The sequence below is a fragment of the Mercurialis annua genome, linkage group LG2 (genome assembly GCF_937616625.2).
Source record: "Mercurialis annua linkage group LG2, ddMerAnnu1.2, whole genome shotgun sequence".
Lineage (NCBI taxonomy): Eukaryota > Viridiplantae > Streptophyta > Magnoliopsida > Malpighiales > Euphorbiaceae > Mercurialis > Mercurialis annua.
The window spans coordinates 57844313-57916401 of NC_065571.1; the positions used below are offsets into that span (position 1 = coordinate 57844313).

The 72089-nt window shown below is 33.6% G+C and overlaps 5 protein-coding genes, 1 long non-coding RNA gene and 1 other non-coding gene across 11 annotated transcripts; 3 read left to right on the forward strand and 4 right to left on the reverse strand.

Moving 5' to 3' along the window:
* Positions 1-8660: 8660 nt before the first annotated feature.
* On the forward strand, positions 8661-16414 carry LOC126667389 (uncharacterized). Of its 4 annotated transcripts, none has more exons than XM_050360346.2 (9): positions 8661-11509; positions 11596-11700; positions 11851-12003; positions 12733-12896; positions 13086-13233; positions 13467-13589; positions 13682-13769; positions 15436-15882; positions 16092-16414. In XM_050360346.2, exons 1-8 carry the CDS (start codon positions 9104-9106, stop codon positions 15600-15602), a joined length of 3354 nt encoding a protein of 1117 aa, XP_050216303.1. In that variant the 5' UTR covers positions 8661-9103; the 3' UTR covers positions 15603-15882; positions 16092-16414. The 4 variants fall into 4 exon arrangements, with proteins under 4 accessions (XP_050216303.1, XP_050216302.1, XP_050216304.1 ...); XM_050360345.2 differs by having other exon boundaries at positions 16117-16414; XM_050360347.2 differs by having other exon boundaries at positions 16178-16414.
* Positions 16415-29680: 13266 nt separating this feature from the next.
* Positions 29681-45819, reverse strand: LOC126669408 (uncharacterized). The gene is made up of 9 exons (XM_050362871.2): positions 45685-45819; positions 32735-32850; positions 31901-32649; positions 31742-31829; positions 31269-31664; positions 30797-31183; positions 30617-30715; positions 30444-30536; positions 29681-30367 (listed from the first exon to the last, which is right to left on the reverse strand). Exons 2-9 carry the CDS (start codon positions 32846-32848, stop codon positions 29762-29764), a joined length of 2532 nt encoding a protein of 843 aa, XP_050218828.1. The 5' UTR covers positions 32849-32850; positions 45685-45819; the 3' UTR covers positions 29681-29761.
* LOC130015142 (uncharacterized) lies at positions 36116-36794 on the reverse strand. Its single transcript, XM_056104733.1, has 2 exons — positions 36472-36794; positions 36116-36428 (listed from the first exon to the last, which is right to left on the reverse strand). The coding sequence occupies exons 1-2, from the start codon at positions 36792-36794 to the stop codon at positions 36116-36118; spliced, it is 636 nt and encodes a 211-aa protein (XP_055960708.1).
* On the forward strand, positions 40000-40106 carry LOC126670818 (small nucleolar RNA R71). The gene has a single exon (XR_007638813.1). It is a non-coding gene; the product is annotated as a small nucleolar RNA R71 (small nucleolar RNA).
* LOC126669409 (uncharacterized) lies at positions 42398-45219 on the reverse strand. The gene is made up of 3 exons (XM_050362872.2): positions 43940-45219; positions 43403-43849; positions 42398-43310 (listed from the first exon to the last, which is right to left on the reverse strand). The coding sequence occupies exons 1-3, from the start codon at positions 45090-45092 to the stop codon at positions 42472-42474; spliced, it is 2439 nt and encodes an 812-aa protein (XP_050218829.2). The 5' UTR covers positions 45093-45219; the 3' UTR covers positions 42398-42471.
* A 3809-nt stretch (positions 45820-49628) lies between the features above and the next one.
* On the forward strand, positions 49629-54418 carry LOC126668791 (secreted RxLR effector protein 161-like). Its single transcript, XM_050361968.1, has 3 exons — positions 49629-49895; positions 54229-54311; positions 54415-54418. The coding sequence occupies exons 1-3, from the start codon at positions 49629-49631 to the stop codon at positions 54416-54418; spliced, it is 354 nt and encodes a 117-aa protein (XP_050217925.1).
* Positions 54419-59668: 5250 nt separating this feature from the next.
* On the reverse strand, positions 59669-62618 carry LOC126667318 (uncharacterized). Of its 2 annotated transcripts, none has more exons than XR_008790088.1 (2): positions 62255-62618; positions 59669-59937 (listed from the first exon to the last, which is right to left on the reverse strand). It is a non-coding gene; the product is annotated as an uncharacterized LOC126667318 (long non-coding RNA). The 2 variants fall into 2 exon arrangements; XR_007638149.2 differs by lacking the exon at positions 59669-59937 and adding an exon at positions 60137-60470.
* Between the last annotated feature and the right edge of the window lie 9471 nt (positions 62619-72089).

Consider the following 72089-nt stretch of genomic DNA (forward strand, 5'->3'; position numbering starts at 1 on the left):
ATTATCCATTTTTCACCAAGAAAACGTCCACTTACTTTGTTTTAATGCTCGGGGAAGATGGAGGACTGAATTTCTAAGAGATTGCCGCGAGAATCACTCGAATCGGACGACGAACGGAGAAACGATGTGATGTCAAAGTTGATCGCCGATTGAAATAGCTTCTGGAGGTTTCTTCTATCTGATCCCTTCTCCTTTCAAATGAGGTTTAATTATATATATTATGGTAAAAGGTTCGGTTTGGTCCTCCTTTTCTTTCTTTATTACAAAATTTCTTTTAAACTTTTCTTTTGTTTGATTTAATCCATAACTAAATCAATTTATACTTTAATCATAACTTATACATATTATTTATATCCTATAAATAATACGAAGCTCGATATTAATACTTTCAGGTCAAAACCTAAAATTTCCATTTTCGATACAAAGTGGCTAAATTACCACTTTGGTCCCTATACTTTATTTTGGATTTTTCTTAACATTTTTCCTTTTAATTCCAATTCTAATTTTAGAATTGAAATATAACCTTAATTTCTCGTATATAATCTTTTCCAAAACCGACCTACTAAAACTTATTTATCTTAATTTTATCGGAAAACTTTCCGATATCGCCACTCTGGCGACTCGAAATTGGACACGTGGCCCAATTAAATAATTAAATATTTTGGGATATTACATTACACTTGTCATGTTTGATTCATTTTTATTAGACACGCGTTTTATTCATTCTCTTCACCATTTGTTTTTTGATTTCTTCATTAACTGCCATTGTTGAGCACATATTGCTTTTTTTTTCTTCCTTTGATTGTAATGCTTTTTTAGGTCTCTACAGATTATAAAATAATAAAAAATATGATTTTTTTATTTCTTTTATAAATCCAAGATCTGTAATTGAGGCCATGAGTGATATGAATGGCAAGTTATAATTTGCACTTTCTCAAATAAGAGTAACCAACTTCTTCTTATTGATAAATTTGATGTGTCCAAGTTTTCAACGAGATTCGGCGATCAAATAAAAGAGTTTGGTGATGAAGGTTATATTGATGAAAAAAATGACATGAGAGTTGATAATATTTAAGGTATTGCATTGTTGTTAAAAAAACTCTTGAAGCTGTTGATTTTGGTGGTGATAAGTTATCTAAAATTTGTTTCTTTAAAGATCTGAGCTTTTTTGGTGTTTATTGTATTTTAAGTTCATTTGCTTTTGGATTTTAGATTTCAATTTTATTTTAAGAAGTTATTTTGATTGATAAACTCATTCATACTTCAAAATTTGGCAAACATTCAAAGTTAGAATTTGTACAAAATTCTATTCTTGGAAAATTCTGATACAAACATTCAAAGCTAGAATTTGGGCAAAATTCTAAACACCATGAGCAGGCTAAAAAGTTCAATCATTCATACTTCAAAATTGTCCGTATATGTTGTTTTTGATTTATAAAGCTTTTCCTTGAGTTATCTCCTTCAAATTGAGTTCTTCATGCTTGTAAAGAAAATCAATGCTCCAAACAGTGCCAAATTCTTGATGAACTCAATGAAAAGCCGATTAAAATCCTTCTTGCCAGCTTTATAGTTGTAGAAATTGTACAATAACGGAGTAACAATAGCCTAGTAAAGAAGCAGAAAATAAGCACAAAGGAGCTACTGAAGATGAAAAGAACGCCTCCAAGACCCTTCACCACAATAACAGCAGTCACTAAATTCTTGATTTCAACTGGAGGTACTTGAAACCCGGTTTGAGATGAAAAATGTCTTGATAACAAATTGAATTTTAGTGCAAGATGTTTGCTGCATAGCCACCATCAACGCCGTATTCATTGAACTCTTGAAAAAACAGAAAGGATGAACACAATTGCGAAGAGAAAATGAGGTAGTATTATTTATGTATTTGAGATGTATCATGTCACGACCCAAAATATTGAGCCGCAACCGGCGCTAGGGAACGAGAGTGGTAGCTCCGGAACTCGTAGCAAGCCTTAAATCACTATTAATTTTTCGCAAATAATAAACAAATAACATAAAGCAACAGAAGCAAGTATACATAACATGTATACACTAACTGTTCAAAAACCTCGCGGGCTTTAGTTACCGTACCCTGTACGAACTGGCCTCGCGGTACTATATCCATCAGTTAGTGTATCCAACATATCACCGGCATCTGGTGCCGTGCACAACATATAAAACACGTAGCCTACAAAAACATATAAACAGGACAACAAGTAATATGTACAATCAAAATGTACTGCTGCCTAGGCTACGACTCTGTCACACGGGACCACTACTGCAGCATTCACAAAAGTCAGATACTACACATACACAGCTGACTTCTGGACTTCAAAATTGGCCTCTAGCTAGGTCCACATACTAAGTACCTGAAAACATCAAAGGTGAGGGGTCAGTATTTTGGGAAAATACTGAGTGAGTTGACATTTACTAACGGTATTAATATAAAAACATAGCATCTCATTTCAAAAAAACAATAATATAAAACATATAAACATGTATTCGATCCATACGAAACTAATATCCTAGCATGCGACACATTTCTCGAATAATCATTATCATTCAACCCAATCGTAAATATCAATTGCGAGTCCAACTCGCTGGTGGCCCAGCCACTAGATACGGGGACTCCGGACTACACCGTAGCCGAGTACTCACTCGTATCAAATCATATACCCAATAGTAAATATCAATTGCGAGTCCAACTCGCTGGTGGCCTAGCCACGTAAAATTTCATAATCATCATCAGCTCCCAGCTGTGTCAAGTCATTTCTCAAATGCAAATATACTAGACTGACTCGATACTGGTGATCACACAGCCTATTGACACCCAATAGGTAGCTAGTTTCTTTGGATCGCATACTAGTTCTCGTATATAGAAATTAAATAAACATATAACATTTCAATCAATTGTATATATTGCGATGCGTGTAAACAGTATATATATATATATATATATATAATAACATTAATTATAATACACGAAAGTAAAGTGCAACTCACAGTGACCGCAAACCAATCAATAACCAGATCGACGTGGTAATATGCCCGTACTAGTACACCTCAAGTGCCTTCACTGCTCGGTCGTTTGTCTGATACATATTAATTAACGTTTAATAGTCAGACGTAAATCATGTGTTTATACGTATATTACTTTCATAATTTAAGTATTGGGTTCATTCTTGGTATTATTCTCGTATTCAGAAATTCTTAGTCGTATCCACGACTTACCAAATACTACTCCTTGTATTCGAGAGTTATATAATTCCCTTAATATTTTACATTATCGTTACTCGCGTAAAACGTCGAGCTAAGTCTATTTTAGTCCCTCATGGAATGCGCGTCTGCACAAGGTGGTGTGCGTTCGCACACCATCACAGGTGTGCGTTCGCACACCACGTGCGATCCGCACGCAGCCCCCGGAAACGTCGTTTCCGGGCTTCCCGTCGTGCTATCACTCGCCCTACCCGTATAAAACCTTATTTCCTTCAAAACCCGTAACTTCGTTTTTCCAAAAACGTTAAAAACGATCCAAAATCATTAAATTCTTAATTATAACTAAAACGGCTATATATATTCGAATTTTCCACCAAATACCGAGATATTTACCTTGAAACGAGGATCGATAGAGGATTCGATTCTGAAGTAATCGACGCGAAAATCACTCGAATCGGACGTCGAACGAGGAAACGGCGGCGAAACGACGATATCGATCGGTAATCTCTCAATCTCTCTGGACGCTTCCTTCCCTTCTCCTAATTCATATTTCTCTTTATATATAATTTGGCAAATATACCACTTTGGTCCTTGTTCTTTTTGTTTCTTATCATTTATCCTTTAAACTTTTCTTTTATACGATTTAGTCCATAACTAAATCGTTAAACTCTTTTATTATCACTTATACGTATTATTTATCCCCGATAAATAATACGGAACTCAATATTAACACTTTCCCGTCAAAATCCAATATTTTTATTTTCGACACAAAGTGGCTAAATTACCACTTTAATCCCTATACCTTATTTTAGATTTTTCTCGTCATTTTTCCATTTAATTCCAATTCTAACTTTAGAATTGAAATATAATATAAATTTTCTCCGTAATAATCTTTTCTAAAACCGTCCTGCTAAAACTTATTTATCGGAAAACTTTCCGATATCGTCACTTCTGCGGCTCAAAACTGGACACGTGGTCCAATTAGCTAATTAAATATTTTGGGGTATTACATATCATCTGTTTATTTTATTTAAGAGATGTATTTTTTTTATTATGCACTATGTGATATGAAAATTATATTTAAAGATTTTATTATACATTAAGTACTGATATGTGATATGGATTATTAAAATTATATTTAATAACGTATAAATTTAACATGAAAATGTATCCGAGTTGTCTCTAAGATGTATACAAAATGTATCCAAGTTGTTTTTAAAATTTAATTTTTATATGTTTGTAAATTATAAATATTTCTATTATATATATAAAATTTATTATCTAAGAATTTATTACCTTTTGCACGCTAATTTTATACATTTTGATTAATGATATGTCATATGTACCCATCTAATAAAGGAGGTTGGCAATATAATGTTTTCGATACCAAATCAACTTCATCTTTAGCCCTTAATTTAATAGCATTAGAGGCTAATTGAGAATTATAAGAGTTGTTGCCAAATAAAAGAGAGATAATTTTGGAAATTTCCGGTCTGAATTGGCCAATAATAAATGTATTATTAAAATTATATTTGATATGTATTATTTATAATTGTTTATATATTTTTATGTGAATATATCGTTTTTTATATTGTTACTTTAAATAATTATAAGATTATAAGATTATATTTCAAATGTGTTTTATAGATGTATCTGACAAATATTTTTTCAAGAAGTTTCATTAATAATATGTGACTGTCTTCGAGATACATCTTTGATACATATCAGATATTATACTATACATCTCAGATACATGTCGTAAACAGTTCAAATACATTTATTTTTAAGTATATATTAATTCATTAAACGTGTTTGACATGTTTCTAAGTAAAGCATCCCCTCTTATGATACATTGCAGACTGAATTTTTATAAAATTATAATTTTTTTTATAAAATAAGTGTTACGTTATAATACATTATAGATCCATCTTTGATATATAATTTATACACTATAATTTTTATAATAAAATAGATGAATTATTAAAATTAGGCTTATTCACCAAAAAATGCCAAACCTTTGCGGCTTGTAGCCAAACCTTTAAAAACCACCATATTTAGCCAAATCTTATATGTTGTGTTTCTTTTTCAGCCATTTTTTAAAAAAATTCGGTGAAGAAGACCGTCGGAAAAAATTTCGTTGGTCGCTTTGAGTTGGCGGGGAACTTTCGTGTTTTGGAGTAGATTCGGTGAAAAATTAGTGAGAAAAATATTAGGAAAAAAATTCGTTCTGTTCATCTTAGCGAGAAAAATATTTGTGATTTTTTGAATATTTTAATTTTACAATTTTATCTATTTAATAAAAAATTAAATTAATTACATACATATCATTTTATTAAATAAAATAAATTAATATTAATTTTTTAAAATATTTATGAGTTTTAAAAAATAAATTTTGAATTGATTTGATTTGTTAGATTTGGTTTTATTTGATTTACTTTTTGGTTTGCTTAGATTTGGATTAGTGATTTGAAATTTGCCATGTCAGCAAATTTTGATGAGTTGGAAGTGACATGGCTGACATATAAGCAATAAATCTGGTTCGATTCAAAAATGGCTGAAAAAGAAACACAACATATAAGATTTGGCTAAATATGGTGGTTTTTAAAGATTTGGCTAAAATTGACGCAAACCGCAAAGGTTTGGCATTTTTTGGTGAATAAGCCTTAAAATTATATTTAATATATATTATTTATGTATCGTAGATGTATTATTAAAATTATATTTAATATATATTATTTGTATATTTTGATATGTATTATGTATAAATAGTGTATCAAAAATGTATCATTTGTATATTTTGTACGTATTACATGATATCTATTGACATGTTATTATTTGCTGATTCTCTCTCTATGTTTTTATATAATTGATGGCTCGTGGGCTGAACTTCAATTTGCTGATAAATTATCGATAGATCTCTAATACATCGTGGATAGTAGTGATTGTAATTTATTAGAGCTAGCAAATGAGAAGAGTCGTGAAGTAAATTGTGTCCGTTTGAATAGTTTTTGAGACACATAAATAATACATATTAATAATATAGTTTTGAGACCATAAATAATATATATTGATAATATATATTATTTTTTTAATGGCGATAAATTTGATGAAGGAGATAAATATTGTTATTAGTTTTTTTTGTATATCACATGTATATAAAGATGTTTATATGGATAAAAGTTGAGTTAAAAAAATCATAATTTATTATTTTTATACTTCAATTTATAGTGAATAGTAACATATCAAAATGTTATTGATATTATTTGATGTGTGAATTTTAGTTAAAGCACGGATACATATATATTTTAATTTAAAATATATTATACATACACCTTAGAGACATATAAATAATACATAATAATATATTTATTTATTTTTATTTTAAAAATATGAGAAAATAATAATCAAATATGTTCTTGATATATATCTGATACATAACAGATACATAAATTATACATATTTGAATAGTTCTGATAAACTGACGCGTGGCTGACGCACAGTTCTGACACGTATGTCAGACGCATGTCAGGCGCGTTTTTAACCTATTCTGACGCTTTTTTGATTTTTTTTATTTGTTTTGTGTGTGCCATGTGTTGCATTCTCATTGAAAAGGTATTAAATATAAAATTTCAACTTTTTGTAGCGCTTATATAATACTTCAGCAAATTTAACATTTTCGCTATTCTTTTTCACTTTTTGAATACTTTTGCATTTTCTCTTTAATTTTATAGACTTGCATAAGGCTGAACCTTATTTCCTTGTTTCCTTTTTAGAAAAAAGTCATTTCCAGTGAAGAAAAAAACAAATTGGAAAGCAAGAGCAAATTATTTCAGTCCTCAAAGTTTGTATCCCATCATAATATTAATAATAATCACAATTAATCAGAACAAACAAACAGAACTTTCTATTTCTACTTCTACAGTGACATTATTTTAGACCCTTGCCACTTGGCAGTAGGTCACTGGAGGCACGTGCCACTGGTTTCACGAGAAAGTGGGCACGAGAGTGAGGGAGACGCGCGTGGGCTTGCGGTTTGAAGTAGAGTCTCAACCTCATATGGAATCGAACATTGAGCTGAAAGTCTTCTAAAACGAATATGCTACTCGCTATTCGCGCTTCTGTGCAATAAACGACTGTCACACACCGTCCTTAATTGATGTAATTAATTAAAATTGAAGTTAATTAAATTTATCAGTTCAATAGTATTTATGTTTGTATAATACAAAGTTTTAAGTTAAATATACAAATATTTGTTAGAAGTAAATTTTAAATATATTTAGGGCGTTTTAAATTATTTTATATACATGATTGGTTAACAATTAATTTATATAATCAAGAGTAAAAATTAAATTTAAGTTCAACAATTGGTAATTTATAGATTAAATTTTGGACCAATTTTTATAATAATTTTTTAATAAACTAATTAAACAAATAGTTAACTTTCGACTCTTGTATTAAAAAAATCATTTTAGCAATACCAAAAGTTATTAAAGTATCATTTAGAACTAAGTTTGTTTTGAGGTAATAAAAGAATTGAAAAAAATAATTTATTTGTTTGACATACACATAAATAAGCTGTATACATCTGTAATAAAAATATACTACATGGTAACAATTATAAGTGAAACAATTTTTTGAATATTTTTTATAGTAACAATATATATTTAAACTAGTAGCAATTAGATTACAGTTAGTACAAATTGTATTTTAACTTCTTCATCAACCTGATTTTCATATACCACTATTAACAAACTCAATCAAACTGTTATACTAGCATTTAACAACTTTTGGTTGTTTGGTGGTTAATTAGAAAGAGCAATTGTTTTTATGTGCGACAACTTTTATTAGTACTGTTCTTTAAAAAATAATAATTTTTATAATAATATAAATCAAAAATTTTATTTATATTTTAGAACAACTAAAATTAAAAAAAAATTATAAATTCAAAAGAGACAAGAAATATTTAATTTTTTACATGATAAACAAAACCTATAGTTTTTACTCATTTCTCATTGGTAGAAGATTCCCATATTAATATTTTAATATATAAATAGTCGGCACTGTGATAATTAATACTCGATAATTAATAATTCTAATGATTAATCAAATTTTAAGAAACCAATTTTAATATTACGTCTTATAAAATATTTAATAAATTAATAATTTTAATAATTAATAAATTTTTAATTCATCATGTATATTAATTATTAGATGATCGACTATAAATAATTTTAATATTAAATATTTGTAATTTCTTCACTCAAGGATTGAGGTGGAAACAAAATTTCCACAAAAAGAAAAACAAAACAGTAACTCTTAAATGGGAATATTACACTTAGCAAAAACAATATTCCCAGCCTAAAAAACAGAAACCACGCGCCAAAAAGAAGAGCGTGATAACACCTTCAACTTAAACAAATAGAAGAAGATACCGAATGAAAAAATTTCAGAAAGCAGGTAGTGCCACGTGTGACACTACCTGGCAATCGCATCTTCCATTTCCCTCACCCTTTTTTCTGCCCATGGCGGTCAGCTCCCCATTCCAAAAAAATTCTATTTATATTTTTTATTTAAATAGCTCTTATTTTCTTTGAGGTTTATTCATAATCAGGTAATTTTGTTCATGTGTTTGTGTTAATTTTCCAATATTTATGATTCTTTGTCGGGATGAGAGTGATTAGAGATTGAATCTAACCTTCAGTTAGGGTTTTAATTATTGATTTTTGGAGTTTTTTTTATGCCAAAAATGGAGAATGATGATGAATTCATTAGGTTTTGCTTAATTACATTAGAAAAAAGTAAACTTCTTGGTGGTTATGAATTTGGGTTTAGCTTAAATTTGATAAATTTTCAGTTGCTGTGATATTATTGTTTTTATGTATGACCCATGTGTAACAAAAACATTGAATGTTTGAATAAGAATCAGAGCGATAACCCTGTTGTTGTTGTTGTTGATTATCATTATCATCATCAACAAAATATTCACTTGGTGATGGATACTGATTCTTCCACTACTGTTGTTGCCTCTAATGCTGCTGCTGATGAGACTGTCCCCGCGCCCCGTGTTAAGTTTTTATGTAGCTTCTTAGGTAATATTATGCCTAGGCCGCAAGACGGGAAGTTACGCTACGTGGGCGGGGAGACTCGGATTGTTAGTTTGCCTAGGGATATTAGTTTTGAGGATTTGATGGGGAAAATGAGGGAGCTCTATGATGGGGCAGCTGTTTTGAAGTATCAACAGCCCGATGAGGATCTTGATGCATTGGTTTCTGTTGTGAATGATGATGATGTGACTAATATGATGGAGGAGTATGATAAGTTGGATTCTGGGGATGGGTTTACTAGGCTTAGGATTTTTCTGTTTTCGTATCCGGACCAGGATGGTTCGTTGCATTATGTTGATGGGGATGAGAAGGAGTCTGAGAAGAGGTATGTTGATGCATTGAATAATTTGAATGATGGAGCTGATTTTAGAAGGCAGCTAGGAGAGTCTCCGTTGATTGGTGCGGTTGAAGATATGCATTTGCAGGAACAGTTTTGTAGTCCGATGAATCTTGATGGCGGTCTTCATAGCCAGAGGATCTCAGACATGCTCATACCACAGTATAATTTGCATCATGTTGCAATTCCTCAGAGGTATAATGAAATGGAGGGTCAATGGAGTCCTGGATATTATTCTCCTAGACATCATGGTTACCATGATCCAAGACCTTTGCCAGAATTTCAAAATTCTCCTCCTTCGCGATATCGAATGCAGTTTGGAGAATATCCTGAGAGAGGCATGGATAGACTTCCTGAAGAATATGGTCGGTCACAGATGAATCATCATCCTGCTTATGAGCACCATACACCATTTGCTGATAATGTAGTATGGATGCCCCCAGGACCCATAGCTGGTGATAAGGCTGGTTTTCCTGGTAACTTGCTGCATGGCCATAGTGTTGTTGAAGGGAGCAGTTCTTGTGAGCACTGCCGAGTCCCTTTTCAAAGAAATCAACTTCATTTGGAGCAGCCTAATATAGGAAGTGCATTTCAGCAGGTTGCTAATCCATGTAATGAGTGCCACTCCAGTAGAGAACATTTCATGCTAAATTTAGATCCAAAGGTGCATTATGCAATGTATCCCAAAGATCAGAATGATCCGCGATCCATTTGTAATGAAGCTCATAGCCATGAAAGAGGATGGAGTCCGCAGCATCAGTTGAGCCCTCGTGGAGAAGAAGCCAGAACCATTTTCTCTGGAGTTGGACGGATTAATGAGCACTATATCATAGATGGTCCTGGTATTAATTATCCTCTTGGGAATGCCAATTTGGTTGATGGCCATCATACATCCTCTAGTTATATGCATCAGCGACCAGGACATGAATTCAGTAATGAAATCTTTCATGATCAAGCTGCAGCTGCTGCGCACCACCTACACATCCCTTCAGAAGAACGGGCTGTTCGGCATGGAAATTTTCCTTACGGTTATGGAGCAGAAAATCTTTACCCCGTGTCACATGGCCATCCACACTCATGGAGAAATGTTCATAATCAAGTGCATGGTACACCTTTTGAAACATCCAGTGCATCTTCACAGGTGAATGGTACAGTTAATCCAGCTCTTCTTAGGGGCGCATTGGAAGGGAGTCAAAGGATTGGTTCTGGCATGGATAATCAGCTATCTAGGACGGAGTTCTCACAGAAAATTATGGGTTTCGATGGAGCAACAACCCCAGAATACTGTTACAGTCATCCTTTGAAAGTACCCTCAAATCAATATATTCCAGAGACTAAGCAAATGTTTACTCCAGAAACTGCACGGCCCCCGCTTCCACGTGAAATGCGGAACTCTTCTGCAATTTCGAGTGCTTCTGGGTGTAATCCAGAGTTAAGTTGTAGCAGCATTACTGAGGCGACAAAGATGGAGGAGAAACCTGTCCTAGGCATGGAAAAAGATGCAAATTATGAAGAAAAGGCTGATGAATTAGGAGCGCCGGACATATTTCCCACCGAGCAAGACACGGTTCCTCATACCAATGGGGAGGCTGCATATGTGGAGTCCGTCAATTCCAGTTCCTCAAAGCATACTGAAGGAACTGGTGATTTTAAGAAAATAAGTGACTGTGAAACTCCAGCTATTACAGGCAATAGAACGCTGTCACTTGACCGATTAAGTTTTTTGCCTGATCTTATTGCGTCTGTAAAGAAGGCAGCATTGGAAGAAGCTGAGGAGGTGAAAGCAATAGTCAATGACAATGAGCATAGTTCAGAATCAAAAGAAGCAACATTAAGTGAATCTGAAGTAGTGGTGAGAACAAACTTAACGCTAAAAGAACATCATGGTCATACCATGTCATGCATCACCGTCCTTTTAACTGCCTGCTTTTCTTGCAGAATGCCCATGAAGAAGCAGACTTGGATTCTGAAAATGACAACATAAACACTAATGAAATTGAGCCAACAAAGGCTGAGGCAGAAGCTATTGAAAGGGGATTACAGGTCCTTATTTTCTGTCTCGTTAGCACGATATGTGATAGTTGTGTCGTGTCCTCATGGGTGCTTTTGATTTTTTATTTCTTGTTTTTGTACCTGTCTCATGTTTGTGCTCTCGTGTCTCTGGTACTAACAGTGTGCTTGTCTTATTTTCAGACAATAAGAAATGATGATCTTGAGGAGATCCGCGAATTAGGTTCTGGAACATATGGAGCTGTTTATCATGGGAAATGGAAGGGTTCTGATGTAGCTATAAAGAGAATAAAAGCCAGCTGCTTTGCTGGGAGGCCTTCTGAAAGAGAGCGTTTGGTATTGTCTATAACCTCTTGCCTTTTTTTTTTAACCACTTTCCTTCTCTTAACTTTGTATTGGAAAAATGGCTAAGTATATCTGGTTTTAAAGCTTGAGGCCAGAAGCATGATTTTGTGGTAACTCTTGTATACCAATAGTTATTATTGTTTAATATGGTCACCAACTTTAATTATATTAACAAAACTGCTAGACTTTGCAAGAATCTTGAACTTGATGAACTGTACGCTTCTTTTTAATAAATTCCTACAATGGAAACTAGAATCTGGCAGTAGCGACTTCATTGAACCGTAACTATGGATTGAATGATCAATGTTGATGCAAAGAAAGGTCAATAAGCATTATGAAATTCTTTGCTCGAGTGAAGTAGCCCATGATTAAGTGATGATTTTTTTAACTTCTCTTTTCTGAGGCAAACCTTCAAATATTCTGACCATCATGTTGTTAGAGCATAAAGTCTAATGAGCTCGGTGTTCTGGAGAAATTTAATAGTATCTTATGTGTTCTGGGACTTTATGAAATGTTTTACTGTTGCTCATGCTATTTCATCAGTAATAGCAGAGGATGTTTTATGCTCAGTTACCAATCGTTCAAATTACTTGTCTTGATTACTCTTTTCTGTTAGTATTCTATTAGGAGAGCTTATTTAATTTTTTTTATTACTAATCATTTATTGTAAATGGAATTCATCATATACTGATTATTGTTTTACTTATGTTGATTCTGTAGATTGCGGATTTCTGGAAGGAGGCTTTAATATTGAGCTCATTACACCATCCAAATGTTGTTTCTTTCTATGGCATAGTTCGTGACGGTCCTGATGGTTCTTTAGCAACTGTCACAGAATTTATGGTTAATGGTTCTTTGAAACAATTTTTGCAGAAAAAAGATAGGTAATAATGTTGATATTGTTGTTTTGGATTTTTCATATATGATATTTTAGTTTATACTTGTTTCTAGTTCTCATTATATATAAAGCCTAAGAAAAAAACGCCTTAATGGTCAACTTATTGACAAAGAAGAGAAAAGGCCGAGTCTTTTTGGATGGAAAAATGTGTGATTGTTTTAATGTTATTGGGCAGAACCATTGATCGTCGTAAGAGACTCATCTTAGCTATGGACGCCGCATTTGGGATGGAATATTTACATGGGAAGAATATTGTTCATTTTGATCTGAAGTGTGAAAATCTCTTGGTAAACATGAGAGATCCACAACGGCCTGTTTGCAAGGTATCAATCTGTGATTTTAAAAGATTTGCATTTACTGCTAAATTTGGGTTTAGCTCTTCATTAATGTTTCTGAAATTTAAATGTTCTGAATTCCAAGGCCAACTGTTCAGTTTCTTGTATTAGAAGTATGTTAGAATGTTCAACTATTTTAAGAGATTTCCACTTGAATAGTGATTAATGTTTCTTCTGAGGGAGATAGCCTGGCAGCTAACCTAGTGTACGTTGTCTCATAGATTGGTGATTTGGGCTTATCAAAGGTGAAACAGCACACCTTGGTATCAGGCGGTGTTCGCGGAACTTTACCCTGGATGGCACCCGAGCTTCTGAGTGGGAAAAGCCATATGGTGACAGAGAAGGTAAAATTTCTCAGCAAAAAAACATCACATTATGCCTAAAAAATACCATGATATACAAGGTTATTTTTTGACCTTCTATTTTATGTCTTTAGATTGATGTATACTCATTTGGAATTGTCATGTGGGAGGTGCTAACTGGGGAAGAACCTTATGCTGGTTTGCATTGTGCCTCCATAATCGGTAAGCACCATGCCCTTATTTTGCTAGATTAATATGTTGTTGCAATATAATGTGCTGTTCCGCATTTAAGCAATGAATGGTAGATGTAAACACATCGGGATATATGTATATCTATTTGTAATCGGTAAACAACAAGAACTTATTGAGCTAGGGAATTGAAATAGGATAGCACGAAAACCCCCCACCAATATACTGATTTCTAAGGAATTTAATATTGATGTTATTAAGTAATAACCAGACATACTTAGGAAAGAAAAGAAAATTACATCTAATTGCTGTTCTTGATGTGGATAAAGAGAATCCATACAGCCAACTCCAGTTAACTTAGAATTAAGACTTTGTTTCGTTGAGCATATAAAATGAAGACTTTAATTTGTCAATTCCATGTGAAGCATGGATACAGAAAATTGTGATAATCTGTTGCTTCAATATGTCCAGTCAATTGTTCCTTGCACAACTGAGAAATGATTGGGAACAGAGAAAAAAAATTAATATTATGTTTTGATGTAATTTAGGATTTTTATAGTTTCTGATAAGTTTAAGACTATATGTATCCTCTTGTATTCAGGGAATTAGAGTTTCTTTCTGTTTGAAGGATTGATCTGATAAATTTCTATTTAGAATGTAATCTAATGCAGAATAATGAATGCATCAGACAAATAGCTCCTTTGACATGATCCGAATTTTCTGGAATCTGGTTTAAGTCTTCCTTTTCTTAGGACAAAGTGGCTTAAAATTCTAATCTAACATTTATTCCATCTCTACCACCGGAAATTTTGATTTATCCCTCTATCAAGTGGCATCTGATTTTGGGGAGTCCTAAATTTGCTGTTTGCATCACAAAACATGCGCCGCTTTAGCATTTAAACATGATTTTTTTTATCCTATTTGATTCTTAGAAAGGCCCTCAACACGTGGTTATTTCTTTATTTACCCTTCCATTGTGCATAAATATATATTTTTAGGTATCGTTATTTTTTCTTCTCCATATTGTATTATGGTAAATACATCAACCTACAATAACTGTCAGCCTGTCCTACTGATACAGAAGAAAGCCTATGGAATTTGAGGGCTCGACCTATGAGTCGGGGCAAACATCACAACTCGAACACATTTTCCAGTAGGAACAGTTTTAATATTGGTAAATTTATAATTTCCACGTAAAAGTTGGCAAAGTAGATAGCATTCTTTTTAAAAAATGGTATGTTACTTTTTAGTTTCACTACTGCTTAGATCCTCTGTTAAGTGCTATCTCTTTGTTTCTGAAGCTTTTTGATTAACTTTTAGTTCTAGTATGGAATAACTTGATCATCTCTAAAATTTAATTAAGTAGGAATGTGACTTGTTTCGCTTGCTTGAATGTTAAGTATGTAGTTCAGAAGTTTGTCTATTTTTCTTATTTTTGCAAAAAAGAAAAGGATACAAGTGCATACTTGCTGCATTTAATTTTTTAGCTTCTTTTTGATAACTGGATGAATTGGTGCAATCTGAACTCATTCTGTATTAATATGTAACCAACTTAAGTACTCCAAGAGTCCATGTTGAGGGAACTTCAGCTGCTTCTTTTGAATAAAACTCCGTTAGAAATATGTTTAGCTTGGGAGCTTCTTTGATCAGATGGATGATTTTGTTGAAAGTTCTTGATTGTTTTGTTTTCCGTTTGCAGGAGGAATTGTGAACAACTCACTGCGTCCAGAAATCCCAACATGGTGTGATCCGGAATGGAAGTCATTGATGGAAAGTTGTTGGGCTGCTGATCCATCAGAAAGGCCATCATTTTCAGAAATATCTCGGAAACTGAGGAACATGGCTGCTGCTATTAATGTCAAATAATTCCATTCCTGGAGCCAATTGATTTCAATTTTGACTATCTTACTACCAGAAAAAGGACAAAAAGAAAAAGAAAAATAAAGGAAACCAAGAGTTCCCGTGTAATATCAGCGTACAGTTTGAAGCAGGTTAAGGATAATAGGATTATTATGCCTTAGATTCGTCTTCTAGAAAAGCTTTTACTGTTGCCTCAGGATGGGGTGGTTCTATTTCACAGTGCAATCACTGGATTTAGCCTTGGAGCTATTTGCTACATCAAGAGCTGCGGATGCGCAATAGCAATGTGAGTGCTTTTTCTTTCATCATCTATGTTGCAGTAAAACTTATCGAGTCCTACGTTTCTGTTCCCGGAAACGCTTTTAAATCCCCAAGACTTGAAACTCATAACATATTCTTGTAAAAAATGTCCAGTGTTTTTTGTTTCAGCATTTTTGTTTCCGTGCGACATAGTTTATTATTCGCTTTATTGAATTTTTGTTTCCTCGTTAACAGAGTGATTTTATAAACTCCCGAGCAGGTCTTTTGATATTTCAACATGATCAAAATAGTAGTAATATGGCTATTTTCTACTATTGTAGTATCATTTGATGGAAGCTCAAGCTCTGAGGAAGAATGTGTATAGCTCAGCTGCTATATTAGCAATGCAGCACAACTTCTGTTGAAACTTGGAACATAAATTAGTCTTAAAACTTATTTTCTTGTCCTTTAATTATTTTTTTCCTTTCAAACTGGATGTTTATATAACTTTATGATGATCTGGATGCTGAAGAATGTAAAATGTATATGATTATTATACAAGGAAGCACTTCCATTAATACTCGTATACATATGAAATTGGTGCAGCTTAATCTCATGACGATGCTGTGCTGTTATTTTAGGGCTTTTTATGCAAAATACGGGATTTGACAGCCTATTTATTTTTATACTGTTAAACTGTAATTTTTACATTGAGCACCTTAAAAGTTTACGAAATTGGCTTTATTTATCAAAAATATATATTTTATACTGATTTCTCAATTTTTCAATTTTCTTTCATTATTTTTAATTTTTTTTCTTCACCATTATATTTTTGCATTTAATATTTATCACATATTTAATTTTTGATTTTTTTTTGATCTTTTTTATTCTTTTGACCCTTTTATGATTTTAATTTTTTTTAATTGTTGATGTTTTTCGTTAGTTTAAATCTTAACATGATATCAACACAATATCAACAACACTTGGATAATATTAATTTTTAAAGCTTTTTTATACTAATTTTTATCTTTATTTTTTAATTATAATTTCATTATTTGTTATTTACCATATATTTGATTTGATTTTATGTTTTATATAGTGTTGTTTTTTAAAAAAATATCAATATAAAATTAACATAAAATCAATCAAAAATTAATGTATTTTTCCGACAATTGTTAAAATCCATATAAAATCAACTTAATATCAACATATAATCAGCTATGTAATATTATAATAATTCAACATCATTATTTATATTTTTCACCAATGGTAAGATCAACACAAAATCAACACAAAATTAACTATATAATATTGTAATAATTTAATATTATTATTCATATTTTTCACAAATGATAAAATCAATACAATGTCAACACAATATCAACAACGATCATCAACCAATCGTGCTGCAAAATAAAAAGACGCAGAAATACAATAAAACACAGTAAAAATACAGAAATAACAAAAATTTATTCCCTAAAACCATAAAATTATTTTACATAACATGAAATTATCATTATATTCTTTAAAGATAATGTTTATACATGTTTAATGATAAAAAACAGTAAATAATGAACAAATTATAGATCTGAAAAAAAAGAAGAAGAATAAAACTTTATATCTAAAATGAAAACGATAAAAAAAAGATGACGGCGAGACGAAGGCGGAACGACGGAGGCAGAACGACGACAAGAGCGGCGATGGCAGGAAGAAAAGAAGAGAAGATGAGAATTGAAACCAAAAAAATAAATGAAGAAGATAAGAAAGAAGACAAGGAAGAATAAAAAAGTCTGTATAAAAGAAAATAATAAGCCCGTGTACAGTAGCTTTGCAATATAAAACATGTGTCCGTATAAAAATAATAATATGACAGATGTAGGTTGTTTATGAAAAAAGCCTATTATTTTATACTCCATCACTGTATGATCAAAGCGGCCGCTAAACTCTTTTGTGTTGCTATTAAAAATTACTGTCCCAATAATAACTTTAAAACTTGAGCTCTTGCATAGGCTTAATACATAGTTTGACCCCTGAACTTGTACCCTTTTACCCATCTAATCCCCAAACTTAACGTCTCACCTATCGAACCCCTGAACTTGTTAAATAACCCGATTTGACCCCCGAACTTAATAAATACGTAAACATTGAACCCCTCCGTACACAATTTCTTCTAGAATGTTTCAAGTGACAGGTGGACACGAAGGGTTCAATATTTACATATTTATCAAGTTTAGGGGTCAAATCGGATTATTTAACAAGTTCAGAGGTTCGATAGGTGAGAAGTTAAGTTTAGAGGTTAGATGGGTAAAAGGGTACAAATTCAGGGGTCAAACAATGTATTAAGCCCTCTTGCATAGCTAGGACTGTAAATGAACAGAGCGATGCTCAATAATAGCTCGAGGAGCTAGGTTGTTTTTCTTTATTGTTTTTAAATCACTACTGACTTTTTATATTTGCCTAGTATAAGTCGATCCTTTTTATTTTTTGCTTTTTGATTTGTTTATCTGAGAAGTTAAAGATATTAATCTCGATACTTTATTTATCGATTTTGAATTAAAATGATACAATTTATTGGCATAATTATCTAAAGTAGATTAAATAAGTTCTCAATATTTTAAAAATTATTAAAGATTGAGATTATGTGTCAAATATGAATGACATATACAGAAATTTGTTTTAAATAAACTTTTTTCATTTTGAAAAAATTGGTAAAATTTGAAATTGAAAATTAATAATTTTGAGAGTTTTAGATATAAATAAAAAATGTAAAAGAGGTGAAGCATTTTTAAATGATTAAACTTAAACTTTATGAAAATTATTAAGATTGTGTGATAATTATTAATTAGCTCATTATCAAATTTTTTAAACGAATAATTTCTTCCATAATGTTTAAGTTTTTTTTTCTTTTCATTAAAATGTCGGTGTCATAAAATATGTTTACTTTTTTAAATATGTTTAGCATGAAGTAGTCAATAATCTAAAATAAAAAATAAAAAATTGTAATAATCTGTGAATAATTTAATAAATCAATAAATTGGTAATTTATTTATAAGAATTTTAAATTATGTAAAAATAATAATTAAAATTGAATTAGTATTACAGTGATAAAAGAATAAAATATAAATAATTTATTTAATACACAAAATTATACGTGCCCTAAGTACCAAACAGCATAATTGTAAGATCTTTGTTTTCTTTCAAATAATATAATTTCTTTTAGTCATGCGAAAATACATCTCTACATTTAACAATAAATTAGAGCCCCTAAAAAACAAAAACAAAAAGAATAAATTATTATAGTATGAGAATAAATGAAGTACCAACTCAACCTTATACTTGATAACACAAATATCCCTCAAGGTCAAATTCCGTGACGATCACATTTGGACCTCTCGACACTATTCGTTATTTATTTACCTAACACACGCTTTTCATTTTGACTTCTCTTCCTAAGTCAAAGCTTCCATTTTTTTTAATTAGAAATTAACCTATTCTAAATTACTTCTTAGCCAAAATTAACAAAAATTAATATACATTTTTTTAAATTTGAACCAGGCAAATGATTACTTGTTTCTATAACCAATTTCATCCGATCCAAGCCAAAAACAGAAACCCACCAGCAAAACACTAAAAATAATATCATATTTCTTTTCGTTTTTCAAATCAAATTAAACAAGTGTTGCTTGGGAAGAATTGATGTTGTAATCGAATTGATATGCGTAACAGAATCATTTGTTTGATATGTAATAATAGATTTAATCAAATAAATATAAGAGATTTACATGATTCAACAATTATATTTATATTCGTTTACTAATTATCAAAAGAGATATTAAATTGGTGAAAAATCACCAAACAAAAAACATCTCTAATAAATATATTTTTTAACAAAAAAAATCATAATTGATTTAACATGATTAAGAAAAATTTAGATGTCTTAACATTTCACACGTCCACCATTCTTCCTACTGAATAAGAATGGTCTATATTAGTTTAGTTTAAATTGTAACAAATTGTAGAATTTAATTTTTTTTCCACCATTAGATCTTAATAAAAAAAAGATCTAGATATTTATCGTTTTTATCAACTTTGTTAATTAGAATCTCAGTTTAAATTTTGTGTTTCAGATATAATTAAGTTTTTCAAATTGAATGAATAAAGCATGAATTTACTCGGTCGGTTCCTGGAGGTTACTTCGCTTACCGCCTAATTCCCATCCTTTTTATTAGTGGAATTGGCTGTTATCAAGCCAGATGAAATAGCTTCAAAACACTCATCATGTCATGCCATTTATATTTAAAGACACATTCATCAAATTGAATTAAAAGGTCAAATACAAAAAATAATAATCATTCGGTGACTGCTACAAAATAAAATCAAACTCAACTAATTTAATTGAGCGAATTTGACTAAAGTTAAAATTAAAGCTTTCTAATAAAATACAACTAACAAAATTATAAGGTTTGGCTAAAGTCGACAAAGCGGTAAAGTTTGAATTCTTTAGAGCATCCACAATGGAGTGCTACTTTTTATGTTAAATTTAGCATGAAAAAATGACAAAATGCTAAATTTAGCATAATTTTTTAATTTTAACTCAAATGCAAAATTTTAAAATAAATGCTACAATTGTTTACTATGATAATTATTTATTATTATATTATAAAAATTTAATCATATGGTTTATAATTTTTTACAATATACTACGACCACGTACAGAAGTGATGCTCTTCGGCTTGACAATATGGAACAAATAATAATTATTTTTTATTCGATATAATAATGAGTTATTTTAAATAGAATTGTTATGTGAATCAATAAATTAAAAATAAAATATTTTAATATTTTGGAGTGCGGCCTATAATTAGAAAATTTAATCAATCGAGATCGTAAAAATAAAAAAGAGAGCATAAAATTTAAAATAAAAATAAATAAAAAAACGATGCAAAAATAATAATAATAGAATCATACTTAAAAATGAATTTTGATTTGTTGTTCAAGTTCAGCATATGCTATAATGAGTGCTAAATTTAACATGCAATATAGCATATGCTAAATTTTAACAAGTAGTATATCGTTGCATTGAAGTTGAATTTTGTCTCAATGTTAAATTATAGCATTAGCATTCCAATTTTAGCATTGCATTGTTGATGCTCTTAGATCAACACATTCATTAAAGAATTGAAACGTAAATTCAATACGAGTCCTATATTTTAGCGTCTCATTAGAAATTTTATAATTTGATTTGAATTTATGTTTTTTTTTTGGCAAAAGCACCAAAAGAGAGCAGAGCTTGCTACAGACCAAGAAAAACATTCTGTAATACGCCAAATAATTAAGTCGTGCCACGTGTCGGAAAATTCCGATATATTAGGTTAAGAAGAATTTAATTTAATTATAACGGGAAATTGGAATAATTTTATTAAGTCAATTAGCGGAATTTAAGGATTTGACTTCGAAAATTAATATAAAATAAATTACAAATCCCGTAACGACAATTATTTCGCCAAGATCCGCGAAATGTTTTATAGTATATGTGGTAAAAGTTTCGGGGTCAATCGGAGACCTTTTAAAATTTGGACGCGGATACATTTTGGACTAAATTGCAACTTTTGAGAAGTTTCAAGGGCCAAAGTGTAAATTAGCCAATTAAGCCTCAGGAATAGTAGTTAAAAGATTATTGACGGAAATAATAATTTTGGGATAGTATTATTTATTTGGATGTAAATAATGCATACGGAATTGAGTTAAAAAGGATAATTTAACCGTTAGGTTAAATTAGAAAGTTTAAAAGAGAAATGGTTTAAGTTAAAGAAATGAAGGATTAAAGTGGTACATTTGCCAATCATATGTATAAGGAAATGAATGATCCAGAAGCGATCAGATCATCATTTTCATTTCTTTCGTTTCATCGCCGCTCTCACCGTTTTCATCGTACGATCTCCGTTTCTCGTCCGTTTTCGACGTTCTATAGCTCGAATAGATCGTATTTCAACGGGTAATCACGGTAAGCACGTTGTTTCACCGTTTATTTGAGTTTATTGGATGGGTTTTTGATTTGAAGACTAGGTTACGACGAAACCGTATCGCGATTACGTATTCGATTCGTTTTATACGTTTTTATTGTGTTTTTGGATAGATTAGGATGCTATATGGATGTTGGATGAGTTCGGGATTGATTTAGCACGTCGGAATGGCCGTTTTCAGCGGCCAGAGTCGTGTCCACGAAGGTGCACGACGTGCTCAAGGTTAGAGCACGTCGTGCAGGGGCACGACGTGCCCTAAGGAGGTGCACGATGTGCACCTCCCAAATTTGAAGGTGCACGACGTGCACTAGGGGTGTGCACGACGTGCACCACTCTTCTCTTGAAGGGGAATGACTCCAAAAACCTAATTTTACGATCCCCTAACCCGATATCGACTTCGGGACTCCGAAAATGCAAAATTCGGACGTTAAACGAGTAAAATATGACTAGTTGTTTGGAATGAGATAGTTTATGGATATTAATTGGTTTTATTAAGAAAACCTATATTTTCTATTGAGGATTGAACCGAGAAGTATTAAGACACGAAACAAGTATGATTCGTTTATTGGAAAAGAGTACGTTTGAAGCACGACGGTTAAAGAGTGGCGTGTCGTGTCTCGAGTCTAGAATCAATCCTAGAATAGGATTCTGATATGAGTTAAATGATTTGAAATTGTTTTAGATCCGGCGAGGCAAGAGGCAACTGGACAAAGAGCTCGGGAAGCTTGACGTTTCTAAGCCCCGAAGTGTTTTTGGATAAGCTTGTTCTGTGAGTACACTTTAATTACTTGCTAATATTCATAAAGTCGCGTATCTTCATATACGGACGACTATATGAATACTTATATGTTTAAAAGTATGTTTGAAAAAGTATATGTACATATGTTTGAAATATTTGTATTATGTTATTTTAAATAATATAATTATATGAAATGAATACGAATACTTAAAGAACCGGGGAAGGGTAAAAGCAATATGTTATGAACTCAACGGTTTGGTAATATACATGTATCGAGTAAGATACGTATATAAGCATATAGTACATTCCTATATGTACTATATACACAAATATCGAATAATATACGAGTATCGAACCAAATATGCACGAGAAAAGTATAGTACATTCCTACATGTACTATTATTCAAATATGTATAAAGAAACATAGTACGTTCCCATACATACTTTTAATTATAATAAATACCCATATGTGCGTGTGTTATAGATGTATGTTTGTAGATTGTAATGTGCATGTCTTGGTCCATAAAGATCAATACAACAGATCGAGAATTGTACTATGGTACAGCAAAATATAAGAACTGAGATGCAAAGTTGAACTTGATAAAATTATCCCGAGACCTGTATCTCACCCATTCTCGATAATAGTCCTTGGGACTCATATGAAGATAAAATTAAGCATACTATATCCAGAATCAACTTGAGATAAGAGCAATAATTAAGATATGATATAAGACATATCGGTTGGCGTGGCTATCGATGTCAGGTGATCAGGAATACATCGGTTGGCTTTGCTATCGATGTCAGATATGTGAAATACATCGGTTGTCTTTGCTATCGATGTCAGATATGCATAACACATCGGTTGGCTTTGCTATCGATGTCAGACAGGTGAAACACATCGGTTGGCTTTGCTATCGATGTCAGAAAGATAAAGTCAGAGAAATTTAAAGAGAAGAACAAAGACAATTAAAATTATAACAGTAAACAAAACATGTCAACTATGTACGTAGTGTAAACGTACATGAGATATAAGAATGAAGCATAGGTGTCAAGTACGTTTATAACATAAACTCTTAGCTTATGATACGTGCATGACCTATGAGAATATGAATGAACATACGAAGTATGTTTGGAAGTAATACCGTATGGAGTATGATCCAAAAAGAATATTTTCTACATAAAGAGGTCTTTAAACGTTTTCATCCTTTATGTAATATTACTTGTAATTATGTGTATTCACTCAGTTTTATACTGACCCCGTTGTTACTCCAATTTTTACAGGTTGAGTTAAATACGATTTGGAGAACGAAGCTTCCGAAGTTTTAATTCTCGGAAGTAGTACGAGTCATGAGACCAGGTTCTCATTCTAGCAAGTCCGCAGTAGTTTAGAGTAGACAGACTCTATTTTGTAAAATGCTTTAACTCTGATGTATATTTCAAACATGAGTCGTGCGTATTTTGATATTATTGTGATATATAAAATATGATTTAATTTGCGAAAAATTTATAGTAGTTTTAGGCTTGCTATGGGTTTTGGAGCTACCACTCCCATTCCCTAGCACCGGTCGCGGCTCAATAATTTGGGTCGTGACACATTCAACAAAGCTGATACAAGCTCAAAAGAGCTGAGAAAAACAGCAACAACTCAAACAAAAAGGAAAGATACAGACAAAAGGAAAGCAAAATAGCTAATAAATACAATCAGAAATACTTCTAATGCAATCCTCAGTCTTTGTCCTCTTGGAGTTGAAAATCAAATCATTCATCGCTCTCTAAATGAAGTAAACAGCAGCAGTAAAAGCTTTCCTCCTCCTTCTAGCTTCAATGGATCTACCAGTTGCTCTTCTAGAGAAGTAACTCACCTCTCTGTTCCAAGACAAAGCCCTTTTATGGATTCCCAGATTATCAAGAACATTTCTCCAAATCTTCTTAGAATAACTGCAATCAAAGAACATATGATCTCTGCTCTCTAAGCTCATATTACACAGACTGTATTTGTCATCAGTAATCACATTCCATTTCCTCAACTTATCCTTAGTAACAAGTCTGCCAATCAAAACCATCTAGGTAATAAAAGAGTACCTAGGAATGTTGCTCGAAGACCAAATGATTTTTCCCCAATGCACTCTATCTCTTTCAGGTACCAACTTCCTCCAAACACTGCTAATACTAAACTTGCCATCTGCTCTTGCTCTGCTATAAACTTGATCTTCTAAGTTTTGACTAATTCTGATATTGGCTCTAATATTGTCCCAAGCATCATTTTTAACCTCATCAATTGGATTAGGGAGAGCCCCCTATCTCTTTTCCACAGACTACAAACTTTAGCAGATTTTTTTATATCAGAACTTTTTACATGAATACCAGGAAACCTATCCATAAGAGACTGCCCATTCACCCATGGATCACCCTAAAAGAAAAACTTGTTCCCATTCCCCAGCTTATATTCAAAAATGGAACCTATAAGAGGTCTGATTTTTAAAATATTTCTCCAACTCCAAAAGCTATCTAAAGGTTTAGCAATCCCCCAAAAGCTGGACAATCTCAGCTTATTGATTATAACCCAATTATCCCAGAGAGAAGGCTTAAAGGAGACTACATTCCACACATTCTTAGCAACTGCAGCCACATTCCACATGTAAACTGATTTAATGCCCATACCACCCCCTCTTTTGCTAGAGCAGACAGTTTCCCAGCTAACAAGACTCCCTTTTTTAACACTGTTACCATGCCACAAATATTTCCTACATCTCTCTTCAACTCCTTTTATCACAGCTTTGGGTAAAATGAAAACAGAGCACCAATACACATGCATAATAAGGAGGACTGAGTTAATCAATTGAAGCCTACCAGTATAAGAAAGGCATTTCACAGACCAACTATTAATTCTAGCAGAAATCCTATCAGTGAGATCATTACACATATCCTTAGAAAGCTTGGAAGACATAAGGGGCAACCCAAGATATTTCACAGGTAACTCACCCTCTGTAAATCCCAGGACTCTCAGAATATTGTCTTTTATGGCACCATTACTCCCACTAAAATAGACAGAACTCTTATTAAGGTTAGGGTACAAACCTGAAACTTCAGAGAAGTCATTAAGAGTGTTCTTTAGGATAGAAATGGATAGATTATCCCCATTGCTGAAGACGAAGAGATCATCCGCAAAGGCCAGATGACACAGCATTATCTTACTGCAGCTTTTATGATACTTGAACCCTGAATTATCCCCAGTGTTCTTCATCAAACTTCTAGATAAGTAATCCATGCACAACACAAAGACAAGGGGGGAAATGAGATCCCCTTGTCGTAGGCCTCTGGCACTCTGAAAATAACCACAACTTTCTCCATTAACTTGGACAGAAAACATGGCATCTTCTAATGCAAACCATAATTCAATTGATGAATTTATTATCAATATTCAGCTCCAAGAGTACCTCTTCTATGAAATCCCAATCAATAGTGTCATATGCCTTCTGTAAATCAACCTTCATGGCAACAGAATTCCTATTCTGTCTGTGATAATTTCTGACTAGCTCATGAGCCAGTAGAATGTTGTCTGCAATGCTTCTTCCACGGACAAAACCAGACTGACACTTAGAGATAACTTTGTCCAAGATACTACTTAATCTTTTACCAATAAGTAGTATCAAAACTGTGTTAAAAATATAGTTTTGAGACATAAATAATACATATAAATAATATAGTTTTGAAACACATAAATAATACATATAGTTTTGAGCTTGAAGTTTGCTTTTTATAATTGATAAATTTCATTAATGCCGCCGACAGTTGGTTTCATAATCACGCATACTAGAAAATCTCATGGTAATAAAATTGATGAGAGAAAGGTCAATTTCTTGGAAACTATTGGTTTGTTGAAAATTAAATTAAAAATGAAAATAAAGAATAACTAACAAAAAATGACATTGTTGGTGACTTGTTGAAAGGGGTAAAGACCTATAAACTTTGAGCTCAGCAACTGCGTCTGTTTGTTGCGTCCTTTACCATTAGTCCATATAAAGTGCATTTTAGATTTTCACATGCATAATACATTTGTTGCAAATAATAAATAAAAATTAATAATTAATACCACCTCCGTTTCATAGAATTTTCCACTTTGAATTTTTTTCTTCTCAAAACCCTTTTCTATTTTCAAAAAGTAACTAATTTTTACACTCAATTTTTTTATATTATCCCTATTTAATATTCACTAATGAGTAAATTGAAGATAAATTGCAAATAAATCCCATATTAAACAGGGTTATAACAAAAAAAATAAGAAAAATTCTATAAAATTCATAAACAATAATTATTTTTTTTAAACTGTGTGATAAAGGTAAACTAGACAACTCTATTAACACGGAGAGAGTAATAAATTAGAGTTTAGAAAATAAACTGGACCGACCGTTTCAACTTGTTCGATCATGAAATATTGACAAGACTGATTCTATTCGCATATAAAAACTAAAAATGTAGTTCAATTTTTTTTTAAAGAAAATCCAAAAATTATTAATTTGGTTAAACCATTTTTTTATTTACTAATTGTGACCCATTTACTAATTTTAACAACCTTGTTTGTCTTATAATACAATTTTAATTTATTTTAATTTTTTATTCTTGATAAATTTATATTAGTTCTTAAAATTATCATTTATGTGTTTATTTTTGAAGTATAAATATTTATTCAATAAAAATATATACATATTATATATTATGGGTTGTATAAAATATTTTTTATTTAACTGGTTGAATTTGTGGTTGAACTGGTGGCTATGCCAATTTCATCAATGATTCAGTTTTTAAACTATTTAAACTATTTGAGATTTGATTGATTTAAATTAAGTGAATTCATTGGATACTTCTTTTATTCATTTACAAAAACGCAACTCTTGAAAATAATAATTAAAATCTAGAAAGACATAGTCATACCTATCATCAAGTTATTAATAAATTTATAGATTAGTTACTTTTTTTAATTAAAGACATCGTTTGAACTAAGGGAATTTAAATGATCAAAATCCATAAATTTTATATTCCATAAATTTAAATAAAATTCACAATTTGATATAATAAAAAGTGATGAGAATATATGAATTTGTCACAATCCATCATATCCTTCAAAAAATTTCATTTTATTTTCCATCTTACCAATAAGTTATAGTTTAAATGATATAAGCGCTAAGTAGCAAACTGCTAGATTGTGGGTTCAATTTCTCCCACAAGCGCTCCCCCTTCCCAAATTATCAAAAAAAAAAAAAATTAGAAAAGTTTAAATCCACCATGTTTTATATAAGCCTAATCACTCAAAAACCACCCTCACCTTTAACCCCTTTTACAATTACACCATGACGTAGGAATATCTTTATTTTACTCTAAATTGGGTTTTTATATTTCAATTGTACTACAAATTAAAAATTTCTAGCAATTTAATTATTTTAAGGATGAAAAGTTCAAAATAAATAAATATATCATATTGTTTTCTATTTGAAAAAAAATACAAATAAGTCCATATTTTTTTAAAAATATTCAAATAAGTTTAAATGAATAATTAATTAATTTTATTAAGAAACTGCTTAAAAAAAACGCTTTTGATCCATCCACCGTGCTATTTTGATTACAAATCCGCTAACATCTACCGAAAAAACCATTACCGCTCACTCCGTCGTCCACACCACCATCCGATCTATTCTTTGAGGAAGAACAGACCCATCTGGGTCTGTTCATCCTCGAAGAACATATGGTTTATTCTTTAGGGAAGAGCAAATCGTGTCTATTATTCCTGGAAGAACAGACCACGATGGTCTGTTCTTCAAAGAAAACCAGACCAGATCTGTTCTTCAAGGAAGAACAGACGCGATATGTTCTTCCCTAATCGGGTCTGTTTTTCGAGGCCCCCGAGATTTTTTTGTTGGTTTAGCGTTTTAATTTTTTCGTTCATCGACTTTATTTTGTGTAAAGGAAATTTTTACGGTTTTTGATTTTTTTTATTAATAATTAATATCAATTAAATAAAAAATAATTATTATTTGATTTTAGTGAAGAAGAAGGTTTTTTTTACACTATTGGTAACATTAGCATCTAATTAGATATCAGTTAAAAATGATGGGTTATTTTATTTTATTTTTCAAATGAAAAGAGATCAATTTAATATTTTTGGGTACAATCGAAACATAAAACTCCAAATTAGGGTAAAATTGGAGTAATTTCTACGTCAGAATGTATTTGTAAAAAAGAATAATGGTGAGATTAGACCTTTCATATATAATGGATTGGTAGAATATTTTATTATTTTAAAATTATTCCTATAAATCTACTTATTTTAGATTCTATCCAAATAATGGAATATCCACAAATTTTATATTTATGAATTTTAAAACCATTAATTTTATTAAATTCTTTTATAAAAAAATTGTCCAATCTATTGATTTCAAAATTCCTCAATATAATTGTGCCATAATGTTAAGTTAATGTTGATATATTTGTAAGTCCACCGATTAGCATATTTGTCAACCTTTATGACGATCTATGAGAATTGTTAAACTTCTTAAAGAAAATTACTGCTTCTCTTTCCACGAATTTCAGTCTTATCTTCACCAGTAGCATTATTATGGGTTTTTTCCCAAATAATTCCTACTTAAAAAACTATTTCCCATTTAGTGTCTCTTGCTTGAATTCGCAAGTCATACTTGCGGATTGACCCATGAATCCGCAAGTCAGACTTGCGAATTCAAGCAATAAACCCTTAATCACCCGATTAAGGGTGATTAACCCTTAATCGAGTGATTAAGGGCTGACACCAATCATTGGGAGACAATTTTGTCTCCCAATGATTGGTGATTGGAATTAATGATTGGGCATTTAGTGCCCAATCATTAATCCCAATATATCAATTAAAAGAAATTAATTTATATATTATTCTATTTTAACAAATACCTACTAATTTAAAATTGATAAAAATATTAAACATTAAAAATTAAATACGCTTAGTACTAAAACTATTAAAAATATTAAAAATTTAAAAATTAAAAATATTAAAAATTAAAAATATTAAAAATATTAAAAATTAAAAATATTAAAAATATTAAAAATTAAAAATATTAAAAATTAAAAATTAAAAATATTAAACAATATTATTTTAAAATTGTTTACAAGTACTAAAACTAGTCACGATATCGAGCCGGTTTCCGCATGCGGGTTCTCATGTCATAACCCTGCTGAGTGCGTCGGTGACGTGAGGTATCAGTCACAGGGTTATAGTCGCCACTGTCACCCTCGTCACTAGTATCAGAATCGTCGTTGTCTTCTGAATCGTCACTGTCTTCGTCTGTAGGCTGGTGTGGCTGTTCAATAACCGGAGCTGGAGTAGTGTCTCGCAGATCCTGCGAGGTGATGTCCGGATACAGTGTAAAACTAGGAGGCGTAAAATGCTGAAACCGATCACTGGAAAACGGATCAGCAGACAGATCTGCACCAGAGCACCACGGCTCCGTAGTCGAGAAATACATCTGCGAAGGATCTTGAGCCTGAGGCGACCCAGAAGGTGGTAACTGATGTGACGATGACGCCTGTCCTGCAGTAGGTGCGGCGGGATAGTAGAACAACTGTTCAATGAAATCTGACTCTGTCGACGTACGCCATGGGACATCTGAATGCGTCGGCGGTGCAGGCCATGACTGATCTGACTCTGGCTGAGCCGGCGTACCTAGTGGAGTATATCCCATCTCTCCCAGATATGAATGGAAAGACGGAATCGGCGGCTGGCGAACCTGAATAATGAATTGATTAGATTTATAAACTGAAATAGAAGATTATAAATTACAAATATAATAAAATAGGTCGAACCTGTGAATCAGATGGCGCAAAAGGATCTCGAGTGTTGGCAAATGTCGTATGTCTAAAAGATGAGTCACTATACGGCATCGGCGCCGGGGGGACCTGAACAACGTAACTTATTAAATTGTAAACTAAAAATGTAAATTATAAATTAACTACAATAATAATAAAGTAACTCAAACCTGTGACTCAGATGGCCCTGGTCGATCCTGTGTGGTCGTAAAGGTCGTATCTCCAAAAAATGAGTCAACATACGGCATCGACGCAGGCGGGACCTGAAACTATAACATCGGGTAGCACTAAGCGTAAGAGCATAAAATACGAGTTAATCAAGTGAAATAGTATATTAAATTGTCTCAAACCTGTGGATATGATGCTTGGGGTGTCGGCCCGGAGGTTGACCCGTAATGTTGTCTTTCCCAGTAGTCCGGCTGCGGTATGTCTGAGGTACCCGCCACCTCCGTGTGAAAAAATAATGGCTCTGGGATAGGGTACACATGCTCTGGACGGGGCTGTGGAGGCATTCTGCGTGGCTGTCGACGCCGCCCTCTAATAGAGCTTAAATCGACCTGACAGGGAGGGAGCGGAGGCAGCTGGTATGGTTGGTCCGCTGGCTCAGGAGGGGGAAGTGTGACGTCCCTGCGATCCTCCATGGTAGCAAGCTGAGAACTTCGTGCAGCAAACCTAATCCTGCGAGCGGCACTCGAACTGGCCTCCCCCGTAACATGGGTTCTCTCCTGCAAATCGCGCTGTGACAATATACAATAAACCGTCACTAGTATTATTAATGAAAATTAATTAAATGTAAATAGTTTTAATTTACAAAATACGTACACTAGTGCCAGCCTCTGCACCCTGAAGTGTAATCCATCTCCGGCATCGACGCCTATACCAGTCCATGTACTGGGAATGGTAATGGGGTGGGTGCTGAAGCTGCCGGCCCTGAACTACAAACGCGTTTCTATTGTTCCAAAGTTGCACCCAGTAGTCCATCTCATATGCGAAGCTCGAGGAACCCCGGTAGCGGACGTTGTGAAGCTCCTCAGTCTGCAAGGGGGGCAACGGAATAGGCTGAACTAGGCCGAACTGCTGAAGCACCCTGTCTGGCTGGTGCCACTCCACAATGTTGTAGTAAATGAGTGGGACTCGCGCACGCCAGAGATGTGCCCCATCGAGGTACTCTCGAGGGATCGAGCTGAGAATATCGTCAGAATATGGCTGCCAGTGGATCTGGACAATAAAATCGAACACACTGTCAAAATGTGGTTAATTATGTAAAATTAAACTGAAATAACTACAAAACTTACATCCTCGTATCGCAGGCCATCCAAAATTAATCTCACAGCATGGATGCTGTGCCTCGGGACTGCCCGACGATCCCTACGCCCGCCCCACCTGTTAAAAAATACATTGACGAATAAATACATTGATTTACAAAAACATTATAAATACCAGTAAGTACGCACCTGTCACCCAAAGGTAGATCCTCCGCTATTATTGGGGTCAGCAGTTGGGGTCGAAGTGGCCTCAGTCGCTCGAACGCCCATAGCTGTACAATCCACAGAGGACCTCCTTTGTTACGTCGGCGTTTGTGCATCCGTGTGGTAATGCACATCTCGTGGTATAAATGGGCCAAAACTGCAGATCCCCAGCTGATAGTCCGTAAATCATGTAAATTTGCTAAAAGGGGTAAAATTCTCAAACCCAAATGACCACTGTTCAGGTCTGGGAAGCACAAAGTCTGTAGAGCAGCCCATAGGTACGCCCTAACCGCCCATTCAACATGTTCAGGTGTAGCATAGGCCGGTAAACTAGTAAACTCGCCGAACTCACTATACAGCCACCTGGACCCAACCCAAGATGTACCCTCTGACTGAGAAAGCTCTAACGGTCTCCCTAACAGGGCAACACCCCTATCCTGCCATTCGTCCACCCTGTCTCCAGTCACAGCCGTCCCATCAATGGGGAGTCCAGTAAGGATTGCAATATCCTGCAAAGTGATCGTGCACTCCCCATCTGGAAACATGAATGTATGCGTCTCAGGCCTCCACCTCTCCACTAATGCTGTGATAATGGACATGTCGAGCCGATATTGTCGCATCCTGATGAAACCAGAGAGCCCTGTCCGGCGGACTCCTTCCTGGATGCGTGAATCTATCGAACCAAAGGAGGGCAACCCGTGACTTGTCCGCGAACCTAGGACACTTACGTCCTCCTGAAAGAAAAATTGTATACAAAGTCAGAGTTTCATTGAGCACATTACCAAATTAATATGGAAATAATAAAATAGCATTACTTACAGGGTGATCCCAAGTGTAAGACGATATGTGATTGTATTGTTGAGTCAGAAGTTCGTCATTTAAAGGTCCAGGCTGAAAGTACTCGGGCTGGTAGTGACCACCGGGGGCAGCCATTGCTGCAAAAAATATGGACATAATTGATATCATTAACCACATAAACATGCCACAAAGGGGATCTTCATTTTAAACAATCTGATTGTTGAAAATAATGACATTATGTTGAGCAAAAAGCACAACTTGTAATAATCCGGAAGTCGGAATCGATCCCACGAGGAGTGAATCTAGAGCGATTGATGAGAATGAATTTTAGTTGCGATTCAATTCGTTTAGCGAAACTCGAATGGTGAAGTTCAAATAAGATTAACACTAAATAGGCACTAAACAATTAAACTAACAATTCAAGTAACTAATATAAGAACAAGTTTAATCAATAAGTAAAAGATGTCTAGGGGTTGAAATCATTCCTAGGTCATGCATACATGGTAATGGATAAATTGGTATAAAGCAAGGGCCGAGTTGTGCCTAGCGCACCGTTCCCGCTCTCTCGAGCCTCTAAGAACGACAAAATCAATCATCAAGTAATCAATTAATGCCTAACTCACTCTCGTGATACTAAACAAAACCAATTACCCAACATCAATTAATCAACAAACTCAAGGTCACCTAAATCCTAATCCACTCTCGTGGTATTACAATCTAGGCTTATAATTCCAAAGTCTATTCACCTAACCATTTCTCAATGAGTCAAGCAAACACTAAATCATGCATTAGATAGCTAGGCTAACACAAGCATTAGGAACTAGAATTAGAACAAGCATTTAACCAATCACCATACCATTTAACATAACAAGAAGGAAATCATCTCAACCCCCAAACATGGGGGATTAGTTACACATTTCAAGAGCTAAATCAACAAAATGATAAATGGAAGACATGGGTAAAGAGTACTTACAATAAGATGAAAAACCCACAAATAATAATTGTAATAGAAAATAAAACTTGTTCATTCAATGAAGCTTCAAAGATCTCAACAATGGAGGAAAATAAAAATCTGGAAATTCTATTTAAGAAGAAGACTCAAATTAGGAGAAGATTCAAAAGTACAATAATAGAATAAAGTCTAGCCAAATCTTCCATACCTAAAATAGAGATAAGACCCCTTATATAGTACCAACAAAAGAAGGAAAAAGACAAACATTCATTTACACATGTGTAGGGCCCAAAATAGCAAATAAATAAAGCCTTGTTGCATCTTGAACTAAGATTTCCCCATTCCAGCAAGCCCAAGCTCGAATAGAACTCCTTGGGCTAAATGAGAAGCCCGATTCGAGCTGCCATTTTCTGCTCCAAATCTCGATCTTCAAACCTTCGTAACTCGGTGTAGAACTGTCCGATTAAGTCGATTTTTGAACCGTTGGAAAGCTCAGGACGTCTACTTTAACTTTCATGAAGATCACGAGTTCATTTGAGGCTTCTAGCTAGTCCAAATTGGTCAATTAGTGCCCCGGGGTCAGCTTTTCAGATATGCACATGAGCTTCCGCATCGCTTTTGTCGTCTTTTCCAACTTTTGCACCAAAATGCTTCCGCAATGCTCCTAAGTACCTGAAATACTAAAACACGTAATAAGGCATACGAAATACCATAAAACCGTGATAAAACGTTAATAAAGCATGCGGAAACGACGCTAAAGATAGGAGTAAAAATACTCCTATCAAACCTCCTCACACTAAAGCTTTGCTTGTCCCCAAGCAAGAAATGAACTTAGGCAAATTAAACAGAAACTAACCATGGCGATCTTGAACAAGCATCAACAAATGAACTCCTATTCAACAATGGCTCAAATGATCTCGCCTAAAGTCAACAACCGCTAATGATGCACACAAAAGATGAATGCACTTTTAATGACAAAATGAGATGACAATTAGACTACACTTGCATTGGCTTAAGGTTTTTGTTGAACAATTCAAGTCATTAAGGTCATCTAAGGGACATGCATTACTTGGTCAAGTGATAAGAAGGCAATCAAGGCATAGCAAACATAGGCATCAATTTAAAAGCATATTAATTCTCACAAGATTCACTCTAACACACAAGTGTTTGGGGGTGCACACAATTAAGCTCAAGAAAAATGCTAATTCACCATAGGCTTGCTTTTAGTCCGATTCTCCCCTACTTAGTTCGGTAATCAATTGCTATCATATGGTCTTTTGAATGGGTTGTAACTTGGCTAGGGGTTAGGGGGTAGGTAAAGAAGGATAATTTTGGCTACAAAAAATTTGACTTGACAACTAGATATTTATTCACAATTATTTGTCTAACTTGGAATTTTCTTGCACATTTGAACTTCAATTTGATTTTCATGCCTTTTATTCAACTTTTCTTTTTACTCTCTTCTCTTTTTTTTTTTTTTTTTTTAAATATTTATTTTTCTTGATCTTTCTTTATTCTTTCTTTCTTTTGTTTTTCTTTCTTTTCTTTTGGCACATAATTACTTCTTTGTTCATGCCTTTCCTATTCTTCAAGTTAGACAAACTTCTTAATAGTTAAAAGTCATTCAAGTCAATTTTTAGGGTATTTTCAAAGGGTAATTTGTTGAAGGGATGGTGTGTTAACATGTGTTGCAATTTGAAAGAAATGGCTTAAGGCTCAAAGGGGTGACCTAGTGGTAAGGGTAGGCTTTTTAAGTGGTTTTAAACAAAATGGTGATCCTAATGCCATAATCATTTAGCAATTGACACTCAACTATATAGTCTTAAATGGACACTAAGCAAGTTCTAGGAATATAGCTACACAACACACAAGAATTATAATCAAGGCTCAACATTTTAGAAAAGAATGTGGTGTTATGCACTAATTTAATTCCTAAGTTCTCATGCCAATCATGCCCAATTTTATTCACAAGTGACCCAAAATTTTCATAAATTTGCACATCATGCATCCATATCCCAAAACAACTATCATGCTCACAATTGTTTTCACCAAAGAACATTTTCACCCAATTTCCATCAAAATTTTGTCACATAAAAGTATTTTCATAAATCAATCATCCTTGGAAGTTGCTCAAATTAGACAAAAATACATTCATGCCATTAAAGATCGGGAGATGTCATAAGTTGATAAATTTCCAAATTCCGCCACAATCACAAACATACAAAACATTCAAAATCATGCTTAGAGCAAAGATTTAGTGGAGGTGACTCAATAACTAGACTACTACAACAACAAAGTAAAATAAAACACACTAAAGCATAAAACAAGATAAATTTCAACTAACGACATACAATTGACTAACCCTCCTCACACTATTTCGAACTTAGTCCCTAAGCAAGAAATATAAAGCAAAATTGTATGAGTTGAGTTAGAGAAATGCAAATCTCGTTTTAGTCGAATTCCGGTGGTTCGGGCGATGGAGTTGGAGATGGATAGGCCGGCCCTCCTTGGGCATTGAAATAGTCACGTAATTTCTCTTCGTGACGCCTTTGTCGATCATGAAGCCTCTTTTGGCGATATTCCATACGTGCCCACATCTTGCGTTGATCCTCCATGAATCGGAGTTGGGCGGCTTCAAAGTCATTCCTTGTATCCACATTAGGAGCGGGAGGCTCCCATTGCACGCCCTCCGGTATTGCTCCTCCTTCGGCGCTTGTTCCGGCCGCATATTTGTCTTTCCGTCGCACCGGCTCTACTTCTTGTCTTGGTGATGCGCGCCAAAAACTTGTTGAGCAAAAAGCACAACTTGTAATAATCCGGAAGTCGCTCATTAATCTCCTCACCAATAGGAATTGGTTCCGGATTCTCAAATCTCGAAAGGTGATCCGCCACCACATTCTCCGTACCCTTCTTATCTCGGATTTCTACATCGAACTCTTGCATGAGAAGAATCCACCGAATAAGCCTAGGCTTTGCATCTTGCTTAGTGAATAGATACCGTAAAGCGGCATGATCGGTGTATATGATGCATTTTGACCCAAGCAAGTATTGTCTAAACTTATCGAGAGCAAAGACAACCGCCAACATCTCCTTTTCGGTAGTGGTATAGTTGAGTTGTGCTCCCGCCATAGTTCTACTAGCGTAATAGATCACATGTACCCGCTTGTCCTTTCTTTGCCCCAACACGCAACCCAATGCTTGGTCACTAGCATCACACATTAGCTCAAAAGGCAAACTCCAATCCGGAGATGAAATAATGGGAGCGGTCACAAGTGCCGACTTTAGCTTCTCAAAAGCATCTTGACAATCCCTTGTGAAGTCAAACGACGCATCTTTTACTAGCAAACTTGTCAAAGGTCGAGCAATCGACGAAAAATCTTTAATGAAGCGCCGGTAAAAACCCGCGTGGCCCAAAAATGCCCGAACTCCTTTGACCGTAGTTGGAGCGACTAATTTTTCAATAACCGCCGTTTTTGCCCTATCCACTTCAATTCCCGCCTCCGATATCCTATGCCCGAGTACAATGCCTTCATCCACCATGAAGTGGCACTTTTCCCAATTTAGCACTAAATTTGTCTCCACACATCGTGCTAAAACCCGCCTTAGATTCGCTAAACAACCATCGAACGAATCGCCAAACACGGAGAAGTCATCCATGAACACCTCCATAATATCTTCAATCATATCGTTGAAAATTGAGGTCATACACCTTTGAAATGTGGCGGGAGCGTTGCATAGTCCGAAGGGCATTCGCCGGTATGCAAAGGTACCGTAGGGGCATGTGAAGGTCGTCTTCTCTTGATCTTCCGGGAGGATTAAGATTTGATTGTAACCCGAGTACCCATCAAGGAAACAATAAAACTTGTGTCCCGCTACCCTTTCTAACATTTGATCGATAAATGGTAGCGGAAAGTGATCTTTTCGGGTTACCTCATTGAGCTTCCGATAATCGATGCATACACGCCAACCGGTTACCGTCCTCGTGGAGATTTGCTCTCCTTTTTCACTCTCCACCATCGTCATACCGCCCTTTTTAGGAACACATTGAATGGGACTAACCCACTCACTATCCGAAATCGGGTAGATTATTCCGGCGTCGAGGAGCTTGACGATCTCTTTGTGCACTACCTCCTTCATATTCGGATTCAATCTTCGTTGCCTTTGAGCCGACTTCTTTGACTCGTCTTCGAGATTGATCTTATGCATCACAATTTGAGGACTTATTCCTCGAATGTCTGAGATTTGCCAACCCATTGCTAACATGTGCTCTTTCACCACTTGCACAACCTTCCTTTCTTGATCCTTAGAGAGCTTGTTCGAGATGATTATCGGCAAGGTTTCATTCTCCCCAACAAAAGTATACCGAAGGTGTGGCGGAAGCGGCTTCATTTCAACTTTCGGGGGCAACTCCGAAGATGGTGGAGTCACACCATTGCTCTTATCTAAACTTTCCGGCTTCGGTTCATCCTCTCTAGTATACTCATCATCCCCCGACTCGGAATGAAACGAAACTTGAGAGATTTGTTGAGGACAAATTTCTACCCTCTTTGCTTCATTCAACAATTGCACATTCTCCCGGAGTTGCTCTTCCACAATCTCATCAATCACATCAATTCTCATGCAATCCTCCTCCTCGATGGCATTCCGCATCACTCTCTTCATATCAAATTCCACACTTTCCTCATCAATTCTCAAGGTGAGCTTGCCGGCATGAACATCAATGAGAGCACGCCCGGTGTTCATAAAAGGGCGACCAAGAATCATAGGACATTCTTTATCTACCGCATAGTCTAGGATCACAAAATCCACCGGAAAGATGAATTTATCCACTTTAACGAGCACGTCTTCCACTATCCCATACGGCTTTTTGAGAGAGTGATCGGCAAGTTGCAATACCATCGAGGTGCGCTTTACCGGTTGATCACCAAACAAAGACCTAAAAAGAAACAATGGCATCAAGTTAATACTTGCCCCAAGATCACACAAGCAATTTATAGCATTCATATTTCCTATAGTGCAAGGTATAGAAAAACTCCCTGGATCCTTAAGCTTTATTGGTAAGTTGCTTTGGATTATGGAACTACAATGCTCCGTGAGCGGTATTGTCCCATCTTGCTCCCAACTACGCTTGTTCATAATTATGTCTTTCAAGAACTTTGCATATTGGGGCATCTCCCGAAGTGCATCCGCCAAGCTTAGATTGATTTGCAATTTCTTGAAAATCTCAAGGAACTTGTGAAATTTTTCGTTCCCTTGAGCTTTCCTTAACCGGCTTGGGAATGGAACCGGTGGCACAAACGGTGGCGGCGGCGGTGGCCTCACATAGGGCTCTTCAACCTCGATAACCACTTCCTCACATTCCTTTGGTAGTTCTTGGCTTGAGCTTGCTACATCAACAACCACTTGAGGCTCATCCTCCTCAACAACATGCTTCTTCCCATTGGCTTTCTCAAGGTTTCTCCCGCTTCGGAGCTCTACCGCCTTAACTTGCTCTCTAGGGTTGTTTTCCGTAGTAGATGGCAATCCCCCTTGTTGTCTTCCTTGAAGCGAAATCGCCATTTGAGAAATTTGAGTTTCCAAATGATGGATAGTAGAAGCTTGATTCTTCTCCCTTTGCTCCATTTTCTCTAGCTTCTCTAGCACCTTAGAAAGCACATTTCCCTCATCCGTATTCTTTTGTTGTTGGAATCCCGGAGGGTGTTGAGGTCTACCACCATAGTTGTTTCCTTGCCCTTGATGGTTAGGATAAGGGCCTTGATAAGGACCTTGTTGTTGGGGCCTATTTCCTCCTTGGAAACTAGGACCCGCTTGTTGATTTGCTTGCACATTGCCTTGGCCCTCTTGATTCCTCCATCCGAAGTTAGGATGGTTTCTCCACCCCGGATTATAGGTGTTCGAGTAAGGATCATTCCCTTGGCGTTGACCTCCCACATAATTCACTTGTTCGCTCCAAGTTTGACCCGTGGCATAGCACTCATTACTTCCATGATTGAAATCTCCACAATGCTCACAACCTACTTGAACATATGCAACCGGAGCATTCCGTGGACCCACTTGCTTCTTCAAGGCATCAACTTGACTTTGTAAAGAGGCATTCATGGCTTTCATCGCTTCAAACTCCTTAGATTGGTCAAGTGTCATCAATGCCTTTTGAGCCGGTGGTCTTCTCCTCTCCGAGGACCAAGTGCTACTCACCATAGCCAATTTTTCAATCAACTCATTAGCCTCATCAAGCGTCTTTTGCATCAAAGAACCTCCCGCGGCCGAATCAATGGTAGATCTTGTGATTTCACCCAAACCATTATAAAATATTTGAAGCACATGTTCCCTTACAAGCCGATGATGAGGTACGTGCCTTTGGAGATCCTTGAACCTCTCCCAAGTTTCATAGAGAGATTCCCCCTCATATTGGTAATAATCAATGATGTCCTTTGTCAACTTCGCGGTTCTCCCCATCGGAAAGTACTTGTGAAGGAAAGCTTGAGCAAGATCCCGCCAATTGTGGATAGATGCATTAGGAAGTGATCGAAGCCACAAGCTAGCCTTGTCTCTTAGTGAGAACGGAAACATTCGAAGCTTGATTTGATCGGAGGTGACATTATGGAGCTTGAATGTGTCCAACACTCCCAAGAACTTGGCTATGTGTTCATTCGGATCCTCACTTGGTAACCCAAAGAATTGGCACCGATTCTCTAGGAGTTGAATCGTGCTAGGCTTGATCTCAAAAGTAGCCGCGGTGACCGGCCTTGCAAAACACCCATAGGTAGCATTATCCACATCCGGGAGGAAGAAATCCCCCAAAGTTTGTCTTTGTGCTTGATGGCCTTGAACTTGAGGGTGATTGTCCCCTTGTTGCTCTTCCTCATAGTTATCATCCCCACGTTCCATGATAACGGGTATACGATTTTCCCTTCTCACACTTCTTTCAAATCTCCCGAGGTTGTCTTGAAACGGTTCTAGTGGAAGATTGGCCCTTCGTGTATTGTGCATACACTATAGTTAATCTCCTACACAAACAACAACAAGCAAACCACGCGTAAATCCGGAAAGAAGCAAAAACAACAAAAGTGATAAAAAACAGAAAATAAAACTAACTCGACCGAACAATAACTAATTTCAATCAATCAATAAACACTCGTCACTCCCCGGCAACGGCGCCAAAAACTTGTTGAGCAAAAAGCACAACTTGTAATAATCCGGAAGTCGGAATCGATCCCACGAGGAGTGAATCTAGAGCGATTGATGAGAATGAATTTTAGTTGCGATTCAATTCGTTTAGCGAAACTCGAATGGTGAAGTTCAAATAAGATTAACACTAAATAGGCACTAAACAATTAAACTAACAATTCAAGTAACTAATATAAGAACAAGTTTAATCAATAAGTAAAAGATGTCTAGGGGTTGAAATCATTCCTAGGTCATGCATACATGGTAATGGATAAATTGGTATAAAGCAAGGGCCGAGTTGTGCCTAGCGCACCGTTCCCGCTCTCTCGAGCCTCTAAGAACGACAAAATCAATCATCAAGTAATCAATTAATGCCTAACTCACTCTCGTGATACTAAACAAAACCAATTACCCAACATCAATTAATCAACAAACTCAAGGTCACCTAAATCCTAATCCACTCTCGTGGTATTACAATCTAGGCTTATAATTCCAAAGTCTATTCACCTAACCATTTCTCAATGAGTCAAGCAAACACTAAATCATGCATTAGATAGCTAGGCTAACACAAGCATTAGGAACTAGAATTAGAACAAGCATTTAACCAATCACCATACCATTTAACATAACAAGAAGGAAATCATCTCAACCCCCAAACATGGGGGATTAGTTACACATTTCAAGAGCTAAATCAACAAAATGATAAATGGAAGACATGGGTAAAGAGTACTTACAATAAGATGAAAAACCCACAAATAATAATTGTAATAGAAAATAAAACTTGTTCATTCAATGAAGCTTCAAAGATCTCAACAATGGAGGAAAATAAAAATCTGGAAATTCTATTTAAGAAGAAGACTCAAATTAGGAGAAGATTCAAAAGTACAATAATAGAATAAAGTCTAGCCAAATCTTCCATACCTAAAATAGAGATAAGACCCCTTATATAGTACCAACAAAAGAAGGAAAAAGACAAACATTCATTTACACATGTGTAGGGCCCAAAATAGCAAATAAATAAAGCCTTGTTGCATCTTGAACTAAGATTTCCCCATTCCAGCAAGCCCAAGCTCGAATAGAACTCCTTGGGCTAAATGAGAAGCCCGATTCGAGCTGCCATTTTCTGCTCCAAATCTCGATCTTCAAACCTTCGTAACTCGGTGTAGAACTGTCCGATTAAGTCGATTTTTGAACCGTTGGAAAGCTCAGGACGTCTACTTTAACTTTCATGAAGATCACGAGTTCATTTGAGGCTTCTAGCTAGTCCAAATTGGTCAATTAGTGCCCCGGGGTCAGCTTTTCAGATATGCACATGAGCTTCCGCATCGCTTTTGTCGTCTTTTCCAACTTTTGCACCAAAATGCTTCCGCAATGCTCCTAAGTACCTGAAATACTAAAACACGTAATAAGGCATACGAAATACCATAAAACCGTGATAAAACGTTAATAAAGCATGCGGAAACGACGCTAAAGATAGGAGTAAAAATACTCCTATCACATTACATTAAGAAAAATAAATACATTAAATTAACAACAAATTAATGACATTACATAAAGGGAAAATCGTGAAATTACATGAAGGAAAAAAAACAACATTACATGAAAGGAAAATAATGACATTACATGGCAGATTATCATTTTAGGCATCTCTAATCCTATTAGTGCAAGTTCTGGCATTATGGCCCCTATTTCCACATTTACTACAAAAATTTGGGCTACGGTCCTCTCTATAAGTTTGATCCATTTCATTTCTAAACCGTTGATTTACTGGTCGTCCCTTCTTTCTAGCCCAGCCAGGATTTGGCACAAACGGGAGGTCGTTCGGTTTTATCCAACGCTCACGGTCACGTAATGAATGAAAAACGTGACTCCAAGCTTGGATTGCGTTTTGGTTCCGATAGTGCGACCCAATGTAGTCATGAGGGTTCAAATTCTCCTTTAAGCACACCGCCATAGCATGAGAGCAAGGCACCTTCAGCTGCTGAAACTTACCACACGTGCATTTTTTTTTATGGAGGTTTACTGTATGGACATTTCCGCCGGCTTGATTATGATTATTCTTCTTAGTCACCACTTCACACGTCATTGTGGTCATGTCATACGGCTGGACAACATGAGTACGAGACTTGTCTCCTGCTTTTCGCAATATTTGGATGCAGATTGGCGTGTACTCAATGTCCTTGACGATCAATGACTTATAAAAATTCCAACGGGAAATGTATTTTTCGACAAGCTTACGGAAAATAGCTTCAATCATTGCGGTGATAGGCAGCCCTCTGATATTCTTGAGCGTCGCATTAACAGACTCAGCATAATTTGTTGTCATCGCATTGTGACGTTGTCCGTTGACGTCATACGCCCTTGCCCACTGATTTTTCTTCAATACTTCCTTATTCATCAAATATTTATACCCATCAGGCGATTTGATCTTCATAATTTTCATATACCGTGTGAATTTTTTTTTCTGGTAAGCACGTCCTGTACATCGCCAAAAAATTAATAAAAAAAATTCAATTTTTCCATATTATCGCAATATACGAACATAGATTATTAAAGCGCAATGATTTTACCTGCTTTTTCTGCCAGTTTTTTCAAATCCTTATCTCTGAAATGAGTATTGAAATTACTCGCTAAATGCCTTATGCAAAACATGTGAGAAACACCCGCCCACTCCGGACGCTTCAAAACAGCTATTATTCCACCAGCGCGATCCGAAATAATTGCCACTTTTCTCTCCTTGATAACATGCTCCCGGAGATGACTCAAAAAATATTCATAGCTTGCTGCGCTCTCCGATTCGACAAGTGCAAAGGCAAGTGGCATTATGTGATTGTTTCCATCTATCGCCGATGCGATCAACAAGGTCATTGTGTATTTTTCATACAAATGAGTCCCGTCAACGAATAGCACAGGTTTCAAAAAAGCAAATCCAGCTGTCATCGGGTAGAAGGTCCAAAACATTCTGCGAAACATTCTCACTCGGGGATTTTGCGAGTGGTTTGTGTAAATTGGATCGCCTGTTTAATGGAATTTGAACATAATTAGAGACGGAACACAATTGTCTTGGCATGGACATAATAAAATACAGATTGTACTTAAAAATGTACCTTCTGCATGCCAGAATGATCCGGGATTTGTGACCTTCACATTGGCCATGAAGCTACAAACTTCGGCGAAAGAGTCCTTCCAGTTTCCGTAGGCGCTGCATATTGCCTTCTCCTTAGCTAACCAAGTTCTTTTATAGGTAGGCATTACAGAAAATCTTTCCCAAATACCAGCCATCAGCGTCTTGATGCGAATGTCGCGTTGTTCCAACACCAGGTCCTTGATAAATTCTACGATTTGATTAGACTTAAAGTTTCGATGGTCGCGACCTGTCATAAAATGATCGCACGTGTGTGGCCCTATATATTTTGTCAGGGTCCATGTATGATTTGCCTGTAGTTTGGTTGCTCGCAACCACCATCCGCAGATTTCGTTGTGTCGGCAAACAAACACGATTGTCTTGGGGGTAGTCCGATGAAACTGGTGCTCCTTCCCCATAGCGATTGAATAAGCGGTTGCACAGGTCTGAACAGCATCGCGACTTTTGAAGGTCATCCCCGTTTGAAACTCCATTCCTGGCTGCCAAGTAAAATTCGGGGTCTCACCCTCATTCAAGTCAACTACGAAATCGTCAACATTTACACGACTAACGTGTTCAGGGAGCTGCGACTGGTAATGAGTTTGTTCTCCCGAATTGGCCATTTCTAACTCGGCGTCGATTTCACCTGCATCATCTTCGTCGCTCTCATAAAAGTGTTCGTCTTCATCTTCGTCACTGCTCCTTACTGACTCACTGTCCCACTCTGACTCGCTCGAATCGCTTAACTCCAAATTATCCAGCGAAATTTCAGTTCCACCCAAAATCCGGTACTCAACGTAGAACTCCATAATTCGTAGATTCGGACATCTCATAGATTCAGTTAGTATTCCAAATAAATGGTTATTGTCCTGCACTAAAAAGAGTGCGTACGAATCTACTTCACCCCTTACAAATTTAGGCAGTCTGAATAAAATTTGTGTAATCTCCACTTCTGAGTTAGTAGAGTTCGGTCCGCTACAAACTGCCCTTTTACAAATGTTAACCAATTCATCGAAATTCATTCGTTCACTGAGTGGCATCTCCACTCGACAACCACCGTGATATTCTACTCCACGGGGGGAGTTTACAATTTGCCCATCGAACCATATCAGAAAGGATACATTGAGTGTCGACATTACTACACATTTTTTTACAAAAAATTAATTATCTATATTTAATATTTGTCCATAAATTAAGATAACAAATTCAAATACAAAGCATCTTTTAATCACATTTTACTAGCACTAAATAATTATAACAATTATTTCTAATATTTAATTAACAATATAAAAATGAGTTCACTTTTAACTATTATAATTTTTAAATATTTTTAAAAGTTAAATAAAATAGAAAAATTCTTCTAAACATTACTAATCCCTAACATTTTACTAAAATGTAATTAATTTTTATTATTATCCATTATACTATTTCTTTAAATCATGCCATTTTTTAAAATTATACTTGATTCTAGTATTTTATTTAATAATGATAATACTTACTTACCATTTTACATTATAAATACTATATAATAAATCAATAAATTCACAAATAGGATTTTCTAATTTTTTTAAACATTAAACTAACATACTAAAATTTTGTTTATTATTTGACTAATTTTTAATTTTAATATTCACAGTTATAATAAATACTCTAAAAATATCAATTGAAATTAATTATTAACATCTAATTAACAATTTATATTTAAATTAAAATAAAATATTTACTAACCTCTTGTAGTCCACAAGCAATAATACACTATCCGTTATTAACGCCTAGCTCCGATACGCTGTCCGTCGTTAACGCCTAGCTCCGATACGTTGTTAATTCCTAGCTCCGATATTTGTAAATTATAGAATTATAAATTTAAATCAAAAAATTAAAAAGGTTTTTTTTTTTAAAAAAAAAACATATTGTGGCATCCGGGTGTGCTGAAAATGCACACCCGGGTGCCTTATATAACTAAATGTATCCGCAAGTCAAACTTGCGGATACATTTAGTCTGATTCCCATGTGGGAATCAGACATGTCTGATTCCCGCATGGGAATCAGAACTGATTCCCGCATGGGAATCAGACAGGTCTGATTCCCATGCGGGAATCAGTTAATGACCTCCTTAATTACCATTAAGGAGGTTTTTGCTTGAATCCGCAAGTATGACTTGCGGATTCAAGCGGGAGGCACTAAATGGGAAATTGTTTTTTAAGTAGGAATTATTTGGGAAAAAACCCGCATTATTATTGAATAAATAATTAGCCAGATGGCATGATTATGCTAGGTAATCATCAACTTTACCTTAAAAAATAATGACAATTTTAGTGATTAATTTATAATTGAAGCTAGTTAATTTGTTAACTAAGCTTTGTTCAGTTTGAGCTTTAATCACGGTTATATTAGAAGCAAAAGTCAATTGCCTGGCATACTAAACCATCGATTTTTATATAATTGTTTCTGTCATCCAATTATTGATTCATTTTTCTTTTCAAAAATAAACATTGATATATCTACAAATTTGCTTGTGCTAATTGGTTTACATAAAGCAGAAGAAGAAAATAAATTAGCTATGAATTATAACTTAAATGATACAAACATTAGGTAGCATTGTGCTAATGCCGCAAGTTCATTTTTTTTCTACAAAAACAAAAATTGAGTCCACCCCTTACTAATAATAGATACCTTAATAAGTCATCTGGAGAGTTTTTTAGAAGTTCATTCCAATAATTAAATTAGCACGTGTATAGACAGCTATTTTTCGGACAGATAAACTGTGATAAGGAATTGAAGCGTCCAATGATGATTTTCAGATAAATCCGTCAGGGTGACGAGCTTTCGATTTGCTTGCTGGCATCTAAGTAGGCGTAATCTGTGCACATCTGCAAACTTGGAGGATTAAAATGTAATTAGGCTAAATTGCCCATAAAAATCCAAAGAGATTGTAATCTAAGTTCAAAAACCAAACCTAAACATTTCATGATGAAGTATCAGATACCAAACCTAAACAGCTTTTACAATCAACTTCGACAATCCATCGTTTCTTCGTTTCTCGACCAAATTCGACAGTTTTTGTTGCTAAACGATCCTAGAACGATGGGCTATCAAGGTAAGCTAGGCGTTTTAAGACTCGTTTGGGTTATTTTAATGAGTTTTTGGATTTAAACGTTGGGATAAGGGTCAAATAAGCCCTTGACGTTTAGTCTATGAGTCAAGTAGGCCCTCAACGTTCGGAAAGGGTCAAATAAGCTCCTAACATTTTTAAATTGTATCATCTAAGCCCTCTTTAGGAGTCATTGAGGACCCTAACGTTTGTTAAATTGTATCAATGAGGACCCCTAAGGAGGGCTTAGATGATACAATTTAAAAACGTTAGGGTCCTCATTGTACCTTTCTGAACGTTGAGGGCCTATTTGACCCATAGGTTAAACGTTAGGGGCTTATTTGACCCTTTTCCCTTTAAACGTTAGGTTACGGCGAAACTGTATCGCGATTATGTATTTGATTCGTTTTTATACGTTTCTACTACGTTTATGGATGGATTTTGATGTCGTTTTGATGTCGGATACGTTCAGAAGTGTATCAAGCACGTCGGAATAGGCCCGTGAGGTATTTTAGGAGCAGCAAGGGCTGCTACCCCGACCTTACGTTGCGCCAGCCTTGGGCGCGACGTGAAGGAGGGTGTCGTGACGCGAAGGCCTCCTTCCCGACACGACTCACCTTGGCACGACGTGCCAAGGCTAAATCCGGGCCCCCTAGGTCGTTTTCTTGGACTGGACGTTTCTTGAGTCAGTATGAACTTTCAAACTTCGTTTTAGCAAAGTAATGGACGTATAGTTCAATGTTAGAGATTTAGGTTTAATCGTAAACCTAAAGTCTATGTCGAGATGGTACAGTTGTATCAATCAGATTTGATAGAACAAATGAGATTAGACGTAATTAGAAATTACGAGTTACGGTTATGTTTATATCTCGAGTTTAGAATATTTATTGAGTTAGATTCTTACTCGAGTTATGTTTGTCTGTTTCCTAGATCCGGCGAGGTAACCAGCTGCCGAACAAGGAGCTTGACAGGTGTCGTATGATCCGGTTTTTGGAATAGCAAGTAGTGAGTTTATTAATCTTTACTTTTGATGTATAGAAATTGCATTGCTTTCTAAACGCAAAATGTTTTTTATGAATAGCAAGCAGCGATATACTTCTTTATTGTGTATGTGAATGCGATACGAGGTCAACATGGTTGAACTATCTCGCGGCCTGTATCTTGCGATTCGCCATGGTTGGACTATCCTTGGACTGCGATATATTGTTGGATATAGAGATGGTATGAGGCATGTTGGTTTAACTATCCCGTTGCCCGACCATATGGTATGGTTGACATGGTTGAATTATCCTATAACCTACCATCAGGATTGAGCTATTGGTTTTGATTGCAAGAAAGATTCAAGGAATCGAGGATTAGGGTTTCAATCGGAAGTTATATTCGGATGCATATGAATGAGTGGTTTACAACATTGTTTTGTTTTATAGAATGCTCATTATTAAACTATGAACCCACTCAGTTTCGAATGACCCCGTTGTTTTAACTATTTTCAGGTGAATAGTCTTTTTGACGTAACAGACTTCTATCCTTGCTTCGAAAGTATTTTTAGAAGTATGTACAAAGGAAGTGTTTATCGATTTCGCTGCAGTATAGTCCTAGATGTATATATGGTTTTGACAAACGATTTTATGTATCTTTGTGCTCTGATGTTTTGTAAACTCGAATAGTTTTACTGCGCTTTAAACCGTTTGCTTTTGATATGCGAAACATGGCAATTCTTGATGTGGCATCGCATTGTAAGACCCTAGTTTCTATGGATGGTTTTCAGAATGTAAATAGATGTTTGACATCATATTGTTCTAAAAGTTTTTCTGAAAACGTTTGCATGATTGGTATATGATCTTATCGCGAAAAGTTTATAGTGGTTTTAGGCTTGCTACGGGTTTTGGAGCTATCACTCCCAGTCCCTAGCGCCGGTCTCGGCTCGAGATTTCGGGTCGTGACAAAGAATAACTTCCATAAGGATGATACTTGCTATTGCCGCACTGCGGAAATTAGAAATACATTAAATGGATGTGAAAACAACTTTTCTTTATGGAGATTTAGAAGAAGAAAACCTACATGGAACAACCTGAGGGTTTTTCTGCTTTAGGGCAGGAGAAGAAAGTATGTAAATTGGTGAAATCATTGTACGGTCTCAAACAAGCACCAAAACAATGGCATGAAAAATTCGATAATGTCATGCTAGCCAATGGTTTCAAAATAAATGAGTGTGATAAATGTGTATATCTTAAAGACATGGAAAATGGCTATGTCATTTCATGTCTTTACGTTGATGACATGCTCATTGTTGGTAGTGATGAAAAAAATGGTCAAATCTACTAGATATGTTAAGATCAAGATTTGACATGAAAAATTTGGGACTAGCTGATGTGATATTGGGAATCAAAATCACAAGAATATCATAAGGTCTCATATTAAGTCAATCACATTATGTTGACAAAATTCTTGAAAATTTTAACAAACATGATTCTAGCATTGCTAGTACACCGTTTGATATGAATTTACATCTAAGAAAGAATAGAGGTGGAAGTATCTCTTAGGTGGAGTACTCAAGAATAATAGGAAGTCGATGTACTTAATGAGTTATACAAGACCAGACATTGCCTATTCAGTTAATAAACTGAGTAGTTATACGAGTAATCCAGGTATTGATCATTGGAAAGCAATTACCAGAATACTAAGGTATTTACGGAACACTCGTGAATTTGGGCTGCATTATACCAAATATCCAGCAGTGCTTGAAGGATTTAGTGATGCAAATTGGATATCTGATATAAAAGACTCTAAGTGTACTAAGCAGTGTCTTGAAAATCCTAAAACAAACCGTAATTACCAGATCCACAATGTAATATGAGTTTATTGCGTTGTATAAATCTGGAGAGGAAGCCGAATTGCTCCGTCAGTTCTTAGAGGATATTCCGAGGTGGCCGAAGCCAGTGCCAGCAATATGTATACATTGCGATAGCTAATCAGCTATTGGTCGGGCATAAAATTTTATGTATAATGGTAGGCTAATAACCTACGGACCCTGACTTTAGGGGTACCTTACGCTAAACCCCCTGATCAAAAAAAACTGCTGTAAACCCCCTAAACTTTACCTAATGATCAGCTAAACCCCTTTTACCCTAAAACCGCCCCAAAAAACTGCCCCAAGCCCTTTATTTTCTCAAAAATACCTAAAATACCCCTAAGGTCAATAACAAAAACCAAACCAACCTAATCTAACCAAATCTAAAGTCATTATCTAATCAAATCAGACATAAACCATCCAAATCATACTTAAACCACCAATAAACTCAACTAAATCAAACCATCCAACCGAAAACTTCCACCCGCCGCCGCCGGTGTTTTTCAACCACCACCGTCCATTGCCGCGAAAAAAATTATTCAAATAAAAACTCATTTAATTTTAAAAAATAAATAAATAATTATTTTTAATTTAATAAAAAAATAATTTTTTTAAAATTAATTTTAAACCCACCGTGGTGGGTCTACTCACCGGAGAGCAGACCCACCGGCCGGTGGGTCTGCTCTGTGAAGCAGACCCACCGGCGTGGGTCTGCTTCAAAGAGCAGACCCACCACGGGTCTGCTCTTTGCAGCAGACCCGCGGTGGATCTGCTCTTTGCAGGTGGGTCTGCTGCAAAGAGCAGACCCGCGGTGGGTCTGCTCATTGCAGCAGACCCACGCCGGTGGGTCTGCTCACCGAATTGAATTTTTTTATTTTTTATTTTTTATTTAAATTAAAAATAATTATTTATTTAATTTTTAAATAAATTTAGGTTTGATTAGCTTGTTTGGTTTGATTTGATTGGATCGGTTTTAAGTGTGGTTAGATTGAAGCTGTCTGGTTTGTTTGTATTTATTTACAGATTTGAAGGGTATTTTGGTCAATTTATGCGAAAAGGGGTTTAGCTAATTATTGGGTAAAGTTTAGGGGGTTTACGGCAGTTTTTTTTGATCAGGGGGTTTAGCGTAAGGTACCCCTAAAGTCAGGGTCCGTAGGTGATTATTAGCCATAATGGTAAGTCTCGACATATACAGCGTAGACATAATACCATTAGACAACTACTCTCAACTGGAATTATTACTATTGACTATGAAAAGTCAAAGGATAATATTGCGGATCCGCTAACCAAAGGGTTAAATTGAGAGTTAGTTGATAAATCATCGAGGGGAATGGGATTAAAGTCTATAGTAAAACGGGTCAATCAAATGGAAACCCAACCTAGTTGACTGGAGATCCCAAGATCTAGGTTCAACGGGACAACATAATTTGTAAAGACCCAACACGATCACTGTGGGGTTTACCCCAACCTATTCATATGATGCAAAAAAGTAAAATCCATATGGAAAGCATAAGCTATTAGCTTTTAATAATACTTGTATCGAATTCGGTGGGATTCGATTGAGTAGAATAATGCGGGTTACTCATATAAATATTCAAATAAGAAATCACCTATGTGAGAGAGAAGTGGGGCCGCTTTAGAGAATAATTGTTAAAGGCTCAATTTTTCAAAAACTCTTGCATAACCAGGCAGATGAGTCATGGCCAAAATGAACATAACCATGAGAACCGTATTATGTTAGGAAGTATATTGTGTGAGATATATTGTCGTTTACACAAACGGTTAAAATAGTTTAAGGATAATCAAATCTACTATTCCTCCAGGAAGCTAAGTATATTCTCTCGAGGGAAGGTTCAAAGGATAACACTTACCTATCCTATGCTATATCCGACCGTTGAACTCTATCATTTCCGTGTCAGTTTTTTACTTCATCAATTTCATTCATGTGGGGGATTGTTGGAAAATATTAAACATGGGTGTTAGAATGATATGATTACTTGTCATTTTGATGTTTAATTTTGAGATGTACCACTATCTGAAAGTGTCAGATATTGGTGGTTTTGTATTCTCTACCGTGATTAGATCAAAACCGTATATTATATGCTCAAATTAGTTCAAAAGGTGAATGAGAATTAATGCTCAAAAGTCACATCTTGAAAAATGAATTTGTATAGAAATTATTTATTCCCACATTGGTTGGAAAATTTCATTTGATGCGTTTTATATTGATTATTCATTAGCTTAGTTACAAGCTAGTGGCCTAAGAGCTCACAATTCAATCAACCAGCTTCAAGGGATGATGGGTGAGCGCTCGAATCTGCGCACGCGAATGCAACGACAAAACTAGCCTCGTGCAAGTTTTATTTTGCATTTTTAATTTTTTTTTAAAATTACAAAACACCTGATTTTTTTAACTTATCAATTTAAATTTATAACTTGCTATTTAAGTTTTGTAACATGTCTCCTTTATTATACAACAAAGGAGATGCATGTTATAGAATTTTGATGGCTATATAAAGCCATCAATTTCAATGTAAAATACATCCAAGAAGAATTTAAAAACTATTTTCCTCTCCAAAAATATATTATTTGTATTAGAATTCGGACGATAATTCTGGTTCGTTGAGAACAACGCTTCGGTGTTGTTGTGTTTCGTTTTATCCTGAGAAACAATTGCAATTCATATACATTGAGGGCAAATCTGTTTTAAGGAAAGCGTGTGATACACGTGACTCGATTCGATTTAGTTACATTTTCTATTTTCAATTGATTTCACTATTTTTATTTATTATTTACACTATAAATAAATTATTATTTCTGCCTGCGTAATATTTTGCCTAACATCGGTTGCACCCAAGCATTGATTTTGTGCATGTTTATCTATACCGTGTGGTTATCCGCGAGACTAGCTATAGATTTCGGTACAACCATACCCATACCCTAACACCGGTCACGTTTTCTGAAATTAGATCGTGACAATAATTATCCTTAAGGTAGGATCAATTTTTTTAGTTTAGATATATTTATAGTTAATTTAAGATTAGAGTAAGGTTAAACACGAATTGCCGTAATATTAAAAGTAGATTAAAAGTTAAACTCCGACTGGATAAATAATCATAAATTTGATACTATATGTAATTTTAATTTGGCAGAATATTCATACCTACCCATAATTTTAGTTCGTTTGCCAAATATACCATATTTTTCGATCGTGTTAATTTTATCATCATTTTTTTGACTTTTGCGAATATACTTAAAATAAGTATGGATTTGATATGGCGCGATGCTATAAATTTATATATATAAAATTAATTTATGTATCATATATAATGTCACGCCATATCAGTTCCAAATTGATTAAGAGTAGGGTTAATTTCATAAAAAATCATGACCTTTACACGAAGTTTCATTTTAATCACGACGTTTAAAAATTGCCATATAAAACCATGAACTTTCATTTTTTTTCAAATTTATCACCAAACTGATTTTCAGAGTATTTTTGCTGACGTGGCAACCGGTATCCGGCTGATTTGAAGAAAAATGAAAGGTAAAAATACACGGAAAATAATCGGTGATAGATTTGAAAAAAAATGAATGGTCATGGTTTTATATGACAACTTTTAAAAGTTGTGATTAAAATGAAACTTAATGTAAAGTTCTTGATTTTTTATGGAATTAACCCTTAAGAGTATATTTGACAAAAATTAAAAGATGATGTCTATACGGCATATTTAAAAATATAATATATTTAATAAAAGGGTTAATGTCATAAAAATTCACCAACTTTACACGTTTTTTTATTTTAATCACGCAATTTAAATTTTCTCATATTTCATGCACGAATTACTATTTTTTTTCAAACTCATGTACGATGATAAGGTGTCACGGCTTCATTGGTGTAATTCGCTGAGGTGGAGGTCATTCTACACCAATGAATGAGTGCCACCTCACCACCGTGTATGAATTTGGGAAAAAGTGGTAATTCATGTATGAAAATGAAAAAATTTAAATTGCGTGATTAAAATGAGAAAACGTGTAAAGTTCATGATTTTTTTTGACATTAATCCTTAATAAAATGACTTAAGTTATAAATATATATGAATTTTTTGCGTTTAAATTTATTTTATAAGGCAATCTATAAATCAATATTGGGGAATGGATTACTTAATACTATATATAAGACCAATAATTCAAATCTTATAATTATTATGTTTAGCCAGTAGTGAATATCCAAACTTATCCTCTTTTGAATTAGGACCACCCCCATTACCAGCTCTCACTAAGAACAGTCTTAAGGGTTGGTCTTAATGATGATGAAATATTAATGCAGCATGTCAATGAAGAGATTCTAGGGTTTGAAGAAAGACAAACAGAAGCATGTTTTCTTTCTTTAAAAGATCTTAGTCCTAATTGGTGATTAAGATATTAATTAATATTTTAATCTATTACTATATAGTTTTTTTTAGTAGTGAGTGCTTTTTGAATTTGATAGTTTCCTCTTGTTATTTCTTCATAGTTGATGGTTCCTGCCATCTTTTTCTTTCCTTTCATTAATTAAATCTAAAACAAATTATTAAAGTATGAAAACCAAGGTCAATGAGTGGTACTTCTTCAAAAAAGTTTTTAATTTTATATTTTTTCTTGTTGGTTTTCTTCCTATTATTTGGTATAATATTGCACAACTTTAATTATTTATTGTCAACCCCTAGGCAACTTGACACATTAGGGTTGAATTACAATTTTGATAATAATTAATGAGAATTGGTGCTGTTGGGATCATGAAAATCACTGTATTATTAACCTAAACTCCATCTTATTCTTTTTCCTTTTGGATTGTTTAATGTTTATCTTAGCCATAAGAAAATATGGCTATAATTGCTCTTATAAGACTTGGCTTGATTTGTAAGTTATTTTTCAGACAAATAGTTTAGTGATTATGTATTTGCTTTATTGCGTATAAGTTAGGAAAATACAGTAGATGCTCTTATAAATAATATTTAACAAATTAATAATTTTATTAATTAATAATTTTTAAAATAAACTTAATTCCACTTTGAGTAATTTATAATTTAATCATTTAGTAACTACTAATTGTAGAGAATATATATATATATATATATATATATATATATATAAGAATAAAATGAATATAAATGTTTAGATTAAAAAATAAATATTTATTTGAGTAGAAATTTTAATTAGTTCATTATTTTTACTTTCAAATTTACTCATGGATTGAAATTAAGCACATAACCTTATGCTCCTAATAATTTACTAATTCAAATTATATAAATGTAATTTTTTAAAATATATTATAATTATCATATTTAAACATTACCAGTCTAATAAATTAATATTTTTAATTTTTACTCATTTTTAATCTATTATTTATCTATAATAAAAGTTGATGGATGGAGAACATACAAATTTATCCAATTATAATCCTTTTTAATATAGGCTTAATGGCAAAAAGTCAAATCTTTACGACTTGTTGCAATTTAAACCAAACTTTTTAATTTGTAATAATAGAAATTTTTTTTATTTTGTTAAATGGTAAATTGTATTTTTTTTGTTGCAATGATAGCCAAACTAGGATATTTTTGTTGCAAGTTTGACCACCAATTTTACTAGTATTGTAACAAAAAAAATGAATTTAGCTATTATTATAAAAATTAAAAAGGTTGGTTTAAATTGCAACAATTGTCTTTTTTTTCTCTCACCATTAGGCCTTTAATTTACCACTAATTTTTTGAGAAAAATTAAAAAATACTTAATTTATGTAAAATACTACCAAATATATGGTTGTTTTTTCTCTTGGGACTAGCACTTATATTTTTTAAATAATTACCATAGCACGTGATTCATTCAAAAAAATTGGGACAATACGTACTTACAGTGGTTAATAGAAATTTGATTGTACACGCGTCATCCAACTTGGTAACATTTGTTGGAAGAAAGAAGATAGGCAATGAGGTGTCATCATTTCAATCTATTTAACTTAAATTTGAAAAACATGAAATCCACTTTTATTTTTATTGCATTTTCTTGCTTACTGCAATAAGCTCAATGTCTTTCATATAAAATTTTATTAATTATTTTAAATAATAAATATGCTAATAAAATATCTAAAATTTTATGTTAAAAATGATTAACTAATTTATAAAAAAATCCAAAATTTTAAAATATATATTTAGCTATTATTTTATTTATATAAAATTTAAATTTTAATTACACTTTTAGTTTAAAAAAAATTATTTTTTTAATTTTCCGTTAAATCTAACTAAATTTGTATTGATTATACTAATAAAATAGCATATATATTATATTTAAAAATACTGAATCTTTTACATTTGTTGATATTATTTTATTAATTAATTTAATTTTAAATGAATTAAATATTATTTATTAATGCACAAGTATAAATTTTAAATTAAATTGTTTATTAAAATTATATGAAATGTATGTCTAAATTAAAAATAGCGAGACCAATTATATACTAAAAGTATATAGATAATATACCAAAAGCATACTTTACAATTATTTTGATATAATAAAATATACACAAAGTATATGTAAAGTATACTTATTATTTTATATGCATTTTGACATTACAAAAAGAATACAGAGAAAAAATTGAAAATATATATAATAAATATATCATTTTAAATAATTTCTATCGAATTCAAAATCCAACATGACATAAGCTAACAAAGTATACACAAAAAGTACATAAAGACAGAAAATATACAACAAATATTAGAACTGAATTTGAAACAACTAATTATCAAATTCTAAATCAAACATAATATTTTATATATTTTTCATATATTTTTATTTTTATTATCCGTATAATAATTTATATATTTTTTTATACTTTTTATATTCATTATTTTTATAAATTATACACAAACAGAAGTATACAACAAATATTAGAACTGAATTTGAAACAGCTAATTGTCAAATTCTAAATCAAACATAATAATTCGTATACTTTTTATATATTTTTAGTTTTATTATCCATATAATAATTTATATATTTTTTATGTAATTTGTGATTGATTATTTCTACTTATATAATGTTGTATACTTTATGTATAATTATGGTATACTTACTATATTCAGAGGTCTAATTTTTTACATAGCCAAACATAAATAAACTAAAAAGCCACTCAGATACACTTATAAGGTCATGAGAAATTTGCCTAATCCTTTTATAAATCTAACTATTAGTTGGTTTTGCTTACATACTGCGGATCGATAGATCCAATTAACGTCAGGGTAGGATTGAAATGGGGATGAAAGGTCGGGGCTTTTTAAAGCATTAACCAAAAATAATAGACCTTGAGAAAGTCACCTTAAGAGTGGTTTTGAAGCATCCCTAGCAATTTCTTTTGTTATTTGATCTGTGAACTGTGCTTCATATTGCTGTTCAAAAATTCCCATTTTCACGCCAACCTCAACAGTTCTTGCAACTTCTAAATCATCTTCTGTAGGGCTTGTAAATCTGTCACTACTGAAAGGGCTGCTTGCTCTGCGGTCTCTATTCTTGCGCTGAGTTATGTTACTAAAATCCGTAACAATGTAAGGGGTTTCAGGAACTGTAGAAGGAACCAAAGTTGATCTTGAGCGCTTCCTAGTTAAATCATCATTAAAGAATGCAGGTGACGAGGAAACTGATTATAATCAGAATGAGTTTCTAAAAATTCAGCAGAAGAGCTGCTTGTAATAACCGGGAATTCAGTTTCATATGCATGGATTAGGTATGAAACACCCTTAATCATGATAGGAATAATGCATTCAATGCGATTAAACCCTGCTGAAATAAGGATTGAACCAAAGTCCACACGATCCTTTGAAATAACAAATCGATGTACTGCAATAGACTTACCCAGGCTATTTCCAACGAAGATGGCAGTTCTTCTGACCATGCCGAAAAAGGGACTTCAGACATTGAAACCCAAAAAAATCTCTCACTCGAAGGACAATATTCCTCCAAAGGGATAATTGCTGAAAAAAGCAAAGCGTATTTCATGAACTCACTTTTGAATCACGCTATGTAAAAATTAGAATGAAAACGGATCAAAACGAATAAACCTCCCAGAAAGGATATTGATTCGAAGACCATTTCCAGGTCTATCATCTTATCCTTGATAATCATCAGATTATCCATGCTTAATACCATAATAATCAAATAATTGAGTTTATGGTCTGGTAAACTCTTGGAGGCTTCAAAATTCAAAGTTTCATTTGTGACAACCTAAGCATAGGTCCTTGAATCACGATTTGCAGGTGAATGAATAGCTGATGGGGATGCAGGTCTCTTGTTCAGATATTTAGCTGGAAATGCTACTGCAACTAGTGGTTCACGTTGCATGGAATTTGGCGATTAAGGTTTAGGAAATTTTGCACGAAAAGCCCTAACCCTAAACGACCCAATAAATATTTGGTTTAATTCATGTAATGTTGTCTCTAGATTACGATCATCCCCAATTCTTAGAAATTCAAATCTCCTTTGAACCCTGTTTCTTCTAGTTAGGGTTACCTTTCCTTTGATATCGAATTTGGCAAAGTGTTTTTCAATATTATCAAAAAACCAATTGTCTAGCTAATTTTCGAAATAGATCACCACTGAATTGTCGCCTGAGGGAGTTGAAGAATGGAGGTTGTTCTTGATGGATTGGCCAGGGTTTGCTGACTGAGAGAGCGCCGTCATCTTCAGAGCTGCACCTAAATTTTTATGTTATGAAATATGAAAATTTAAAATTTACCTTAATTTACTACTAATTAATCACATAATTCAAAATTTTATATTCAATTAATAATTAAATATGAAAGTTAATTAGTTTATTATTAAAAAAGAATTATACAATCAGAATAAAAAAGTAAATTAACTAAGATAAGATAAACTCTAATATTTTAAAATAGTTATATTATAAAATTATTATTAATATAAAGTACACTCTTAATTGATCAATTGTTTCTATATCTTTATGATCTATTAATTTATCAAGTTTTATATATTAATTTATATCATTTTCCATTTAAATTATTAATTAATTGAAAATCATATTAATTATTTAACCAGATAAACTACTACACTATTTGATAATTAAACTATTACTGATGTAACAAAAATAACCGATAGATCCATAAATTTGTTGACTAATAATATCAAAGTTACAGCTTCTAAAATCTATTGATTTGAAAAAAATAGTTAGGTATCAAACAATCGTTGACTAAAAAACTCGATATAGGGAAAGTAAAAAGTAACGATAGATCTATAAATACCTATATTAATAAATTAGAACAGACTTATAACTTCTAATAAATCTATTGATTCAAAGAATAGTAGAAATTAGGCATTAAGCAAACGTTGATCACAAAAAATACTAAATACGAAAAAGAAAATACTCTAACAAATTTCATCTAATCAAAAATTGTTGTTTTTTTTAAATCAAGGTTTAAAATATATTAAAAAATAATAAAACTCTAAAATAATAAATCTACTAGTTTAAAACATTAAAATGAAATTTCAAAAGTCTAAAAAATTTGGTCCAAAATTGACGAGGCTCATCAGTAAAACTCATGTCTTATTTGTTGCCCCATTCCTAGACTTAAAATTGTCTGATTTGTACACTTCTAAAATTCTAACAGGACTATAAAAAAACCATTATTTGAATCATCAATTTATTTTTTCCATAAATTTTAACTTCACAACTGTCCAATATAATTATATTACTTTATTTCTGAATAAATTTTAATAGTATTACTTGATAAAGTAGTGTACTACTATTTTATACATAATTATATTATACATCAATAATAATAATTCAACTTCGATCTCACTCTCACAAATGACGGTTGTACACCACACGATATATAATTTCCGTCCAACTAAGGGTGTTTTAATCAAAGCTGGATAAATAGAAGGATCTGCACGTGAACGAGTTCGCAGTAAGAGTTTTCTAAACAAAGTGGTAACGTACAAGAATCTGGAGATGAGTTTTGCCAATACTTTCACATACTTGAAAAAATTAACCTACAAAAATAATTAAAACTTAAGAGGCTAAAGAAAACAAAAAAACAAAAAAAGCTAAAGTCGTATATTGACAAAAATTTAATGCCATGACCCGAAATTTCGAGTCGAGACCAACGTTAGGTAACGGGAATGATAGTTCAGAAACCCATAACAAACCTAAAAAAGCAATACATTTTTCGCAATCAATCACTATAAGCCATTCAATCACATATATAAAAATGCTTTCGTAAAAACTATTTAAAGCGTCACGACTACAAATATTCATTTGTCCTCTGAAAACGATTTAAAGAATTCAGGATCTTACGTCGCGATACTCTTATGAAGTATAGCCCTGTTTCGCATAGCAAACAGTTTGAAGTGCATTTTCAAAACATTATACATATATCAGAGTTTAGTCATAACATAAAAACCGTTTGACAAATATACACAAAATAGGACCTGACTCTACTGCAACAATACTGATCGACTCCTTCTCTCTGTACATACGGACTTCTGAAGCAAGAGTAAAAGTCCACCTTGTCAAAACTATATACCTGAAAAGGCATACAGTATTAGGGGGTCATTCTAAACCGAGCGAGTTCATTAGTTTATAGATGAATATTAATTAAAACATTCAAAACGATGCATAAAATAATATTCAATCATATGCATCCATATATGAGTATCCGATTGAAACCCTAATCCTTATATTGTATCCTTGTAATGGAACCAAACCAATTTGAACTTCTGACCGAGTCGAGTTGCAAGCGATTTAAGTAACTTATTCCTGATGGTAGGGTCCCGAGATAGTTCAACTGAGTTAACTGATACCATGTGGTATAGTCGCGAGATAGTTCACCGAGTTACTTGTACCATTTCTTATATCCATCGATCGATTGTTATAAGTCTCGGGATAGTTCCACCGAGTTAACTCTTTAATACAGGTCCCGAGATAATTCAACCGAGTTAAACCTGTATCTAACGATACGATAAAGATAGACGTGTTCAAAATGTCGATCCATGAAATACCGTAGAATCCTTGAACTTATACCGTAGAACACTTGAGCTTAACTAGTGATCACACAGTTCCTATTGCCGCCCGATAGGAAAGTTTGTTTCAATATCGGATCTATATTGATTTCAAAACTATGATGTATGCATTTCAGAACATAACATTCATTCATAAATAATGCTATGCAAGTTGTATAAAAATTTGCATAAAAGAAATGCAATTGAAATACTTCAAATATAAACATCCACATAATAAACTCACTGCTTGCTATCTAAAAACTTCGATAATTTTTAACGCCCGTCAATCTCCCCGAGTTCCTTGTCCGTTAGTAGGTTGACTTGTCAAACCTATGACAACCATCAAATATTTCTCGAGAATTAACCATATACGCATGACTCGTCGTCTTATTGCGTTTGACGCCGATACATTTATAATTATGCAAAACTATCAACTTTGTAGTCGTTTACGATGTTATTTGGTTTCCATATCAAATAACTGTATAATAGTCCGACCCCTAACAAAAAACCAACATTCTTATAGTTTGGAATTTCATCTACAACTTTTATTTAGGTGTCTGACTAAGACTAGCAGCTGAAGGTGTCAGAAATTAGCCCAGAAGTTAATCATTTGGGCTGTCTTAAAACTGCAGGGCAGTTGACACAACAAAATGTTCTGCTCCATATGAACATTTTAGAGTTCGAATTAGCAAAAACTTAAACTTAGACAATTTTATACAATATCATTAAGTTTTTGTATAAATAAACAGAACTTGATTTGGAGCTATACAGCTCAAGATATTGCTCTCGCAATATGGCTATTTTGCAGAACAGTTTTCTGCAAAATGTCTAACTAGTGTGCGTACACTTAACTAGTAACTTATAGCATGTCGATACCTAAAATCCAATTGATACCATACTTTCTTAACACTACAATCCAGCTACTATATACATCATAAACATTTACAAACCATAGCCTATTATCATCAACATATACCTGATCATGAATTTCATTATTTGGCCGAACAAACTCACTATTTTTCATTCAAGTTTCAAACAACATTTATCAATCAAAACAAGGTTTTATTCAGTTCTAAATGTTCACAATAAAGCCTAATCTCATCACTTGAACCTCACACCATCCATTAGGATTAGGGGCCAAATGCCCTTATTCAACTCCATGTCACAATTCAATCAAACAACACAACTTTTATAAGCTACAACATCAATCATTAAACATCACAAATTCATGAACAATGCCTAATACAAAATGCAACAAATTTATCTAATTTAATCAACCAAAGCATCCGAATTTCAGCAAACCCTTTACCTTGATTGATGTCCTTTTAGCTGTAGGTTCTAGCTCTAATTCACACTCCAAATCTTTCAATCCAAGCTCAAGAACACCTCACATGAATCAATCATGAAACCCGCAAATTAGATTCTTAAACCCTAACATTTTCCGATCAACGCAGATCATCAATCAACCAATCAAAGCTTAAATTGATTAGTTTAGCTTCCTTACCTTTGTTTTAGGATGATTTGCTTCAAATTTTAAGAGCAATGGTGGAGAATCCATGGAGTTAAGAGGAGGAGCATGGTTCGTCCATAAGAGAAGAAGAGAGTTCCATTTTTTTTATTTTTTTTTTCTTTCTTAAGGAAAATAAGAGTAAGTGGGCTAATAATCCCATAATTGCTTAAGCCAATGTTATCCTTTTAATGGGTAAAAAATCCATTTTAACTCAATTGCTAACGGGTTAAGTACACAAATCCCCTAAAACATGCCTTTCCATTCATTTATACCTCACCATTTATTTTTATGCAAATATCTCTCAAACAAAAAAAAGAAGTTTTCAAAACTATCTCAAACTTTAAAATAGACATATTTTTATTAAGAAAGAGACAATATTACCCTCATATACAATATACCTTTTGATTTGACCAACCCACTAACCGACCACCGCCGGCCAACCATCTCTAGCCGACCACCGCCGGCCGACCAATTTCCGACCAATTTCCGGCGACTTTTCCGGGCAGTTTTCCGGCGACTTTCCGGGCAGTTTTCCGGCGACTTTCCGGGCAGTTTTCCGGCGACTTTCCAGCAACTTTCCGGGCAGATTTCCGGCGACTTTCCGGACAGTTTTCCGGCGACTTTCCGGGCAGTTTTCCGGCGAATTTCCAGCAACTTACCGGGCAGTTTTCCGGCGACTTTCCATCAACTTTCCGGGCAGTTTTCCGGCGAATTTTCATCAACTTTCCGGGCAGTTTCCCGACGACTTTCCGGGCAGTTTTACGGCGGCTTTCCGGGCAGTTTTCCGGCGGCTTTCCAGCAACTTTCCGGGCATTTTTCCGGCGACTCTCCGGCGACTTTCCGGGCAGTTTTCCGGCGACTTTCCATCAACTTTCCGGGCAGTTTTCCGGCGGCTTTCTGGGCAGCTTTTCGGGCAGTTTTCCGGCGACCCTTCCGGACAGTTTTCTGGCAACCCTTCCGGTCAGTTTTCCGGCAAATTTCCGGGCAGTTTTCCGGCGACCCTTCAGATACATTTGGATTACTCCAGGCAGCCACCATCCACCCTCCGGCAACCTTCTGTCGACCCTCCGGCCATAGCCACCTCCGGGTAACTTCCGCCGACCCTCCGATCAGTCACCATTCACACTCCGGACACATCCATCTAACTTCCGGCGACCCCTCTAGGCAGCCGATGGCCACCTCCGGATGTTTTTAGCTTTCACTATATATAAAATATATACACACCCTTATAAAATACATTTGGTTGATCTTCAGATGACATTAAATTGAATTTTGGTTGACATTCAACTGATTTTTATTGAAATTTGGTTCATCATTTACATGTAGATATTAAATTTGATTTGATATATTACATGTAGATGTTAAATTTAATTTGATTTCAAATTTATATGGAATTGATAACAAATTTCAGTAATTAATATTTAAATAAATAAATTTCAATAAAGATAATGAAAATATTTGGTTGATTTGCGGTTGACATTTAGTTGGTTTGCAGTTGACATTTAGTTAATTTACGGTTGACGTTTAGTTGATTTTAGTTGACATTTAATTTATCTTTAAAATTTGGTAAAATTATAAAATAATGACTTTAACAAATTTAAGCGAACTCTTCAAAACAGTAAAAATTGTCACTTGTCAGCATTAAGAAATAAAAAAATAATTATAAATTTGATTTGATATGTTACATCTAGATGTTAAATTTAATTTGATTTCAAATTTATATGAAATTGATAACAAAATTCACTAGTTAATATTTAAAATAAATAAATTTTATTAAAGATAATGGAAATATTTGGTTGATCTTCGGTTGACATTAGATTGATTTACGGCTGACATTTAGTTGATTTGCGGTTGACATATATTTGATTTACGGTTGACATTTAGTTGATTTTAGTTGACATTTAGTTGATGTTTAAAATTTGATAAAATTATAAAATAATGGCTTCAACAAATTTACGGGAACTCTTCAAAACAGTATAAATCGTAACTTATCAATATTAAAAATAGTAATAATAGTTTTGAATTGTGTCACGGAAGAAGTTTTGAATTCCAATTCCACCAAAGCAAAATGATATTTTATTCTACTTTTTAAATGTTTTACCAAATGTCGAGCGACTCCATGGTTAACTTTATACATGTAAAGATAAATTTAATTTGATTTCAAATTTATATGTAATTGATAACATATATAAATATATAATATCTAAATAAATAAATTTCGTCGAAGATAATATAAATATTTAGTTGACATTCGGTTGATTTATGGTTGACATTTAGTTGATTTAAGTTGACATTTAGTTGATTTTAAGTTGACATTTGATTTATCTATTGTTGACATTTTTTTGACTTTTAAATTTAATTTTTTTTAAATAAGTGATTCAACTGATTAAAGTAAAACCGTCAAAACATTAGGGCACCGTTTGGATTGAGGGTTTTTACAATCCATGGATTTTAGCAAAATCGATGGATTTTAAATCAATGGAATTTAAATCCATAGATTTTAAAATTCCATCGTTTGGATTGAATATAAAAACATAATAAATAGTATAACAATCCATCATCTATAAAAAATGGTGGATTTGGACTTTCCCACCTAGTAGGTGGGAAATCAAAACCCTCAAAAATGATGGATTGTAGAAAATGAGGGAATTTATAAATCCATGGATTGTATTAATTTTTTTTCTAGGCAAACGATGGATTTTGTCCAAATTCATGGATTGTTTAGAATCCATCGTTTAGAATCCATCAATCCAAACGGTGCCTAGAAGTAAACGTTTCCCAACATTAAGAAGGGAAAAATAGTAATAATTGTTTTGAAATGGGTTCGAATTCCATTGAGAGCAAAATGATTTTTATTTAATTTTTTTAAAATTTGACCACTTTTATAAACATACAACTGCGGTTGACATTTTACATGTAAAGATCAAATTTATATGTAATTGATAATAAATTACAATAACTAATATTTAAATAAATAAATGTTGTCAAAGATAATAAAAATATTTGGTTGACATTCGGTTGATTTACAGTTGATATGCAGTTGATTTTTGGTTGATCCGTTGTTGACATTTGTTTAATATTTAAAATTTAAAAAATTATAAAATAAGAGTTTCAACATATTCAAGCAAAACCGTTAAAACAGTAGAAACCGACGTTAGTCGATATTAAAAAGAAAAAAATAGTAATAATTGTTTTGAAATGTACCGGGAAAGGAAAAGGAAAAGGAAATATTATTGATATTTGGTTGACAATTAGTTGATATGTGGTTGATTGTCAGTTTATTTGTAGTTGATTTTCGATTGACATTTAATTTATCTTTAAAACTAGTCAAATTATAAAAAAAAAGTTTTATTAAATTTAAAAAATTGAAAGAAAATAAAAAAAATTTATAAAAATTTATAAATCTTTTAAAATATATATTATAATATAATCTGCATTTGTATATTTAGCGTTAAAAATAATAATTTATAGTAAGTATATTACAAAAAAGTTATTTTAAAATTATATATAATTTATTTCAGGTTGACAACAAGTTTACAAGAGGTTTAGATTTAGTTTACATGCACTTTCATAATTATTGTGGAGTATTTGTATATATAATAAAGAGTAAACAGATACAACAAATAAGGTTTACCTTAGTGGTTAGGCTCTTAGCCAAAGTGAGGAAGGTCATGGGTTCAAACCACACTAAGAGCAAATTGTCATTTTATTTAGGGCTTAATTACTTAAAAACCACTCACCTTGAATATTTTTTTCGTTTATACCCTGACCTAGGAAAAAGTTCATTTATACCCTGACGTATGTGTTTATGTTTCACCTCTACCCCAAGTCACTAAATTAACCTTTTTTTTATTTAAAAAAAAGCTTAAAATAGTCTTTCATTTAAAGAAAAATTTAATTCTAATTAAACTCTAATTAGCTTAGGTTAAAAATGAAGAACTATTTTAAACTTTTTTTTAATGAAAAGAGGTTAATTTAGTGCCTCGGGGTAGAGGTGAAACATAAATGTATACGTCAGGGTATAAATGAATTTTTTCCTAGGTCAGGGTATAAACGAAAAAAAAGTTCAAGGTGAGTGGTTTTTAAGTAATTAAGCCTTTTATTTAATTCTTTTAATATTTGACCACAACAGTTGACCGATTGACCACTGTTGACCGCCGACCATTGACCACTGTTGACCGCCGACCGCCGCCGTTGACCGCCGGTCCGACCGCCGTTGACCGCCGGTCCGACCGCCGTTGACCGCCGTTGACCGCCGTTCCGACGCCGTTGACCGCCATTGACCGCCGGTCCGACGCCGTTGACCGCCATTGACCGCCGGTCCGACGCCGTTGACCGCCGGTCCGACCACCATCCCCTGATCGGTTAGACCATTCCCCAACTAGTCAGACCATTTTTGGTCCAACCGCCACCTATTCCCTTATCTTGATGAGGGGTAAAATTGGCTTGTAAATGTTTTGAGGTATAAATGAAAAGATGAAAAATAAAATGAGAGATTTCTGCATATAATTTTTTTTTGAGTCGCTAACGTATACTTTTATAGATATTGAGACATATGGTGTAATTTCCTCATTGCTAACCTGACGTGCTTACTTTTCAAAATGACTTCAGAAGTCATTTTTTCGACTAATCTTTATTTATTAATAATAATAATAATAATAATAATCTTCACTTAAAGTATTATTATTTTCTGATATTTCTTATGCTAATGTCCATTCCCAACCTACATGGTACAATTTATGAAATTTTAGGGTTCGTGACACGATCCACTTGTCGTAGATTTTTTTATGGTAATTACATTAAACTTTTTTTTGTAACGTTTAAAAACTTCAACTTCTACGCAATTTTAGAAGCCTAACTATTTTTTTAATTCAAAAATTGTATACTTTATTAAGTACGATCAAAATTTTCAATTTGTTTGATTTTAATTTCTTTTTACAATTATGACCAAATTTTAAATTTATTTTTAAATTTAACCCTTTGCGTTTTTTATCAATTGCGACCAAATATTTATATTAACTCTTATTAAAAGTTAGAAAAAAGATTTAAAATTTGGTATTAATTGATTAAAATATAAAAGTGCTCACTCCTTCTTTTGGAATTGAATATCTATGTTTGAATTTGAAAAATGAAATTCACCATTTTGATCAAAATTGTAAGATTTTTTTTAAAATTAGGTATATTTATAAAAATTAATAAGTTTAATCGTAATTAATAAAGATGATAAAATTTGAATTTGGAAGGAGGAGCAGCGAGCTCCTTCCTCCCATGCTGCTCCTTTCTTCATGGAGGAAAGAGAGGTGACCTGCTCGCTCCTTCCTCCCATGGAGGAAGGAGCAGCAACCCGATCCTTCCTCCATGGGAGGAAGTGAGCTCCTCGTAATTTAAAAAAAAAAATAACAATATTAGGAGTTTTTTTTTAAATCGGTGTACAGTTATAAGTTGGAATTAATAAAATATATTTTATTTATTTTATTTTATTCGAATTAAAAAATTTAATTAATATTGAATTTATTTGAACGTTTTTAAAGATGAAGAATTTGTTTGTATTTTTTTTAATAAAAAAAGTATAAAATAATCTTTATATTTAGTTGTTTTCAATAACTCATTTTTTTTTGAAATTTGGGATAAAGGTGAAACATAAAAACAACGTCAAAGGTATATATAATATTTTTTTTAAATTAAACTATAAACAAAAAAACAAATTATCAAAAAAGAGATATAAACGAAAAACAAATTAAATGTTGTTTTTTTTAAAGTAATTAAGCCTATTTATATTTGATCTAAACGCGTAGAATTTATAGGTCTAGCAATCAATTACTACTAGAAACAAAATCAGCTCGTTGGCTTTACTATTTTAATTTTAGACTCGTGACTTGTCCTAAGTCCTAACCAACATGCTCTTTAGTATATAATTCCATATTTGAATGCATCTCCCAAGGCATATATATTGTCATTCCAAAAATAAAAAAATAGGAGCTACCTAAAGTAGGAAAAATAAATTTATTTACCAAAAAAATATTTTTTTGATAAATAAAATATAATAGAGCAAATTACGTTGAGGTTAATAAGATGTAATATAATTAACAATTTGATATTTCTTATTTCAAAAGTTTATTTCATGGTCCTTCAGTTTTAGTTACGTTAACTGAGAGACCCTTCTGTTAATTTGAGGGACTAAATCGTTTAACGGAACTAAAACTGAGGCATCAAATCGTTTAAAAATGAGGTCCAAATCGTTTAATAAAATTAAAATTGAGAGATCAAACCGTTCACAAAATTAAAGTTGGGTACCAAATCGTTTAAAAGTAAATGTCGAAATTAACGGAGGGGTCTAATAGTTAACGGATTGAATCTGAAAAACCATTAAATAAACTTTTAAAATAAGAGTTACCAAACTGTAAATTATAGAATAGCTTAAAGACCTCAAAGCAATTTGATCAATATAATATATTTAGTGAATTTGACTTGTTATTATAATAAATTAGTTTATAATAAAATAAATTAGAAATGGTATATCTAAGTTTATGAATAGTTATATTTTATTATTAATTGTTTTTATTTTTATAGATAATTTATTATAAAAATAAGGGAAATTAGCAAAATAAATTCTAACATTTCCACCAGTGTTTTAAAAATCAGAATGGACCAGCCGGTCAAACCGGTTAAACCAAAAATCGACCGGTGGTCCGATCTAAAACTGCAAAAAACCGGATCTTTTGGTTGAATCAGGTTGAACCAGATTGAACCGGTAAAAAACTAGATCTTTAACCGGTGAACCGATAAAAAACAAACGAACCAATTTTTTTAAATTTATTAAAACGGTTGAACCAGAAACTGGTGGTTTCACCGGCTCGATAACTGTGGTCTTTTTAAGAAACTGGTTCCAATTTTGTAGCAATTTAATTTAATTATTCAAAACATTACAAAACAAGCTAATCTTTCATTTTTTTTTTCATTTTGTAGGTCAAACCGTTTATCGACAATTTTGGACATACATGGTGTAACTGGAGCAGGTTTCGGGGGCGCTCTCCTAAACTTATGGCTAACTTCAGAATCTGGTTAGGTTTTTGTAAAAGGAGTCGCCATCTAACTTAACTAGGAATACCTTTTATACCGACTAGACAACCTCATACATTTATGGACGAGAACATCGTACATCGAACCAAAAGACTAGTTTCAATGGACACTTCTGAAACTCTTGTACTTGATGTATCAATTAATATTCATTACTAGGCATATCCAAAATATTTCATCTCAATCATACAAATATTCCACATGATAATTGTGTTGGAAGTAAACAAGTCTGGAAAGATGGTCAGTGGAAAGTTAGAAATCATGTGAGACACACATATGACTCGATTTGGACTAACATGTGAGCGTGTAGTAAATATTTCTAAACAAACATCTATTATTGGGGTTTTTATCATGTATTATACAAAGGTTGTTTTTTATTTATTTTTCATGCACAAAGCCTAAGCCGGACGTATATGTGAGATTGATTTTAATTTAGTTGTCTTGAATGCATATACAATCTCTATTTACATTTCCGTGGCAGTCATTAGATTTTTAGGTGATTTGCTGGATTTAGAGCTAATAAACGTGAATATTTTATTTAGCCTATCAAATGGTGGATATAGACATGCTTGAAAAGAAATTAACATGGTAAACATTCCCATATATAATTGATATATATATATATATATATATATATATATATATATATATATATATATATATATATATATATATATATAAAGTTAGACAACGCTTGGCAATTGTCTGTCGTCTATCTGTTTGTACAGTTGGAATCTGATGAAACTGGGACGAGCACGGAAGTTCATTCTATGGTTGATACGAGTCTACTAGTTCAAACAAGGGTCGATTTTGAGTTCAAACAAACCCAAAATCGTGAATGGAAGTTGTCGGTCCTAGCGGGCTTGGGCTTCGAAGCCCATAATGATGTGGCAGCCCACTTATTTGACGTGGAAGTCCAATGCTTACCAGAATAGTTCTGGGAAATTATAAAAAAATAAATACTACAACTAATTACATATTTGTGAGCTCAAAACAAGGCCAATTTTGAGTTTAAACGAGCCCGGGAACACAAAAACAAACCTATAACTACATGCTGATGATCTGGAGAGTATCTGGAGCTACGAACACCAGCGCCAGAAGAAATGGCGCCGACTTCAAGAGAAGTGGCGGCAAAGCGGCTTAATTATGGCGGCGGCGTCATAATATGGTGGCGGCGGCTCCACCATTTCTTGGTCCGGGGCAGTTTCACATCGGTTTGGGAAACGGTCAAAAAAGCGTGCAAAAACGATAAAAATGCATGAGAAACAGTTTGGAAAAATATATAATTGAAATATGTTGATAAAAACGGTAAAAGCAATCCTAAATCATGTTTCGAGGATCAAATCATGATAATCATGGAAAATAGAGCAGTTATGACACTTTATAGCAATTTTAGCAGAAATAACTAAACATGCATCCTAACTGACAGAATTAAAAAAATATATACATGAAAAATAAAAGTGACACGAATAATCCTCAAAAATACCTTCATGATTCCTTAGCTCGTCTTCTGGCAATCCGGATGTCGAATCCAGCTATGGATGGATAAGTAACACCATGTTCTTGAAGCGCAAAAACTTGTTTGATCGACTGTAGTTTTTACGTGTGTGTCTCTGTGGGTGGTTCAGGTAACTAAAGTAGTTTAGAGTTTTTGTTTTGTTTTCTATGTCTTTGTGTGTCACCCCTGCATTGGGTTTATAGGGTTGAATTTATAGTGTTAAGGTTAGGGTTAGGATTCCTAAAATCTAACTTAGGTTAGAATTGTTCTATTAGGTTTTTAAATTAGGTTAATTGTCTATTCTAGATAATTAACTAATATAATTCGGAATTAATGACCTACGAAAAAGGTGGCTAAAAGGCTGTTTCAGTGTCTAAAGGTATCAAAAAGAATTTCTAAGGTCACAAGGGTCTTGGATATGGTTAATTTAGTCCGTCAAACTCATAAATTGACCCATCAACTTTTAAGATATTTGTAATTAATCTATTTATTTAAAGTTTTATTGTGGCACATTTGGACCTTTTTGGGCAATTTGGGGCAAATTACGCTTCAATCCATCAAGTTCATCATTGCACACTAATTTAACCCGCTTGAATTCAAACACGCGGATTGCTAGCTCGTCGTCCTGACGAGTTTCTCAGTAAATCATCATTTGACGCTTCAATTCCTTATCACTTCTTACATCTCCAGAAAATAGATGTCTACACATGGCAGTCATATTAGATACATGTATTGACATATTAAATTCCAATGTTTTAAAAATATTCCAAATAAAATCATAACTTGGCTTAATCACCAACTCTCCCTCCCAACCTTTTAGCCCCTTTTCAGTTGCACCCTGACGTTGCTATTTTGTCAGCTGCACCCTAATTCGCACCTTTGGTTTTCAATTCCACCATCAAAATCAAATTGGACTCGTTTTCACTCGGGAAAAATTCATAAAAACCTTATAAAGTACTCGTTTGAACTCTTTCCACATAAAAAATTAAAAATGGATGACTTATTTTAACATTTTCCAAATGGAAAAGAGATCAATGCATCAGACAAAATTGCAACGTC

Excerpts from the sequence above, each read along its gene's own strand:
- LOC126667389 (XM_050360346.2), top strand. The coding sequence starts at position 9,104 with ATGTGTAACAAAAACATTGAATGTTTGAATAAGAATCAGAGCGATAAC. Across the intron at positions 11,510-11,595 it reads TAAGTGAATCTGAAGTAGTG|AATGCCCATGAAGAAGCAGA; the intron begins GTGAGAACAAAC and ends CTTTTCTTGCAG. Across the intron at positions 13,590-13,681 it reads GCCATATGGTGACAGAGAAG|ATTGATGTATACTCATTTGG; the intron begins GTAAAATTTCTC and ends TTATGTCTTTAG.
- LOC126669408 (XM_050362871.2), bottom strand. The coding sequence starts at position 32,848 with ATGGCTGCCCCCGGTGGTCACTACCAGCCCGAGTACTTTCAGCCTGGA. Across the intron at positions 30,716-30,796 it reads CCCAAGCATCATATCCACAG|TTTCAGGTCCCGCCTGCGTC; the intron begins GTTTGAGACAAT and ends CCGATGTTATAG. Across the intron at positions 30,537-30,616 it reads CAGGGCCATCTGAGTCACAG|GTCCCCCCGGCGCCGATGCC; the intron begins GTTTGAGTTACT and ends TACGTTGTTCAG.
- LOC130015142 (XM_056104733.1), bottom strand. The coding sequence starts at position 36,794 with ATGGCGGGAGCACAACTCAACTATACCACTACCGAAAAGGAGATGTTG. Across the intron at positions 36,429-36,471 it reads CGACTTCCGGATTATTACAA|ACAAGAAGTAGAGCCGGTGC; the intron begins GTTGTGCTTTTT and ends CGCATCACCAAG.
- LOC126669409 (XM_050362872.2), bottom strand. The coding sequence starts at position 45,092 with ATGTCGACACTCAATGTATCCTTTCTGATATGGTTCGATGGGCAAATT. Across the intron at positions 43,850-43,939 it reads ATCATTCTGGCATGCAGAAG|GCGATCCAATTTACACAAAC; the intron begins GTACATTTTTAA and ends TCCATTAAACAG. Across the intron at positions 43,311-43,402 it reads AAAACTGGCAGAAAAAGCAG|GACGTGCTTACCAGAAAAAA; the intron begins GTAAAATCATTG and ends GGCGATGTACAG.
- LOC126668791 (XM_050361968.1), top strand. The coding sequence starts at position 49,629 with ATGAGTTATACAAGACCAGACATTGCCTATTCAGTTAATAAACTGAGT. Across the intron at positions 49,896-54,228 it reads GTAATTACCAGATCCACAAT|CATGTCAATGAAGAGATTCT; the intron begins GTAATATGAGTT and ends ATATTAATGCAG.